This window comes from Cryptomeria japonica, chromosome 8, assembly GCF_030272615.1.
Source record: "Cryptomeria japonica chromosome 8, Sugi_1.0, whole genome shotgun sequence".
Classification (NCBI taxonomy): Eukaryota; Viridiplantae; Streptophyta; class Pinopsida; order Cupressales; family Cupressaceae; genus Cryptomeria; species Cryptomeria japonica.
In genome coordinates this window covers 25697254-25769342 of record NC_081412.1, presented here as the reverse complement: position 1 = coordinate 25769342, position 72089 = coordinate 25697254, and the positions used below count along the sequence as shown (strand labels likewise).

The following is a 72089-nucleotide window of genomic DNA, read 5'->3' as shown; positions in this document are numbered from 1 at the left end:
CTTGAATTAAATCGATTTGAACTTGAAGGGACAAATGGTTTGTTCTTTTTAAACTTGCCCAAAACGAAGTGTTGATTGTGATTTTTAATTTGATGCAAGAAATAAAAATTGTCTTGTTGATTTTAAGCACCAAATGAAAATTGTTCCTAACTTGCAAAAACAAATTTGTTTGTTTGAGTTTTTGTGGTTCTTTTTTAGTTTGCAAAATGATGTTCTTTTTAGAGCTCCAAACTGAAAAGTGTGATTAATTTTAAAACCCAAATTGAAGTGAAGTTGATTTTTAACCAATAAAATAAAGTGAATTCATTTTATCCTAACTTTAACAAAGTTAGTAAAAACAAGAATAAAAGCTTTCTAATTTAAGTCCTCCAATCCTGCAATGAGATTTAGTCAAAACCTACAAAAAAAGAAACTAGTTAGTAAAATCCGAATTTTTGGCGGGCTTCTACAAGCCTAATTTTTTTTATTTTTCGGTTACAAAGGTGTTTTTACAACTCTCTATTACAATATCACTACTCTGTGTGAAAACATAAGCGCTATTTAACACGAAAGCACTAAATAACAAACAAACGCGTTAAAAGAAGTACAACAACGTTATAAAAAGAGACATAAGTGCTAAAAGACTCTATCAAACAGAATAAATTATGTCAAACAGTGAGCTAAAAGTGCTAAAACTAGACACAATAGTGCTATAAGAAGGATGATAGCGCTAGTTAGAAGATAATAACACTATTATTGCGAACAATAACGCTAAATCACCAACTTTCGAAGGCTCTAGAGCATGAACAATGGTGCTAAAGTGCGACCTATGTGTCAATTAAAACATGAAAGGTTAGTAGTTTTTCAAAAACATTATCAGAAGGTTGCGTGTTTGATTCATGTCGGGTTCACCAAATGATGCTCTACAAAAAGGATTGTTAGGATATTGTTAAGACAAACACAAACACACAAGCAACAAACCAAGTGTTAGTGTTAGAAATCACAAATCAAATATTATCCTAAGCAAGCATATCAAGAGAGACACAAAACACAAAATAGAAAGCTTAACAAATCTAAGAAATGCAATAAGACATCTCCAAATGCCCTCCACCATGTTTGTGGCTACTCCTCCCTTGTTCCTCTCCTCTCCAAGTTCTCAAATGAGTGTAGCTCTCAGTAGCTTTTTTCACTATTCTGGATGTCTTATTGAGGTTCAAGATTGTCGAATGAAAGCTTATGAGAATGCAAATGTGAACAAGCTAAAATGAGATATTATCTAATTATCTAATGTTAATTTTAGCCCAAAAGACAAATGTAGATTATTATGCTAAATGCTCTCTAAATTTCACTATAAATTAGATGCATACAAGATTTTAGGATCTGGATTATGAAGAAATGAGCTCTATTTATAGGTAAAATGGAGCAATGGAGGGTTGAGATTGAGTAATCTCATCAAGAGTTAGGATTGAGGGGTTTATGATCCATGTGAGGGCTTTCGATCCAATCCCTGGATGACAAATGTCAACAAGAGATGGGTTGAGAGGGGAGGGAATAAGCATTAAATGCTTGACATGACTTGAAGGTTAACTTGGGAGGTAAGGTTAACGTTGAGTTGAATGAATAAAGCCATTATCCAATAAATAATGTCTTTATCCAATGGATAAACTCTTGTGCAAGAGTTAGTGAGGATAACCATGGTCAAAGCAATAAATGCTTGAAGAGACCCATGAGTCAAATGAGGGTTGAGTTAGAGGTAAAGTCTCTAACCATGTGGGTGAGTTGAGTTAACCATAAATGGTTATGTAAGAGCCATTAATGGTCATGTAAGAGCCATTAGTGGTTTGGAAGACTTTAGGGGTTAGCTTGTTGAACACATAAAGTATTAAATGTTTTTCAAAGACTTTGAAGGCTTTGAGAAGTGACTTCAAGTTGCTTAGGAATGTGACAATATTTAGGAGATGGATTAGGCTAATTAGGAATTATTAGAAAGTGGTTTAGAAGGGTCTAGAAGGGGATTTTGGATTGCAAGTGGGTTTGGTGGGTGAGGGAAAATAGGATTTTAATTAAAATAAAATTAATTTATTTCAATTGTGGTTGCAACTTGCATTTGTAGGAGAATGCAAGTGGGGGGAATCTGTTTAGTGATTTAAATAAATATTTTGTTATTTATTTAAAAGAGTAAAGGGGGTTAAATTAAATAAATATGATTTATTCATTTAATTGATTTAGAGGTGTGGTTTAATGAATTAATTTAAATAAATTGAATACTTTATTTAATTAATAGCAGAAGAGTGCAAGGATGAATTAATTAAATACTAATTTAATTAATTGTTGGCTAGTGGATTTAATAATCAAATAAATAGTAAATATTCATTTAATTAAATGGACAAATTTATGTGACTACAGACTCAATAGCTTAGATTTAGCCTATCAAGCTCCAAAATATACTTGCAATAAAATTTCACAAAGAAGATTCCATCAAATTTGATAATTTATCAAGGTTTTTAATTCTCTAAGTCATAACTCAAATAATTGAACGATATACTTAAATTTTCAAGAAATACAATATTTGTGACTTGTAACTTAGATATCTCAAAAAACTAACAAGAGAAATCTGACAAGATCTAATACTATATAAAATTTGATATTAAATATTTGTATACTATGTAATATTTGGCTATGGAGATAACCACCCAAGACCAAGTAGCTTCGATGAAAGAACAAGGGAAATTGAAAATGAGGGAGTAATTGTTTTCTATCAAGAGATGCAAATATATATGTGAGACTAATTATGATGATAAATTGTTGTATATATAAGGAAAAGGTTGAGACATAAGATAGTCTAAAATTATGGCACATGTTTTAATCTTATTTCTTGAGATATAAAAAGTAAACGTGCTAAGTAAAATAAAGTAAATAATTGTAAATAGAACCCAAAAGGGAAACTAGTTAGGTAATATACCCTATTCACACCATCAATGTCAATACCACAAGAGGCCACCTTGCTAAACTTGTATATATAAGAAAGACTGAGACATGGGATAATCTAAAATTATGGCACATGTTTTAATCTTATTGCTTGAGATATATGAAGTAAACACCCTAAGTAAAACTAAGTGTAAAAATAACCCAAAACGGAAACCAATTAGGTAATATATCCTATTCACACCATCAATGTTAGTACCACAATGGGTCACCTTGATTAACTTGTATATATTATTTATGATATACCAAGGATTATTTTATTTTATTTTCAATTTTAACACTAGTGTACTTGTAAAGCTAGGGATTCCAATGTAAAAAGGTATCCCAATAATAAGAGATATAGTGTTAAATTGTGAAAATGAGGGAGGCTATTAAGAGGGAGGTTTTAAAAATCTTGTGAAAACTTTTCACATCTTATGGCATGACAAGAAAATAAAAGAACATTTCAAAACCTATATATCAAAGTATATATTTAAGGTATATTTTTGGACAACCTTTCCAACAATTCAAGGATGGGCTCAAATAGAGTCCACGTGAACATGTTATGAGCTCTTAAAGGTTGAGTATTCATATGACCTAACTAATTATTAGTGTCTCATATTCACATGTTAACTTAGGTCCCAGGAATACTTCTAGAAGGTCTTAGTTGTCAATTAGATATTATCTTATCTTTTGGCATTTAATTCTCATTTCCGAGGTCATTTAATATCTGTTTGAGTTAGTTTTCCCATGATATAGGATTAAGACACATGTCATGATCTTGTTTAATCCTATCTCTCACCTTTCCTTTATAATCAAGACCAGTGTACACTTTAATAAAAATCATAGATTGAAAGATCATATCCCATAGATCTTAATATCAGGCAAGCTCATTTATTGCATACTCCCTTGTGAAATTTTGTCTTTGTTTTTGTATGTGATCTTGGGACATTGAGCTAGTCTTCAACTCCTACATCATCTATGACTAAATTCTCAATTTTTTTGAACTAGCTTCTAGCATTCATTTAATATATGCTATTGTCACTTGTGGGCAACCTAATTTTCATTTAGGAATTCAATGTGATGATGTGGTTGTAGACCTTTTGATGTGGCACACTAACAGACAAATAATGTGGTCATTATGGTAGGATAACATGGTGCTAACATTGATATATTAATGCTAACATGGTTGGTTGGCATTATTTTGATGTGATGTCATTGCACAATTTGTTGAGAAGGTGAGTCTATGTTTATCTGACATGACCTAATACAAAAACAATAGATTGCACATGTGCCTACCGTCTACATCTTTGGGGATAACCGTAAAAAATATTTGAGATTGAACTTGTGTCAATAAATGAAATAATTTTCAACATATAAAAGTTGTATCTTTGATGATATTTTGTATGGAATCCAAAAAACCAATAAAATATGATATATTATGTTCTAGAATATGCCTTCTTTTTAAGTCCTTTTACAAAAGAGAAATGTGTCAAATTCCTCCCCAAATGATATTTACTTTTTAGCCACTTAATGTTTCTCTTGAAACACAAGATCCACTCTTGGTCTGATACTATGTAGGAATACACACAAAAATTGCCATAAAAATGAAGTAACAAAAGATTGAACTAATATCATTAAGCAATGACATGAGATTGATGAAATTAGAGATAATCACTTGACTCCTTAAGTATAAGAGAACACAACCTTATGCACCATAATGTTTGAATAAAGAATTAATATAATGATTTAGATATTCATTGAGACAGATACAATATATTTATCAACCATTCATGTATATGAAATGAGGATATGCCAACTTTATAGAACCTTATGTCTCAATATAAGATTATAACATCCCTAATACATGCCACCTTCAAAATAAGTGGATTATTTACAAATGTAAGTGCCATACACTATAGGATTACCAACATATGTAGGTTCTAAACACAAGATACATAATACCAAACTAAGATGATCATAACCTAAAAGTGCACTACATGAATTTGTAATTTAATGGAACTGATAATAAAAAGGAGGCCAAAGTGAATATTGCACACACTAAAGTTAAATTATTTCGTAATGGAGTTAAGAAACAATATAAAGAAGTTATTGAATATAATAAATACTTATCATAATCTACTTTAAAGTAATATTATAATAATTAGTATTAAGGTTAATTTTCAACTAATTTTTCTTATTTAATGAGAAAAACTAGGTTATTGGTCAAGGAAGAAGAGATGGTAACTTGCACAATCTTGCATTTGTATCTAAAGGTAAACATGTGTTTGTTTTTGATACTTTAAATGATACTAAGAACTAAAATTTTAGAGCATGCAACATATGATAAGATCTAAAGAATCCATTGAATTAAAATGAGATACTAGTGCTTTGTTGAATTTTTGTGAAGCATGTGTTTTCAAGAAACATATAAAAGATTTTTTATTTTTTTTAAATGGACCTTGTTAAAGCCAATTAAATTTTAATTATTGTTTCTAACATTAGAGGTACAATACATGTTAGTTTTGTTGGTTCCCAAATCAACAGATTAAAACCTAAAGGTATGCCAATCATTATATTTAAGTTCAATATCATATTTGGCCAACGGACAAAATTAACCTAACTGATTTCAATTCCCCACTCTTTAGGCTTTTCAAGACCTTGGTGGGTAAACTAATTTCACCCTTAATGACTACCCTTCAAAACAATGTGGTGAATTTATGAAGATGAAATCCCATGCAATCTAAGGGCTTCTTACAATCACATCTTTAACTCCAATTACCCTTTGTTATCTACTTTGCATTGGCATGAGGTGAAAAATAGAAAAAATCAACTAAACTAAACCTTGCAACGCAATTTTAAATATACATAAGATTTTAATGAATATGTTTTGGGAACAACATTGACCAGTGCCTTCTCCACAGGGCAATGAAATCAGATAATAAATTGATATGTGTTCTCTCAATGATTATAATTCTAGTTGTCTGGTACTTTACTGTTTATGTCTTGCATAAATGTGCAAGCATTTAAATTATCAAGCTCTTCTTTTTAATCCAAAGTGAATGTTCCAAATTACTATGATCTACTCAAATGAATTTAATTCTTTCTTGAAGAAACCAATTTAGTAAACCACACAAAAACACAAATTTGTTAGAATGGACCATACACATGCTTGATATTCTAATTCATATAACAAGAAAGAAAGCAAATTGGAGACAACCAAATAATATTGTTCATTAATTGCCACAAAACAATTGAAACCAAATTTTGAACACCAAATTATTGCATCATCTCCATTATTGTTTCAAAAGATCTAAGCATTTGTCCAAAAACTTTTCTACCAATTCTAAACACCTATTTTGGTCTCAGTTTCCTTCCTATAGGAAAAATGAAGGAAGAGACAAGCTTCAAATCGTTACATTTCAAAAAACCATTTGAAATGTTCTCACCCAAATAGGAAAAGCCATAACTACTTGCCTAATTAATATATCATTGTGTCTTTTGTAACATAATACAATGTCATTTAATGACATGCAATGAAAAATAAAAGAGCAATAAAATGAGATGAAATTGGTAAACATAAAACGAATGTTCACTCTCTTCATTTTGCAAGTAGATACCCATGACCCAAAGGTTTGACAAGGCTATACAATTCTATGAAGCATATTCTATTATATTTACCATTGAATCATTCTGAAATAGTGATGTTGGTGCAATAGAAACTAAAAAATTATGAAAACCAAGCTTGAGGATCCAAAAACTCAACTGCTCTGCAACAAGGCTAATACTCAAAGGGAGTTAGGTACTTTGTTCGCATTGATATACTGTATAACCATTTGGCCACTTATACTCATGAATTTGTGGCACATTTACCAAATGATCTTTCAATATTTTATCCAGTATTACTCCATCCTCTGTGATGAATCTTGACTAGTCTGGTTCTAATGCAATTATTCTATCCATGGTGACATTAAAACTTGAAACATTTATTGCTTGATATTTTTGCAAATGAGATTGAGCACTATTTGAGTAAATTCCTCCTTCCATTTGTCTAGATCTTTAAGTTGAGCATCTCCTTCAAGTATTTCCAGAATATACCAATGCTTGAATGTGTGAAAGGATTCAATTCTTGCTTTGATTTTATGTTCCTCCCCATATATGTATTGGCTTTAATCAACCACCATTCTCACCATTTTCTCTATGGGCTTCAAAGCTACTAGAGCATCATCACTCCTTTGTAGAACCTTACATAAGGTGGCCAAGGTGTGTTGAATAGGTTGCCACTTTTTGAATAGTGGGTCTAGGATAGGTACATGTGTTTTCAATTGTTCCAATGTTTGCAACAAATCAGTATAACACCTATGCACATCTTCTCCTTTATCCATGACAAATATTACCCTATGGTCCAATATTTTCAAGTGTATCAAAGACTTGGTTTTTGACTCCTTTCCTGACAGCTTCATTGGCCCCTTTCAACTCTTCAATCTCCTTGTCCCATCCCTGCTTCAATGTATTCAGTTGTTCCATAGAAATTGTATCAACACTAGGCTTTTTGTTTTTGGAGGATTGATATACAACAAGCTCTTTGACTTGAGATGGCATTGCTCCTAATTGTTGTCCCAATCTTACATTTTCCATAAACAACCAATTTATTTGTTCATTCATATCAACTTGGGACTTCTCGTATTCCACCAATTTGAGCTCCATATTTTTAACAATAGCTTGAGTCAACATAGTTGAGTGCATTGTCTCGGTGACTGCTTCCAATGCCAAAGTTTCCTTAAGTGTTTTGACCATGGTTGTGCCCCTCATCTCTTGAACAATATCCAAACAATTTCAGTTTCTCTATATTTTTATGCTTTAACCACTAAGCAAAAGTTTCAATCTTAGGGTTGTACCTTATGCCACTCATTCCCTATTCTAAATCAAATTCTACAATCAACATGAGGTCCTCTTGACTTTTCACTTGGTCAATGAGCATACCTTTTGTACTTCCATACCTAGAATAATCAACATATCACTTCTCAACACCATCCTTCTAGTTTCATCCAGAATGATATCAATCTCATTTATCCTAAGTTCCTTGAAAGTTCGGGTAACAATCTCATCACGTTGGGACTCATTTGCCCCCATCTTTTTCATTTGTACCCTTTCCTCAAACTCTCTCATCTTCATTTTGACCCAAAAATATTTAAACTTAGATGTTTTTACAAATTCATCATCCTCTATAAATCTCTGAGAAATTGCAAACCTCTCATCCTCATGTGGCTCCTGCTTATTTTGTGCTTTCATATCCCTCCTAGCTTCAGGCTTGTGGGCCTTAGTCTCATATCTGGGTGGTGATTTTTAGGGTTGATCAACCTATACATCATTTATCATGTCCCTCAGTGTACTGGCAACTTCATTTGTATCCCCTACTTTTGTAATTTTATATGGTACAAGGGGATCTAGATCATCAATCTTTTGTGTTTTTCTTTTGTGTTTTAGACATTGGTTGATCAAGTGGTGGGCTTGGTGAGGATTATTGCACATAAATTGCATCTACAGGAGGCTCAATAAATACAACTCCTTTTGGTCTGTTGACCGGGAGCATTGTAGGCTTGGATGGTTGGCCCTCACCCTCAGCTATTGATTTACCATATCAAATATCAAATCAATCCTCTTAAGAGGGTTACTCTCTTCTGCATAAAATCTTAGAAAACTTGGATCTTTTTCCTTCTTTTACTCAAGCTTCATTAATATTCCATTTCCTGTGGTGACACAATTCCTTATAACATCTTCGTCATAATTCACCTCATGGGTGATCGCCACTTTGGTCAAGATTTTTTGTCTTACGAAATTCATATGGCCTTTAGGGTTAAAGATCCTCTCTACTCCTAATCTTAAGGAATGCATTCCCTTTAAATAATTTTGTAATTCTTCTAGATTATCAAAACCAATAGAAATGCCTACAAATATAGTCACATGCAACAAGAATGTGTCCTTTTTCCTAGTCATAACATCCTTTTCCATCCACATCATCTCCCACATAAATTATAGAAAATCTACTCTTGCAAAGACAAACTTAGGTAGATGGTGGGGGGTTTGAGTTCATCCACAAACCCTAATGAGTGTGTAATTAGACATGAAGAACCAATCAACAAAATTGTGTGTATGTCCCTTCTTATGTTTCAAGGCCAAAGGTCTCAACAACTCCATTATTTGTGGAGGCAACCTTGTTGATATATGGTTCAAAGTAGTCATAATTATGACCGAGAAATCATCATGAAAAATCACGTAGTCATTGTTCTAACATCTCATGTCCCATATATAACATCAACGTTGAACTGACAACTTATTTCCTTGGTTATCAAGCATTCTCAAGTTTAGCCTTTGGCTCCATTTATTTCTATTCTGATACAAAATCAAATGACAGTTAATGGAGTAATGTCTGAAGTTGAATGGACTTCTACCTTCCTTCAATTTGATCAATTGCTCATGTATCCTCTTCTCAATCTCAAAGGTAAAATCAAACTCTATATTCACTTCTGAGTTATGTACCCTTATTGCCATCATCATTAAACCAATAGGCATTTTGCTTTCTACATCTAACTGAAGCACTTGACACAAGGCAAAATATGTCCTTTTAAAATACACTCGAAAGCCATCCACTGAAAAAACAACTCACTACCCACAATGGTCATTGTTCTATTATTAATACCTCTCCTCCATACATTGGGAGCTCATCACTCCGATAAGTTTTTTTAACCTTTCATAATCCTATTCAAACTTTTCTAGATCAATTTTGGTGAGGGCTTGTTTATTCAGCATGAAACATTTAGTAATGGCAGACTTGGTCACCACTACCATAGGAGACCCACTAGGCATTCTTATAGTCCTTGTAACTGGATGGTAGTGCTATGCTAATACCCTAATGAGCTCAACATCAACAAAAACATTTGGCACTATCAACTTGACTAGGTTCAAAGTCCAAGGGTTTGAGACAAGAACCTTACTAGTTCTTTTATCATAAAAATACCAGATAAATTCCAACCATGCTTGGGAATTGCAGCAACCCTATACCCCAAGCCTCATCCTTAAAAAGTTTCCTTCAAGCTTTATCATCAGAATCCAACAATACATCCAATATGAAATGTTGCAAGGGTCATTTCTTCTCTTTAGGGGTTGAAGACTCCCCCTTCTATTTTGGAGGTTCAGTTTTACGAGGCATTATCTTTTCTAAATTGGCTTCAATCTAATCTTCACTTTACAAAACTACTTGAATTCAATAGATGATAGTGCAAATGGATTCTTTTTGACACAAAATAAAGTTGCATGCTCCAAAGGCTTCGACCCAGTTCTGAATTTTTTCCCTTAAACTACGCAAACCTCCAATTCCAATTTTCACTGGATGCAAAATAACTATAATGGGATCAAAATCAAGTTTTATTAAGTACTACAACATATCACTTCGCCATTAATGTCTGCCCATGCCAAGGTGGTCGACTTTCTTGAGTTTAAACCTTTGTCATGGATTTTCATCATAATGAACAGTCAGGATTCCCTCACTCCCATGCAATTACTAATCCTACTCATGTTTTGAAGTTATCGCTATACTGCAACATGCCTGTAGACCAACTCTTCAATCCCACAAACTCTTCAATCCCAGTGGGCCAGTTGTAAATACAAATGCTTGTACTGCTTTACAACAAGCATTCCTTTAACTAGCTTATTCCTCCTCCTTGCGAGATTGTGGGGCTTCTTTGATCGGTCGGTGTCTTCTTACTACTATCCCACAACTTTATTTTGTAATGCCTTATAACCGTTGGGGGCCCATGGGTTTACTGCTCCCTTGCCACATTATTTATGACATAGGATATAGAATGTGTTGGGTTGCAGTCGTTTACCGCTATCTCACATCATTTTATTTATAATGTCGTGTAACCACCACGGGCCTACGGGCTTACCGCCACCTCGTGATGACATTCATGACTTTAAGACCCAGGCTACACAGGGCTGCGGTAAAGATTATTTGATGAAATTAGTACACTGCTATCTCGAAGCATTTCTTCAAAACTGACCTGAGTCCTGTGGTACTGTGGGGAATGGTAATAAGACATTGCTCAGAGGGGATTTTTAAGTGTAAACACAAAACAAGGGGAAATAATGTGAGGGGAGCAATAATAGATGATTTTATTTTTTATTTATTTATTTATTTTATTTATTTTATTTTTTACAATATTGGATCCAAGGTTTAAGATTTCCTAGACAAGCAATATTAGGTCAAAGTATGCAAAATTTTGTAGGTCCTACAACAATTTTTATATGATTATTGTAGGAAATATATTGCTTATTTTTTAAAGCATACATAGCAAAAGTTTGAATCTTTCTAATTTAATCAAAAGGTTAATGTAGATATAATATATTAATAGATCATGCTTTTTGTAAGTTACAGTACAGAAGAATTTGTTTGAAGAAAGTACAAACAAAATAGTGCAATAAAAATTGGAATTTCTAAGCAACATGTTCTATATCGTCCCTAGCACAAGGGTGTGGCTAATATTTTGAAACATGCTTTTAAGAATAGTGTTAGAGTAATGCCTAAAGATAACAAACATTTAATGAATTTTAGTGGGAAAAATATTTTTTAACAAGACCTTTATGTCATCTAAACTATGTGTTATTTTGAGCATTGTAATAATTAATTATAGTTAATATTACAAGTTGTATTTATCCAACATTGGTTGTACCTCATAGGTTGGTTGTTGTGAGGGCTTTATGTTGATGTTCTAATATAGAAAATATCATCTTGGAATTATATTTTACCTTATGCATTTACTTTGAAGGAGGTTACCCCCTTGAAGAGGTTCATGATGGTTGTTATCAATATAAGAATACCTAAAACTAGTTTCTAAGTGTTATGTTCTATTCACATGGTATTGTTCTATTTTCATCACGTATGAATCAAATTTGGCCTTCAATAAGTGAACAACGTCCATCAACTAACATAAATTAATTCTCAAATTGTGATGATCAATGGTCAAATGATACATTACAAGTGGCCTTTTCAAGCATACAACCAAAGGGATAACATAGTGGTTAACATGGCTCTTCTTGCCACAATTCTAGCTTTGGAAATCACACCTTTTAAGATAGGAACATTTTTGGGAGACTGCCACAATATTCACCCAAATTGGATTTTTCTTGATTTGATGGAGATGAACCCACTATTTGTATTTACTTAGCAGAACAATACTTTACCTTACATTAAACCTCCATGTAATTGAAGGTATCCATCACTTCATTCAATATGTAACACAATGCTATAAAATGGTACCAATGGTTTGAGAAGAATGGTATAACACCAACATGAGATGATTATTGCAAATATATACTAACCTAATATAACCCTAGTTCTTATAACTTCATTAGGCATCAACCAAGCTATAACAAACTAATTGTATCTATGAGTAGTAAACATGGTTTTAACTTCTAACCTACTAGACAAAAGTACTTGATGATCGGTTTTGTGTCTAGAAGTTCCTTCATCAACAACTTTCAAGAGGACATCCAAATTGTGATAAAAATGTTTAGATCACAAGATAGGGTGATAATCCACTAGGTTATCCAAGTTGGTTGAAGACAAACTTCTTACTTAACATTATACATATAAATCACCATAATTCTAATATTTATTGTTTACTTGACCCCAATAACCCCTTATGAAAAGCCAATCAAGTGCTTAAGAGATTCTTAGACGAATTATTTCCATTAAAAAAAATTATTCTATAATTGCAATGAAAAGTGCTCCTCGAATCACAAATGCATAGAATTAAAATTATATCTATTAAATGTGGAATTGCCCCTAGAGTAACTAAATGTCACTTCCATTAAGGCTTTCTCTAAATATTTTGATACAAGCCTTGGCTAAAAAACTTCACCCTAGATGGTAAAAGTTCAGGGGTATAAAAATCAACTTTAACTACCTTAAAGATTTAGGCAATAATTTTAAAATTTCTTAGAACCCTAAACAAAAAAAGTTATTTGCATCCTTAACTCAAATTTAGGGGTCATGGTAGCTAATGGGGAAAACTAAAATTCTCAGGGAAAATGTGGTAATTTTAAGAATTTAGAAAGTGTACAATTTTTTAATATATTACGTCAATCCTTCCACTAGGATGTCAATGGTTATGCACACTTGGAGCCATCCTCTTAGAGTTCTTTGAAAAGTGGGTGTAATTTATACTCAAAGGTTAAATCAAGTTCCACAAGCCTCATCAAATCTCATTCTTTGGGATAAATTATTAAAAGAGATCCTTTGGGGCTGTAGCTTGATTTTTTCCGCCAAGAAAATTAAGCACCATAAATCAATCGTCCAAGTTATAATAAACTTCTCGCTAGACATGCTTTGGTATTTTAAAAGACACAAGGATTACCACCTCTTTAGCATTTCCATTATCACACAAGCTAGATTGATTCCAAGTATTACATCACCTAATAATTAGTCCTACCAATAACCTTTTGTGCAAAAGACCAAAATTAAATAGAGTGCAAGAATTTTTTAAGAATACATTTACCAATCCAATGTCAACCTCATCCCTTATCTAGTATTTCTTGTTGAAAAATTATGGTTCTCAAAATTTATGCATGGATTGTTGGGAATTAAACAAAATAATGATAAGTTCTCAATTCCTTTGATTGATGATCTACTTGATGAATTCAATGGGGCCTATTTCATTTTGAAAATAGATTTATACTTTGTATATCATTAGATATACTTGGATAAAAAGGACATTCATATAACTACCTTCTATGCTCACGAGGGCTACTATGGTTTTTGGTTATGTTGTTTAGCCTTATTAATGCTAACATATCCATTACGATTGTCTCGTTTCCTATCATATTGATTTAATCAATCCAAGAGGGTGTCTTGAAATGATATGCCATAAGGTTTTGGGGTCTCAAGGTGGCGATCCTATTCCTAAATTTTGATAATGATAATGTAAATTGATCTAGCTAAAAACTTCACATTGTTTTGCTTGTAAACATGAAGATTCATATTGAAAACAACAATTTATGCTACTATCCATCTAACACATAAAAAAATACTGAATAAAAAATAAAGGCAAATGCTCATCTATACTACAGATGGAAAAAATCGCATACTAAAATAATTATTTATGTTGCAATTATGTGTCTATATTGCTTTTGAACAAATGAAAATCTCCTCAATGTGTTAATATATGTGTATGTTTTTGGCCTTAACTTTAGACCCTCAATGTCACAAAAGAAAGTGAATTGATACATGTTTCCAGTTATAAATTTTGAAGAGAAGAACCTGCTAAAGAATTGTAAAAGCAATCGTACTAAAGCTTCTCTGTCACTAATTGACGCACCCTCTGACCAAAGAAAGAAAAAAATTGTCTTCTAAATGTAAGGGTAGATTAACAGTTTATCTTATTATATAAAAGTATCACTAGCATTCAAAATAAAATAACATGATCACTACATTATAATTTTAATATTTTATATATAAGAAAAAATACCGACACTAATGTGATCTGGTCTCTCAGATATCAAATATATGTAAACATAATAACTAGGATTGAGGAAGCCAAGAAGCAGCAAACAGGTTTCAATGATTCCCCAATTTAATATTCAATAAAAAGAATTAAGATATTAAATAATATAAAATTTAATAATACAAATTTTATTGCCTATTATAGATTTGCAAAAATAATTGAAAGATGCATACAAAAACAATTACTAAATTACAAGTCTGCCGTATGACATCTCTCATGTAGTAGTTTGCCATTGCATAAGATTGAATTCCATTTACAAAATCAAATTTGCTGTAGTAATCTCATCGCGTGAAAAATAATTCTCTTTACAAAATCATATTTGGAATTGGAATTACACCACCACTCTTTGATAGCCAGTATTTGAATTTCTTCAATAGTGATTCAAAGACGCTCCCCATTTTGTAATGTAGTTGCAGCATCTCTGGGATAAATATATGTCAGGAAAAAATCACTAAACTTGGTACCCTATATAGGAAGATAATTATTTTAATCCATAACATCCCGTAGCTGTTAAATTTGAGAAACTTACCTAGACAAATGCTAAGATAAACAAAATCTAGTGTAGCTTTGGCACGTGACATCAAACTCAGGCCTGCATTTGGCGGGGAAAAAACAAAAGCTCCATTGATAAATAACAGATTGGAATCCCAGCCTTTCAGTGATGAAATATGACAATTCCCCTAGAGGAAAAAAACTTTTTCATGGTGTCTTCACCATTCTAAATGTATCAACAATAAAAGGTGTTACCTGATTCGGATTTTGACTTCGGCACAAGACCAGCCACAGCATACTTCGCATTCGCTAATAATCTGATACGTTGTGGAGCACCGAGTTTACTAATTATAGATCTTAACAGTCCATCAGTTCTAAGTACTGTCAGCATATCACGAGGCAAACCTTCCATGAATTCAGAAATGTCACCCATCGTGAAATTCCTTGCTTCTTGACTTAAACGCTTTCTGTCTTCAGTTGGCATACTTTCTCCTAAACCAGATTTACTGAGATCAAAGATTGTGATTAGCATCTGCCAAATAAAAGTGAGAGCAGCATGCACCTGTTTATTTCATTAAATATCACAACAATATTTACTTTCTAAATTCTTTTGTTTGCCATTGTGATTAGTGTATAAATATTGAGCTTCAGCATAAGCCATGCACCATCATAATAGTCCTCTGGAATATGATAGGCCAAAAACTCACATGGCATATAGATAATTCTCATTTACAAAATGAAAAGCATGAGAAAATATTATTTTAAAAAGGTGTTGAGAGAAGTTTTCCACTAGTTGAAATCTTCAGATAAGTTACGAAGTGTTCAGAGAAATTTCTAAATTGAATTTACGTATGGTTGCAACAGGTTTGCAAAGGAAGCTTATAAATCACAAATATGTGGGGTTGTCATGAAATAAATGCCCCGCCTTGCCTGACCTCCTTAATGCATCTGATCAGTGCATCACCTGATCTTATCTGTTTAATATTTTGCATAAAGCACCTAAGGACCCCATTGATAATTTTGTGCACACATATGCACATATGTGGAGCTTAGTTTCAGAGAGATAAGGATTGATATCAGTGCATGGTGTGCATGTATATAAGACTATAAGTATATGTATTAGTTTCCTCAGTCACTCTTTGGAAGTCGAGGACCCTCGCTCCATATATCATTTATGCACTCACTTCACTCAACCGATGACTAGACTGCAACCGCGCCTTTCCTTTATGTGCTGGTTATGAGCTCACCACTATCTATACTTAATCTAAATTGACTATAGGGTGCAGGTGGGGGCACTCGACTGGGCCTATATGGTATAGCTGCACGAGATAGGGACCCAAGAATTCCTATACTATATAGATCAGATCTAGCTGCGAGTGCAGCTAAGCATTCCTTTCAGAAAAAGTTGACATCAGCACCAGTAGCAGAGAAAGCAGAAGTAGCTAAAGCAAGGGTGGTAGCACCTCTTCCAGCTCTAGATTGAGATCCAAAGCCGGTGCCAGATCAATATCGAAACCTAGGAGCACCGGAAGCAGGAAAAAAGGTAGCATAAGTTGTAACACCAGCAATTGACTTGCCAATATAGAAAGTGGGGCTCGTGTACACACAAAGACATACATAAAGTGTGTACACATGTATATGTTTTTGTTAGATAGAGTAGTGCTCCACATTCATTGCACATCTCAAAGCATGGAAGGATAGAGATTTAGCTAAGTTACCGATTAGGGTACAGGTATGGGTATGGGTACATATTTGCAGGTACAGCAAAAAAAGTACAGGTATGGGTACGCCGTACGCCCATATATATATATAAGTAATCTAGGACTCTGCAAGTCCAGATTCGGGAATATATATGTACATATCAGTGATCCGGGACATTGGACTCGAACTTGGCTGAGTCTGCTCTGAGCAGACTCGCTGAGTCCCGAGAGTAAGACTCTGTTGCAAAGAAACAAATAAAAAAGCAAGAAAAAAATTAAAAACTTATTGTTTTCACTTGACCAAAAGGTCATTATATTTGCCTCCCTACACTAAAAGCTCATTTTTATTGTTTATAAACACGAGGAGGAGAGAAAAAGAGGCATTTGGGCAAAAATATTGAGGCATTGAAGAGCAGACCAGCAAATCGATTGAAAAGGAGATAGTGATTGCTGATTGTTTGTGCAAGTTAGTAGCTTGCATTCACGCATTTAAAAGAGTTAAAGAAGGATTTGGTGGAGACCTCTACAAATTTGAAGGTGCATTTATTCAATTTTGGAACAAATTTGAAGAGGTAAGTTACATTTTTATTATTTTTTATTTTTTTTTACTTTCATATTTCAATTTTATTGTACATTTATTTTGGTTTTGTTTCATTTTATGATGATGGAAAAAATAAGAAACGCTAGTTTGGTTTTTCTCTATTTTATTAATTTTTAACTTAATTAGAATGTGTAGATGCTGATTTTTTCATTTATAATATATTGCAGTACATTTTGCAAAGTACTTTCTAGGTTTATTATCAAACATTATTACAACAATGTATTAAATCTTTAAATATCATGAGTGCATTCTGAGCATTTTCCTAATTTCAAAAACATACCTGTCAATTGTGCGTCCTGTAAAAATTACAGGTAAGTATCGGTAATATTTTCCAGCACCAATGCGCTCTCCCATCTGTTTCATTTCATGCGGGTCTAAAAGAATCAGAGCTTTCCACAGGCGGCAAAAGTCCATTCTGAAGCTTTCGTCCAACTCTCTATAAATGCCATGATCTAAAAGAACTGGGAATTCCCATTCACAAACAAAAATCACTTAAAAGGCATTCAGACTACCACTGCCACATAAAAACCAGCAAGGTGACATCTAACCATTCTTACAAATTTAAAAGTCGAATGGATAATAAATGCATCAATGTTTCATTTGACAACAAGGGATTAAGAGAAGAACAATTAACTGCATACCAATGTCAAATCCATCCTTTTTGCTAGAATGTGGAAAAACTAATATGTTGCCAGGATGTGGATCTCCATGGACATAACCATGGACAAATATCATTTCTGCAAACACCTCCACTAAGGCTTGAGCAACCTACAATTTCAATTATGCCAGGAATTTGATTCAGTTTCCCTTTTTAACTTAAATTGCACTAAACCCAAGTTTATAGGCAATAAGATTTAGTGCAAGACGATGGTTCAAATGTGAAAGCACCAACTAGGCTTAAGAAAGTTATATCTATGCATGTATAGATGCATGAATATACATGCGTGTCAATCCAGTAATTCAATATGAAGGCAGTGACTAAGGTTATGAAAATTATGAGTAATATGTGTGCATGGGTGCACACTTGTGTAGGTGTGCATGTGCCCTCTCTTGAATTTTAATTATTTATTCCAAACAATGCACTTTTATTTCAGATTGTTAACCTTTTGCATTTTAAAATATATACGAAGCTTATAACAACAATGCGCCAAATAGAATTCAATCTTTGAAAGGAATGTGGAACAATATTCAACATTTTTGAGCTTCTTAAGTTACAACATGCTGAATTTATCAGAATCCAAAAGATTGTGGAGCAATACTGAGCAAAATCCTAACAATCAAACTTTGAGAAAAAAGGGTTCTCATGGAATATCCATGAAAATTACTATGCCATGCCCAGTCATAATATTACAAAGAAACTAGAGACTTCAATTATCTCTGGGCACAATTTGATTAGAAAAAATAAGCATACCCTTACTTAAGCAAAGACTACAATCCAATTCATAACAAAAAATTACTAGACAATCCATTTTACCGTCCAAAGACAAGGAAATGTTGCAATGTATAACTTTTGGAATCAACTTGTGCACATGACTAGCTAATTTGGGCTGATGGAAGTGCTTATGCAAATCAATAAATGGTTGTGCACTCATGATTGGTCTATCTCAAACCAAGAACTTCACATATGAGTTCTTCTATGTAAGGATATTGAGGTACATAAATGGAGTAAAGTTAATATTTTTGAGGGTAATTATTTCAGTAATCTTGTTCCTCTAGTACTTGGGTGTGAATGCTGTAAATATTTTGGTCATGGACATAAAGAGCTTTGAGATCTATAGGCTTAAAATGCTCAGGCAACAAAAAAGAGTTCAATATCAATATGAAGGATTCCCTATAATTACCAATTTGTTCTTCAGACACCAAGAGGCTCTGTGACATCAATGGAAGTAGTGTACTTTTGTCAATTGTGTAAGTTCTTTGGATATGCATTTTGCAACTAGATTTGGATTTCAAACTTGATGATCAGATGGTTGGTTGGCAAAATATTATCAACTTCACTTGTCATTTGTCCTAAATCCTGAATATGCTCAACAGCTGCTGAAACTTCCTTTCATCAGAATCGACTCTGCCAAAAAAATACTGGTGTAAAAGTTTTATGACTTGTAAATCAGCCTTTGCACTGCTCTAGAGAATGCCTCTGAGTGGATGTGTACCAGTCTAACCTTCTAAAAGAGAGTTGTGGCTATGGCCTGTCCTGACAGACTTAAATGTTTTCTCAGCAACAATCTCTTAGGATCTCCTTAATTCTTAACATATTTAGGAGAAAGCAGAGGATGAGACTTATTTTTGTCATAGGAAGCAGTCAGCTTAGAAAATCAGATTGAGGCTTTCAAGGAAGTCCACTACAAACTAACTAATTCAGTAAACTTCTCATAAAAGCTACTTAAGAAAGAGTTTAAAGGATGTCCATTACAAACTAACAAATTCTGTAAAATCCTCATAGAAGCTACTATTGGAGTTTGAAGACTGGATATAGGATTACCGTAAATCTGATAATTCAGTATGAGAGAAAAATATCCTGTGTTGTTCACCAGATAAGGACTAGAGGAAGCCTTTACAAAGACCAGCAGAAAGCACACCTAAGTAAGTAACGCTCAATCAATGGTGTGTAGCATTTGGAATCTTTATAAGTACAAACAAAAGCAGAGGATGAGACTTATTTTTGTTATAGGAAGTGGTCAGCTTAGAGAATCAGATTGAGGCTTTCAAGGAAGTCCATTGCAAACTAACTAATTCTGTAAACTCCTCATAAAAGCTACTTAAGCAAGAGTTTAAAGGATGTCCATTACAAACAAACAAATTCTGTAAAATCCTCATAGAAGCTACTAAAGGAGTTTGAAGACTGGAAATAGGATTACCATAAACCTGATAATTCATTATGAGAGAAAAATATCCTGTATTGTTCAACAGATGATTAGAGGAAGCCTTTACAAAGACCAGCACGCACCTAAATAAGTAATGCTCACTCAATGGTAAGTAGCAATTAGAATCTTTATAAGTAAAAACGAAAGCAGTGCTAATATGGGATACAATGGCACCTAGAAATTTATCAGAAACTTGGCATGTGGATGTGATTTCCACCAAGTGGTTTAGGATGGTGACACAACAGACAACACAAGGAACTAGTTAGTATTCTTGTGTTATAATAAACATGCAACAGAATACAGTACATATTCATGAAAACAAAGAGAGCAGAATAATGCTTTTCTATTCACAATGAACAAACATAGAAATAAGTAAACAATGGATCAGAAAACTAGGATCTGCAATTCCTTGATTACAGACTAAGGATAAGGATCCTAGCTGATTATTCTCACTAGAGTTGAAAAATATGGCAAAGCAATGAGAAAACAGAAGAACCCTCTTCTCAATGTTAAATGTAATTATATATACAGTCACAAGAAAGGTCTAAGATCAGTTAAAGAATGGTTCTGCTTTAGTACTTACACTGTTCATGTTCTGTGGCACACATTAATGTAAGTTTAGTATCCTTGCAGGTGTTACTTGCATATATTGGACTCATCAGTAAGGCATGGAGTGACTTATGTTGGCACATGGTGGCATAAAGACAATCTGTAGCACGTTGGTGCTGGCTTATGCATGACTATCGCTAGACTATGTCACTAGCAGAGGTAGCATGGGGACAGAGCCCAGTTGCAACCAGATCACTCTCCCCTTCTTGCAAAGCAAAATCCACCATCACATTTTGAAACTACTTTAGAACCACTTGGCTTCAACTGCACACTGCCCAATCTTAACTTTGTCAATTGATGTGTGATGATAGGTACGCTTATTATTCACTCCTATGATCTAGATAATCAAGATTCAAGTCTGAAGAAAGTTGAACAAGGGTTCAGGCTCAAACAAAGATAGAAAGTTTGACTAAAGGATTTAAAAAATGAACACTGCTGTGTGGCTTGAGTATTGCAAAAATAAAGTTATAAAGCATTTTCTACAACCACACAATGATGGTGTAGGAACCTGTTGTGACGTTTTCACACATCGCCCCATTGCAAATGGGGACCCCTGCTTTTTGCTTTTTAGGGTTTGTTTTCTAGGTCTTTTAGAATTTTGTCTGTTAGCCTTTGCAAGATGAGTGCTGTCGGGGAGATCAATAGGATAGCAGGTCCTGCTTGAGTGATGTCCTGATCTTGAAATTTGGCTAAGTCTGAAAGTCCTGATCCTGAAATTTGGCTTAGTCTGGAATGTCCTGATCCTGAAATTTGACTAAGTCTGGAAACTGAAAAACCTCCAAAAACTAGATTTTGCAATATAACTCCTGGAGGTCTAAAACCACTCTCAAACATCTTGAAAGTATATATGGAATATAACTTAAAGTATAAGTGACATATACTTAAATGTTATATTCCATAAAATTATCCTGACGGAGAGTTCAAAAACATGAAAAATCGCTCCTGACCCTCAGAGAGGGCCCACAGCGAAAAATCGCTCCTAACCCTCAGAGAGGGTCCACAGCGAGATTTTGATTTCCTTCGTTTTGCAATGAAAAGAGACCAAGTTTTGATCATTAAGGGGAAATGAATAACTTTCTCCACCCACCTGAAGAAGTTTTGACTTGAAATAATGAAGGACCTTGTTGAAAACAGAAAAATCGCTCCTGACCCTCAGAGAGGGCCCACAGCGAGAAATCTTATAAGGGTCATTGCTAGCCTTATTTGGTCGACTTAAGATGTCAAAGGCATGGGGATGGATGAAATGAGCACAATGAAGTATCCAGACTTGATCAAAGATGATAAATTGAAGGAGTTTTGCCTAGGAAGGGTAAAATCGCTCCTGACCCTCAGAGAGGGCCCACAGCGATTTTCTTTGTGTGCACATTTTTTGACCTTTCTTGGACATGAATTTTTATTCATAGCAAAGAACAAGATGATATCTCCCTTGGCAAAGTGATTTTTAGGCGAAAAGTGAAACATTTTGGTCCAGGTAGCAAAAATTGCTCCAGACCCTCAGAGAGGGCCCACAGCGAGAAACCTAAAATGGGAATTTTTCACCCAAGTTTGAGGAATGCTAAGGTTAGGCATGGGTTTGAAACGATGTTTGAAAAGCCTTGAAGTGAAAAGAAATCGTTGAGAATCAATATTTTGAAGGCAATTACAAAAATCGCTCCGGACCCTCAGAGAGGGCCCATAGCGATTTTCCAGTTTTCTCTCCTTTGTTTGAAGAATTGAGACAAAACCTTGCTTGGACAGGAGGAGAACGTGATGTGTTATGCCTTGGAGGTGATTTGAAGATTAAAAGATAAAGGAATTTGCCTAGAACCAAAAAATCGCTCCGGACCCTCACTTAAGGCCCACAACGAGATTTTCAAAAAATGCATGTTTTCTTCAAAATGATGGTAAGGCAAGGTTTGGACAAGGAGAAAAGACCTCCAAGAGCAGGATGAATATTATTTTGCCTTTAAAACTTGATGATTTTGGTCAAAAAATGAAAAATCGCTCCTGACCCTCAGTGAAGGCCCACAACGAAAAATTGCTCCGGACCCTCAAAGAGGGCCCATAGCGATATTGTTAAAAATCCTCATTTTACCTTGCAACAACAAAGCAAATTTGGTTGGAGTGGATTAAGGGAAGGCATTGCCAAATGATGAATGAAATTTTAATGAAAAATGATGAAGAATCAAGCCTAAATTGTAAAAATTGCTACGGACCCTCAGAGAGGGCCCACAGTGAGAAACTTCAAAATCACGCCTTTTCTCCAAAATTGGATTGAGCTAAGTTTGCAATTCAGTGAAAGGACCTAGTTGAAATGTCTTGAAGAAATTTTGGAGGTGGAAAAGTGCTAAATTTGAGCAAAAAATGAAAAATCGCTCCTGACCTTCACTGAAGGTCCAGGGCGAAATTGGTGATATCCTTCATTTTTACATTTTTGAGCGTTGATATTCCTTAAAATTGACCAAGTTGCTAACTTTGAGGCCTTTGGAAGGGCTAAATCAAATTCGCATTAAATTAAAGGCATTTTAATTTAATAAATTAATTTTTAGGCCTTGAAATAATCAAAAATCCACTTTGGAGGCATTAAAATTAATTTTCAAATTTTAAATGAAGGTGAGCACTCAAATACATTTATTTGCTTTTACAAGCAAGTCGGCCTTCTTTTGAGGGGGATTTTATTTCATTTCCATTTCCCTTTTGGCAAGTCGGCCTTGGAGGGAATCAAGGTGAGCGCTCTATATATGGGGGATGCTTTGTTCAAGTTTAATCATTCATTCATCCTTTCCTAAGTGTGAAATTGGAGAGCTATTTGAGAAGCAAAATCCAGAGGTTGAAGTGCGAATTGGAGGTGCGAAATCTAGCTAGAGTGGAGCGAATTTCTACTAAGTGTTGAAGATTAAAGAGGGTGGAGTCTATTCTTTTTGAAGCTAGAGGAGGCGCAATTCATCCAAGGGAGAATTTTGATTTAAATTTTGCCTAGCAAAATCTATTTTTACATCATTTCTTAGAGTTTAATACTCAAGAGGAGGTATGGCAAAATCATCTTGACACCCTTGTTTAAGGTTTGGTTTTTGGACATTTGTTTTGGAAAAATCTAAGTATTGCATGGTTAATTAGGAAATGATAACTCAAGATTTATCATGAGGTTTCCTAATTAAAATCTTAAATCTTCCTTTTGAATCCTAATTTCTACACTTCAAGATATATTACTAATTTTGAAATGTTGTGTAGGTATCAAGCTGCCGACTCTTAAGGCTGGAGGATCTACAAGTCGGCAGGTTCTCATCAAAGACGATCAAGAAAGGATAAGAGCGACCTCCTCCAGTCTAGCATCGACAAGGACGGCCTTCTTCAGTCAAGTATCATCAGGAATGACTTCTTCCAATCCAGCATTCCAAGCCGAGGTACATCATCATCCTGCACATCAAAGACAAGAGAAGTCGGAGCAAGGGTTCTTTGAAGAAGTAGATAGTTTCAGAAGAGTTAGTTAAAGCTAGCTTCTCAGCAACATCAAATTGGCATCAACGAAGTGTCGGACGAGGTGGCATCCCAGTCATCACTTCTCCAGACGATGTGGTCCATCTCAGCGTGTCCAGATTCAATGTACCTAACTCATGGGAGGTGGCACAAACTTCGATGTACCTACCCCAGCTATCTATTGGTCGAATTTTCCGGAGAAGACATGTGTCCTAAAAATGCAATTTTATCATTGGTCAAGCATTAAATGTTATGTAATGGTTCTAACAAACCCTAATTAGGGTTTTCATTATTGAATCTTGGCCATTGATCTCAAATTGATCTTAGCCATCGAATTGTATTATGGGCACTATATAAGCCCCGACTCTTCATTTGTAAAGGCTAATAGAATTAGAAAGGAGTTAGTGAATAGAGAGTAGTTAGAGAGTGAGTAGTTAGTTGATGGAATAGCAATTAGAGTAGAGTAGAGAGAGAAGGCAAAGATTGTTGCCAAGGTGTTGTTGTAAAAGACTTGTAAAACTTCATTGAAGAAATGGTGAAATTTATGGGTCGATTCAACAATTTGCATGGTCTCTATACTTCTCATGTTTGATTTAATGTTATTAGATGAGTGGAAGAAATGTGCTTGATTGATGGTGAAATTCATATATCCATACTACTAGCAGTTTGTTGATTGCAGACTTGCCTTGTGTAGTCAACTGGAATCAGTCAGCTTAAGCTTAACTTCAATTGTCGCTTCATCATTGATATGCATCAGCCTGATGGTGTCTATGCCTGTAGTGATGATTTGAACATCATAAAGTTTTCCTTCGAAGATCGCACTAACCTTGTGGAGATGGTCCTGTGATGTCAAAACAAGACTTAGTTAGAATTTCATCAAAGATCATTCATTGCTCTTACATTCTTAGTGTTAGGATTAGATCCTTTCCTCGCCCTCATCTTTTTTCCTTTTTTCAAATCAAAGTTAGTAAAATCCTATGTTCCAGCAATATTCAAAGCAAATTAGACGTTCAATCATCAAGTGTAAGTCCCCTTGTGATTCCAACAAATCACATCATACCACAGAGAGCTTATCCACATGTAGAGATCCTACAACAAAGAACCTTGAACTCATCCCGATTGATCCTTTTCGCGATATCTTCAGCATTCGGAGACTTTATTCAAGAGAGGATAAGGTACCTTTAGGTATTTTATTCTGTGTTTGGTCGTGTACAAAATACACGTCAACAAAACCATAGCATAGTGACTCAATCTTCCAGTGAGGGACCTTTGAAATTATCTTTCTAGAAATGCAGCAATATCTTCTCAAACTTTGAATGTATGCAGTACATAATATGCATCAGGTCACTCTTCATACTTCTACCAACAATTTAGGATCTGTTGTACTTGCCAATGCACTTATTGGATATGATGCAGAAATTTTTCTACTATGTTCATTTCTTTTCCAGTGTGCATATCTGAGAACCCACGGGCACACAATAGGTAATGTCAAGACGTGTGCCCAGTTAAATCCCAAGACATGTTCGAAAGAGACTATAACTTGTAGAATCATACAAACATTTGTTGCAGGTATGCTGAATGCAAGGAAAATTTTCAATCCATATGCATCGATGCACAATGTTGTATGTGCCCGACACGTACAAGAGTTCATTGACCACTTTGGTTCATCATCTGTTAAGAGGGCAGAGCACATTAGATCAGTCTAAATGGATATCTAGCATCTCCCATGAGATGGAAGAGCACATTAGATCAGTCTAAATGGATATCTAGCATCTCCCATGAGATGTGACGAACTGAATAACAAAACTATGGTCATTGTCAAACCTAATGCATGAAAGAACATTAAAATAAGCCTAAATGTGATTGAAGAACAAGTGCATTGCTGATACTTCTTTTGCATGCAACCATGATAAACATTTTAGAAAATGTATCCGAAAAAACAAATGCTGATCTGTTCTAGTATTTTTCTCAAAATAGTCAAACAAAATATCAGTGTTCCACAGAGACGCGTCCCCCCCCCTTTTTGGCCACATCTCCCCGTAAGAAACGTCTCGGGGACGAGGGGACGGGGACATGACATCCCCCGCCATCCCGCCACCGCAACCCAAGCGCCGGCGAGACGCCTCTGCGTCTCCCAGGGAGACATGGAGACGTCTCCCGTCACGCCACGTCAAAAGCAAACAAAAAAAGCATTTTTGTATAAACATGTGACTTTTGGGGGGGTTAAGGGGTAACCCTAATTGGACGTGGGCCCCACCCTTTCCCCCAAAACAACACAAAAGCATTTTTTTTTCAGATTTCACTCACTTTGGAAAACCGATTTTTTTTCTAGTAAGCTGAAGAGGAGGAAAAACTTGAAGAAGACTGATTGAAGGGTGAGAAAAGTGATTGCAAGCGTGATAGGAGCTAGAAGAAGCAAGAAGAAGAGGAAGAAGAAGATCCTTCTACATTTTGGAGTGATTTTTCAAGCACAAGGTAGGGTTTTTCAACTTTTTCTTGTTTTTATTTTTGGTTTTATTTTCTGATTTTCATTGTTCTATGTCATTTTTGGATTTTTTTTCCCTATTCATCTCAAAATGAGATTTGATGTTGAATCTTGAGGGCAAAATGATGAATTATTTTATTTTTATTTTTATTTTGTGAAATGAAGTGTCAATTTCACAATGAGCGCCCAAGGCATGAGTGAAGATGACATGGAAATCCATTCTCATGGTGAGAATGATTCAGAATATGAACCTGAAAATGAGGGGGGTGACCATGGGGCTGATCCTGGAGCCCAATCTAGTTCTATGGCGAGTGCATCAGCTAGTATAGGTTGCCCTTCAGAGTTGTTTGCACCATATGCTAGGGGTCATTTTGATCCTAAGTACAACATTTGTGACACTGAATGGTTCAATAGCATTAGTAGGGTGAATGCACACTTTTTGTTTTGGAGAGAAAAAGGTGTTTACCTCACTGGGTATACAGGAAGAATACAGAAATTGAACAGCAATGCACAATGCAAATACAAAAGAAGTACCAGAATAAGCTTGCCATTAATGTCAAAAGATGTTCATATTATAATGTGTCGCCAACATTACATGTCCTCCAACACCCGGAGGTGGTACAATATATGACAGCCGAAGGGGTGCGACACAACCGTCGCAACTCCAACTACCTACCCGTCGGCTAACTAACTGACCGCCGTAACTCATTATTACCGACGACAACATAAACATAATATACCAACATAACATAATGATTATTCCCGTCAACATCATCCCCCCCAAGAAAAGAAGTCGACTCCGACGACTTAATACAAAATAGAGATGAACGGCAGGAACTACTGACGCTAGTCGGGCCCGGATCTTATACACTTGCTGCGTCCTCGCCTGAAAACCCTTTTCTGCTACCATCTGATGCTCAAGTGCGGATTTCACCAATATTGCTTCCTTTGCCATCACAGTTCTCCTGGGCCTAACCCAAACTTGTCTGCAAAACACGTTTTTCAGTCTCAGCTTCCACCAACTGCTACTCAAATGATTCTGTCTCCCTAGCCAATTTGTCCTCGATAGCCACCCGTGCTGCTCTCTCGGCATCCAACTCCTGGGTACGCTGAACTAAGTCTCACGCGACTATTGCCTCCAACCTGGTGGTTAGTTCCTCCCGAGCCCTCTGTGCATCCACCAAGGCAACCTCACGTCCAGCCGAGACATACTCCGAGTTCCTCAAAGCGTACCAGTCATGCCTGGAGGTGGCCATAATCCGTTGGCACAAATGCTAGGAGACACCTCAAATCCTCCATCACACTCCCCAAAGGCTAAAAACTGAACTGAATAACTCCCTGGTGTCATACAACTGCGCGGACTTGCAATGCCTTCCCTCAAACTCTGTTTGTTCGCAACCTCCAAATCCGTCTCCCTCTACGGCTTATGGCTTCCTTGCCAATGCTTAGCTGTGGGCTTCTTTCGCACAATACGGACAACCACAACACTTCCCGTGGTCTTTTGTAGCTCAAAATAAACTGGGGGTCTGGGGGCAACGCCCCCAGCGGGGTCGAGGGGCAGCGCCCCCGCGGGGTCTGGGGCAGCCCCCCGCGGGGTCGAGGGGCAGCGCCCCTGGCGGGGTCCTAAGCCAATGCCCCCGTCGCCAACACCAATTTACAACCTTTAGAACCCCACGAAAGTTCATGGCACGCATCATTTCTGTGATATTTTATGATGTCAAAACCCTTCTTCTACACTCCAATATTTTCAGTGTCCAGGCTCCAGATGTCATCGAATCATTTTTCAATCCGTCGTCGTCTTTTTTTTTTTTTTTTAATAAGGCACTGTAATGTCCCCGATGGCACCCCGGCCATACAACCTCCCTGTACAGTCAACAACAACACTGGCACCTCCAATCGTGCGGCTGCTTGGTCTACCTGTGGCGGTCGTTTTGCCCTTACGTGGCTGTGTGGATTGTGCGGGCTTGGTCTCTTTTTTTTTTCTTTTCCCTTTTGCGGTTGTTGCGCGTAACCCTTGCTGTGCGTGTTGATCGGGTCGTGCGGTGCGTCTTCCTCCTCCTCTATCCCTTGCTGTGCGGCGGTGTTCGGTGTTTTAACCTTGCGCGGCGGTGTCTTCATGCGGCGCTTTATATTTTTCGCGGCCTTCGATGGCTCCCACCGCACGGTGGTGCCACCGTCAGTGGTTCCACCGCACGATGGGTCCACCGTCGGTGGTTCCACCACACGGTGGCTCCACCGTCGGTGGTCCCACCGCACGATGGTTCCACCGCACGGTGGCTCCACCGTCGGTGGTTCCATCGTACGGTGATGCCACCTTCGGTGGGCCCACCGTACGGTGGCCTTTTTCTCTCTCTTTTTTTTTTTTGGTACTTTTACGTTTTTTTTTTTTATATATATTTTTTTCTCTTCCAACCGTACGGTCATCTGTCGTACGGCCCTGTACGGTGGCGTTTTTTTCACAATTTTTTTTTGTGTCCCTTACGATCGCTGTCGTACGACCGTGCGATTTTTTTTCTCTTTTTTTTTTTTTTTGGTAAGTTGTCTAAAGAGTCTTCGGCTCGGGTCCCCTGTCTCTGGGATTGCCCTTCATCCTTCTCGATTTTCCTCGCCCAAAAGTCTCCTGCTTTTGTCCTGTGCCTCTCAAGTCGCTTGCCCGGCCTCTTAGGTCCCCTTCCATCCTCTTGGGTCCCCCTTCGGGCTCTCAGGTGTCCGTCCGGCCTCTCGGGTCCCCTGCGCGCTTCGCGTGATAGGGTTTCAATTTAAACCTATTGGTGGCAAGTTTATTTTCCATGGCCATTCGAAAACCTGGAACCACAAATTCTATAGGGACCACGACCTCCTTCCCGTACATAAGAAGAAGGATAATAAAGATTTTGAAGGCTGCGGCCTTCCACACAGGGTTCCAATCGTTGCCGACACGCTTCGGATTATTTACGTCGCCAAGGTTTGGGGCGTCTCCCTTCCAATATTCTCTGTATTCTGGAGGATATTGATCTGGCTCCTCTCCTTCGACGCTTAATACGTTACAGGAGGATGAGAACATCTCATAGTCCTCCTGCTGCCAATGGAACAATCCATTTAGTGAATCTGTGTCATCCTCCGAACAGCAACCTCCGATTTTTAATATGCCTTCGGCATCTGGGTCCATCCCCTCTCTCCCTTCGTCTCGTGGGTCATTTTCCCTCTCGAATTCAGATCCCGAGGAAGAGGCAAGTTCCTCGCTCACCAACTGCGTCCGGAGATCAATAGTGAATTTCTTGCCTCCGCTCTCCATCGAGAGTGTATTTCGTTTCCAGTTGTGGTTTGCTTTCGCTGCCACCAACCATCCTCTTCCAAGTATGGCGTCATACCCTTTCTGTTTCAATGGAATGACCACGAAGTCGAGTACAAAAGGTTGTGCACCCACGGTGACTTGCTGTGCCATCAACATGCCGAGGGGTTTAATCCCGTGCTGGTCTGCACCTAGCAGATTAAACGTAGGTGGCCACAGACTGGGCTTTCCTAGCTTTTTCCATGTGTCCTCCGAAAGGACATTTACTCCGGAACCGCCGTCTACTATAGTATCTGTTAGGATGGTGCCCAAGATGCCCATCTCCACCACAGCTGGGTGTCGGCCATTGTTGACGGTAAGTACAACTGGATTTGTTGCCGAGCTTCCTAGTATGGGAGCGTCCATGTCTCTCGGTTTGGGTTTATCAACCTTTGTGCCCAACAACACTGTCCCCAATTGCGGTATGGTGTGTAGGAGGTCTTCCAGTTTCACAGGTACCTCCATTTGGAGCATCTGTCGTACAATGTTCCTCTCCGCGTCTGTGCAGTAGGGTCCAGATGACTCGTGTGTCTCTCCCCATTGGGCTTTCATGGCCCTTTCTATTTCCTCCCTTGCCTCCGTCATTCTCTGCTTCTCGGTGCGGGGATGGGGGTATCGGGCTTCCTTTGCCTGCCCTCGGGTAAGAGCAAGGATGGCTTCTTTACCTCGTGTGTTGCCTTCGATATCAATCAGATTGGCCCCTACGCCAGACTTCGGACAATCGGCATCTTCATGGTCACCAGGGCCACACCACCGACATAGCTTTTGAGCGGTGTCATTGTTATTACACTCTCGTGCGTAATGACCCCATTGATTGCAAGCCCTACATTGAATCATCGGGCGTCCCTTCGCGTCGTATTGGACCCTGTTTCTGGTGGAATTATTATTATTCCCCCGTCCGCCTCGTTGGTTTCCTCGGTAGCCTCCGGAAGATGCATTATTGTTTGAATCCGATGTGGAGGGCTGCTCATGTGCAAAGAGCACTTGCTGGTTACGTGCCTTCAGATTGTATGGGCATTCCTTCGTAGAATGTCCCATGATCTGGCAGATGTCACAGAATGCCTTCTTGGGACAGACACCCTTTGTGTGGCCGCTCTCCTTACAATCCGTGCACCACAGTTCATCATCCTTGCTTGTGGTCCCCTTCATTGTCTTAAACTCTTTTAACATCCGTTCCATATCCTTCTGAAGGGCCGTGACTTTCTTCTTCGGCTTCTCATCACTACTACTCCCTTCTTCCGACGTATCATCTTCAGAGGATGACGAAGATCTATTCTTCTTCTTTTTGGCCGTCTTATTTTCACTTTCCAAGTCCATGGCCCGGTTGTATGCATCATCGTAGGATGTCGGAGGCACAATTTTCATCTTTCGTCGTAGCTTAGGGTTCAGACCCTCGACAAACCACCGCTTCTTTAAGCCATCAGCCGGTTGGCTTTCCATCTTTCCGACTAATTCCTTTAGCCGGCGGCCATATGCCCGTACGGTCTCCTCCTTTCCTTGCTTTGTTCCATAGATTTCCAAGACTATCTCATTATCATCTCGGAGAAGCCGAAATTCCTTCTCGAATGCTTTCTTCAATTCATCCCACGTAGTTACCGCGGTTTTATCCAAGTCTGAATACTAGTCAATAGCCACTCCTCTCAGTGTGGCGGGGAACTGCTTCATCCATTCATCCTGGTCAGTCACCCCGTTGGCTGTCTAGATGGTTTCGCAGGTACGGCAATGCCGTGCGGGATCATCTTTGCTATCCCCGTTGAATTTGGGCAACTTCTGTTTGGTCGCCATTGATGGAAGTCGTCCACTTGGAGGTGGTTGTGGCCGTGTCTGCCCTCCGGCGCTGCCCCCTCCGATGCCGCTGATGTCTCTTGTGGTGGTGACCAAAGGTACGGTGTTCTGCCTTGTACCTACCGTGCGGTTAGCTTCCCCTTCACCGTCACCCGTGCCTGGCTCCCTTCGGTGATCCTCCCTTTGTGGCGTGAGAGCGACTACCGTGCGGTTAGCTTCCCCTTCGCCGGTGCCCGGCTCCCTTCGGTGATCCTCCCTTTGTGGCGTGAGAGCGACTACCGTGCGGTTAGCTCCCCCTTCGCCGTCACCTGTGCCCGGCTCCCTTCGGTGATCCTCCCTTTGTGGCGTGAGAGATAAGTTTTTGAACCGATCTCGAGTCTCTTCAACTAGTTCTCTCCGTAACCTAGTTTCCTCCAGAAACTCTTCGAGGCTTCTTGCTCTACAGTAGTCCGGCGACGCGTAGAAATTCCCCTCGGCTTCTGCACCTTCCGTGACACCTCCTTGGTTCCCTTCGAGCAACCCTTCGGCAGGTCGTCCTTCGGCAAGTTGCCTCAGCCTCCGTCTACGTTCTACACGTTGTTCCAGAATCAAAGCCTTCTGCGCAGCCTCCCACTCGTCGGTTTCTAATTTCTTATTTCTGTCTTTATTCAATAAATTGGGCATTAATTGTGGTACAATTTCATGTTTCACAACACATAAACCAAAACACAACAGTCTTTATTAATTCATTCTTTTGTATACAATCAACATAATTCTTCGCTTCCAACAGTGTTCTTTATTTCTCTCCCTTCACAATTTAAGGATTATTTGTCCTTCGTTGGTCCTCTCTACGTCCGTCATCCTGGCGCTCATGAAATTCTCGTAAGATGTGCTGTCGTCGGTTCTCACGGTAGGTGTCTTCTCTACGGTTTTGAAGAGCCAAAAATGCTTGAGCCAAAAGTTTAGGCAAATTGCTCATCAACCGATTCACCGCCGGGCTTACACCAAGCGTGCTCCACACAGCATCCTCTGGAACAGCCTCAATGGTGGCTTCCCTCCGTACGTGTGTTTCGATGGCCACCTGAAGGATGCAAGAGAAATCTTTTGTGAGTGCTCGTTCTCCTTCGAACAGTTCTTGGTGATCTTCGTCAGTATTACTGCTCGTCCCCTTGGGCAATGGTTGTCCCATTATCCCTGTGCCATGTAGTATATTCCCGTCCCTCTCGAAATAATTTCGGCAGCAGCGCCAAATGTTTACCTCACTGGGTAAACAGGAAGAATACAGAAATCGAACAGCAATGCACAATGCAAAAACAAAAGAAGTACCAGAATAAGCTTGCCATTAATGTCAAAAGATGTTCATATTATAATGTGTCGCCAACATTAAAAGTCCTCCAACACCCGGAGGTGGTACAATATATGACAGCCGAAGGGGTGCGACACAACCGTCGCAACTCCAACTACCTACCCGTCGGCTAACTAACTGACTGCCGTAACTCATTATTACCGACGACAACATAAACATAATATACCAACATAACATAATGATTATTCCCGTCAACAAAAGGCGTGAAACATTGTAAGTTTTGGGGGGAAGCTAAAAATATGTAGTACAGAATTGAGTTTAACAGGCTTTGGGGGGTTCCAAATGACACAAATATTTCAATGCCTACTACTTTGTTTGCTAGGGCAGCACTCCAGGGCTACCAAAATGTGCCACATACTTCTCATGCTTTGCAGACGGGAGGAATGATGTTTGGATCTCCATCCACTTCCACTTCTACAGCCGCTAGGGCTGGGAAATGTAGGTTGCAGACACCACAGAGCAACCCCATTGCTGATATGTTTAATGTGCAGCTAAGAGATGAGATAGATGAATCCATTGGCAAGTTCTTCTTTGCCAATGGCATTCCATTTCATGTTACACGATCTCCTTATTATAGGGAGATGATGGCTATGATGGCCAAGGGAGGACCATTTTATGTGCCACTAGGGGAGACGAAAATGAGGACCTCGATCTTGGATAAATGCTATTCCAAGATCAATATTTTGATGAAGAAGATGAAGGCATGTTGGGTGGCATCGCAGTGCAGCATAGTTATGGATGGGTGGACGGACATTAGCCATCGTCCACTCATCAACGTCATGGTCACATGTGTAGAGGTCCCATACTTCCTTAGAGCAGTTGATTGTACAGGGCATCGTAAAGATGCTGATTTCCAGTTTCAGGTCCTCAGGGAGACTATTGAGGAGGTTGGGCCACAAAATGTGGTCCAAGTAGTGATAGATGCAGCCCATGTGTGTAGAGCAGCAGGGAGACTCATTGAAGCAGCCTATAGACACATTTGGTGGACCCCATGTGTGCATTCCATGAACAATGCACTCAAGGACATGGGGAAGATAGACTGGATTAGAGGAGTGGTCACTGATGCGAGAGATGTGCAGATGTTTATTTGTAACCACCACACTTCAAATGCACTGTTCAAGACCTTCGCGAAGAAGGAGTTATTGAAACCAATTGAGACTAGATAAGCATCCTATTTCATTCTCTCGGAGAGAATGATTGAGTTGCAAGAGGCATTGCAACTCATGGTTATGACTAATGAGTGGAATAGGTGGGCTGAGGCCAAGACAGAGCAAGGTAGAAGGGTGAAGGAGATAGTGAAGAGTGATGTGTTTTCGACTAATGCGAAATACATTGTCTCCATCATTTCTCCAGTATTCCAGGTGATCAGATATGGGGATGGGGATGCACCTAACCTTGGAGAGGTGTATGAGTGCATTGACTCTATGCTTGACCAGATGAGGCTGCTGTGCGAGTGAAGGACCCCTCTCTAGCATTCTACAATGAGCAAATCTGGCCTATCATTTAGCATAGATGGGACAAGTTGAACACTCCTTTGCATATGGCTGCCTTTGCCTTGAATCCTAAGTGGTACAAGGCTAGACTAGGTAGACTGACGCCGATTCAGGATGATGAGGTGAAGGTGGGTTTCTTTAGGTGCATAGAGAAGATGTTTGATTCCAGAGATGCCGACACAATGCGCACTGAGTGGGGAAGATTTGCCACTCTTAGAGGTTATTCAGATGCGGCAAAGATGGATATAGAAACTATGGCACAAGAAGACTTACTTTTGTGGTGGAATTGTCATGGCCCGAAATCTTTGACCACCACTAGCCATCTGTCTAGTATCCCAGGTTTCCAGTTCTTCAGCTGCTGAGAGGAACTGGTCTACATATAGCTTCATCCACTCTCTTAAGAGGAACAAACTTACCTCTAAGAGAGCAGAGAAGCTTGTGGCTGTACACAGTGCTTTGCGTCTCATGGATCGCAAGACACTTGTGTACAAGGAGAGTCCAGCGGCACAATGGGATGTAGAGCCAAAGGAGCCTTCACAGATTGATGAGGATGATCCTACCACTTCAGATGCAGGGCTAGTTGGTGTGAGCTTGAGGGACCTTGATCTTCAAGAGTCCAACAGTTCTAGTGAGGAGTTCGCAGATGATTAGAGGCCTCCATTAGCTACATTTTGAGTTTTGTCATTTTGTCTTTGACTCTAGTCTCTTTTGTAATGCTATTGCTACACGTATTTGTATTTGGCTACTCATTGTAATGATGAATCATGTAATCATCTTTATTATTATAGACTTTGCAATGGCATTCGATATTCATATTTTTGTTTTCCTTTTTCGATATAATAGAAATGAGAAATCTCCAATTTGACAATTTCATTTGTCAAATTTTATTTAGCATTTAGCAATTAGTATTACTAATCTAAGTAATCTTGGTATTTCCTATAGTTTCATTTGAAATCTAATTCTTATACTGTTATACTGTCATACATCTTTTCAAAACTAGTTTTTCAAGTACTATATGTATATGTATAACTATATGAGCACCACCACCCCATCGTCGTCCCCAAACTTAGGCCCTTGGTCCACCTGTCTCGAAAACACGTCCCCCCGTCCCCTACGCCCGTGGAACACTGCAAAATATCCATTTTGATGGTCCCAAGAATTGGATGGGACCCCAAATGGTGTATGCAGTTCAAGTTTCTCATTTTTTGTCCTTTGGCAATGTTATAAGGCATGCAAGACTTGATTTGTAGATCTATATTTTGTTGGCATTGTGTTGTCATTGATGTCAACCGATATGGGATGACCACCGGAAGAGGAGAATGAACAGATCACCCGTATGCTGTGAGGTTGCAAAACAACAAGAATCCCACCGAATGAAGATGCAGTCAGAGTAGAATGTGACCTGATTGAAGATGGAGTCTTGTGAAGATTGATGACATGGTGGCATCAAGAGTGGTAACTGGTATGTAAGTCCACCGGTTATATAAGCAAGGTGCAGATGCAGAAGATTTCCCACTTGTGGGAATGAGCATACTTTGGATCTACCTGTCTAGAGACCGGTTTGGGAGTTCCATCGATAGTTCAAGTTGAGGGCAGATATGATGAGGAAACCGATACAATGAGTGAGACCGACAGGGTTAGCAAACCGGCAAAGAAGAGGAACCGGTAGAATGTTTGGTCAATGATCCTATCTGGACCAGCTCGAAGGGCCAAGTTAACAGTTGGTCAACTCGGATGCCACATGGAGTCAACATGGTGAACATGCATCGGATGAAGATGGAATGTACACTGATGGGGTAGGTGTAGAGTTGGTCGACTTTAAAGGAGACTGCGAAGCTCGAGGTGAAGATGCAGAAGTGCGCGGCTCGAGACTGAACGGACAAGAGAGGATTGAGGATAGATTGATCGAGCAGATCAGAGTAGTTGAAGCAACCCGTCATGCCATTAATGGCAATTGACCAAGAAGTATGCCGATAGATCGTTTGCAGGTCGTTGAAGAAGGAAGGCATGTTTTGGAAGGCACGTTGATGGCGGACTTGTGCAGATGGATGTCAGAAGAATCAGATCGAGCAAGATCTGATTGGATTCGGTTTGCCTCGAGGATGGTGAGGAAACCCTGACCGCTTGGATTTTGAATTGGGTTTTGGCGGGAAAACCTGGCTATAAGTGTGAGGGCTAAAGAGAATGTTAGCTGCTGTTGGATGGAAGAAGATTATGCTGTTGGAAAGTGACAGAGTGTTACTTCTGCATGTGAGAGCAAAACAGCAAGTGCTCAACGAGTATCTGAGAAGAGAGTAAGAGTGAGGGAGAACCAGGTTGAAGTGTTCAACCGGTAGAAGAGCAGAACCGGTAGTGTCCATACCGGCAGAGCAAAGGTGAAAGAAGCTGCAGAGTAGGCAGGCATATAACCGGCTAAGGATAGTATCGGTGGAGAGCAGCAGAGAACTGAAGGAAGTGAGAATCGGCAGAGAGGAAGGTGAACCGGTAAGCAGCAGCAGTGAGACGAGAGAGCAGTGAGTAAGAAGAGAAGATCCAACAGGATAGTGACTGAGTTGGTGAAGATTCAGTCAGAGTGAGCAGAGAACTGGTAAGGCTGAGGAGATACCTTACCAGTAGGGGAGATTGTATTAAGTTGTTACAAGATTCACTTGTAACTAGATTACTACCTATGTATTTGATGTTCTCATGGTGAACACTGAGTTGTAGCTCGGTGCAGGGGTTGGTGCTCCTTGGGTAGATGCCCTAAAGGCAGGGGTGTTAGCTCCTTTGGGTTGTAGCTCCTTGGGTTGGTGCCCTAAAGTCAGGGGTTGGTGCTCCTTGGGTTGGTGCCCTAAACTTTGTAACTGTGTTTTCATTGTGAGGCTGGATTGGAGCAGTAGACTCTAGCAGCATTGCTCATCGAGGTTTTTCCCATCTTGGGTTTTCCTCATACATCCTGGAGTTATGAGATGTCTCTTTGTGTGTGATTGGTTTGAGTTGATCTCCTCACTAACCGGTATGTCTCCATTGTGTTAGATCCCATAACCGGTATACACGCATAAGTAAGTTAAAGGGTAAAAGATTAAGAACCACTGATTCACCCCTCTCAGTGGTGCATTGTGTCTTACATATTTTTGTGCATATGTGGCCAATGCATATACTGTTAGAGCATGGCAAATACTTTCCTAAACGCAAAATCTCCAACGCTTTTAAAGTGTCTTCTAGATGAGTTGTTGGAGTGTGGCTTCAAGAACACAAAGATGTCATAGTTAGTAGAGTAGATTGGAGAATATGAAGAAGTAGGTGTCATGCTCACCCTACGCAAGAGTGGCATGAGTGAAATCTGTATCACCTAAGTAGAGGAAAACCTCTACCACATACATGCAGCAGCCTATTACTAAATCCCAAGCTTTTCTTTATTGATTCCTAGGGCCAATGAGGATGCTATCAGCAAAATCCACACATGCATAGAGAGGATAACATCTAATAAAATTCTTAGAGAAAAAATTCATGATAAGATGTAAATTACAAGGGTTCAGATGGCAGGTTGTCTTTTTCAACTCTACTCGTTCAAAAGAGGATGACCTAATAGCTAGGTTGAAAAAAACTCAGGTCCTTCAAAGATTAATTCTACTTTTGCACAAGTCGACTTATTTAATGAATGCAATTCCAATTACTTGAAACTTGAAAGTCATAAATGCTCTCTTTGTATATTTGTCGTTGAAGATTAAAGTGCAATAACGATAAATTTTTAAAGCATTGCTATTTGCATTTTGTACTAGCCCTAGCACTTTTTGAGTGTGAACACAATTGAAGCATGTTTGAGTCCATTTACATAAACAAGCACAATAAGTTGACTTAAAAGTGTAGCGCTTTTGAGTGTGAACACAATTGAAGCATGTTTGAGGCGATTTACATAAATAAGCATAACAAGTTGACTCAAAAGTGTCTCAATAACCTCTTTTTTGTGTCATGATAAGATTGACTTAATGACTTAATGACATCACTATTGTGCAGATTAATGACTTAATGGCATCAATCAATGACTTAATGATATCAATCAAAAAGCTTTTTTAAAACCTGCCCCACTAACAGTAATTTTGTTAAACCCATGTCAAAAGTCATACTTAAAGAAATCTTCTTCATGCGTTGGTAAAACAAGGCCTTACATTAAAGGTGCTGCCTTTAAAGGCAATATTTTAGCACTATTCAAATTTGGTAATGAATATAAATGATATTATCAATAAAAAACCTAGACAGTATTATAGAGTGGTATGACAAATAACTTTCATCTTTTTATTTGGGTGGGGGAGAAAAAGATTCCTTCTGATGTTCCATAATTGAAAATTGTGGGAAAAATAGTGGCCCAAGGAGGAATATTGCTATGGTAATTGCATTATGAGGTTAACTGCTGACTATCAATATACTTGTTTGAATAGAATGATAGTTTAATTAGTTTGATCATTAGTCATATAAAATGTCTGATTGTAATATCTATGTCCAAGAATCAAGTATATAGGGCCATAACAGGTTTGTATCCCCAAACTATCATCCCATTTGACTTACAACTTACGTCCATTTAAAGAATTACTTTTTTAAGATGTTAATATCTGGCAAAATTGTTCTCCTACAAATATTTCAATACATTGAAACAGTGAAACAGTGCTAATGAATGGTTGCTTAAAGTGTGGCTTAATATTCAGGCTTCATTTTGTTGAAGATATACAATAGCAATTTGCAATACTGTTACAATCATAAACTTCTATGCCAACAATAGTAGCAAAAATATTTAATAAATCACACTTCACAATAAATTCCTGCTCAGTCCAGTTGGCAATCCAATCTGAATAAGATACAGAATTTTTCCATTGGATCACTTGCACAATTTTGAGGCTGCCAGATTTTCCAGTGATATGCAATAGCAAGTTTCAATGCAGTGACATAGTCATAAACTTCTAATACCAACAACAGTAGCAAAAATATATAATAAATCACACTTTATCACAATAAATTGATGCTTGGTCCAGTAGGGTGATCCAGTCTTAAAAAGATATATGATTTTTCATTTGGATCACTAGCTCTATTTCGAGGTTGCCAGATCTTCTTTTGACTGCCGGCAAAAATTTCCATCTGTTCTTTTCAATTTGCCAGTAAAATACTTGTTTTTTGAATTTTCCATCAAAGCCACATTTTTACATTGGAAATTTGCATTTTATGAAAATAACCAAACATTAGGATCAATTATGGTGCACTCAAGGGCACTCATTCTTCAGCAAATATCTATCCATTTTCATTGAAATATCGCCTAACTACAGCTTTATGAAATCTACAACTGCTTTTTTAAGAGATTGGATCTTGGTTATAAGTAATCAAATTATTAAAAATCACATGTTCCATGAGGGTCCACGTGGCCTCAAACACCTTAATTTGGTCTTGGTGGCAGGGCATCTCTAACCCTGACACTGCCTTGCATCATGACATCTAGGGTGCAGCACCCCTTGACCTTTTGGGGGCTAACACTCGACTAAATAAAAAATTATTTCAGATGCATTGGATGGAAAGAACCATTTTTTTCCAAATTAGGTATGAAATTAAAATAGCAACAGTTTTCTTTGTTTTTATGAATTTTTCAGCATTCTTTTATTTCCCAATTTTTTCTTGATTATAGCCCAATTAATTGACAAAAATAATTATCTTTTGGTTTGTCAAGTCAATCCTAAGAAGATTTTTGCTACATGATGCCAACTATTACCAGATAATTAATTTTTAATCAAGCTTTAGAAGTAAAGCCACCAATTACAAGAAATTATAGAAGCATTGCCCAATATTTGATATACTCAAAAAAAAAAAATCAAATCGTTTTTTGGCGTACTTATTAAAAACTTGAACTGAATTTCTCTTCCTACACAATTTTCTACAATAGCTTATTCTATAAATTCGATACAACAAAAATCCACCACATTTCATTAAACATTGTCTCTTGACATAAGATTTCATTGGTTGTGATCACCAACCTTTCTTGGATTTAGACCTGCCCCCAGTAAGCATTCCAAATTATCAATCTGTATTAAGGAATACAATAGTCATCAATCATGCATGATTAATGATTTATAAAAAACTGAAAACAAATCCATACAAAAGGGTGAGAATAGACTATTAGGAAAATATAGAAGTTTATTGTTTTTCTGAGAAAAATATAGAAAGCAAGCTGGACTCAATAATTTCATTAATTGCCAATTATTATGTTTATTCGCAAACGGAAGTGAGACAACTTTGATATAAACCACAAAAATTATTACAGTGAATTTGGAAATTAAGATTTAACCAACTGGAAGGTTATTGACTTTTGTTTTAAGTTTGCAGAAAAAAAATATCCATACCTTGCAGCCATGCATAAATTCCATTGTGAGAACTTGTGTTCTAGTGAAATCCTGAGAATTAGCATTATAGCAATCACGTTAATTTAGTGGAACCCAATTGGATACAATGCTCTTAGTGCAGAAACACACATGAATACACATATCTACTACAGATTAAACATGTCTAACTAGCAAAGGACGAAATGATAGAATTATGCAGCATCATAGTTAATGATGTTACACCACTGTAAAGTATAAACCCTAAAGAATAAAAAGTTGTGCGAATTGAACTGTTTACAATAAACCACAACCTATGACTAATATTAATTGGATTTATACCCAGAAGATATGGGGAACCTTAACCGCATTATTTTTTTTAAAATTCCTTCTTGTTCTTTCTGCATTTTCTGCCTCCTGGATAAAGTCTGGATAACCAAAGTAAAATTAGCAACTATAATTAATATCTATAAAAAAATATATACACAGTAAATTTTTAGGCTCTGCAATTAGCTTTCTAAATCAGACACATTCCATACTAGTATGAAACTGCATACTAATCAATAATCTTACTACGAAATTGAAATCCTTACCAAGTTCCTTAGACAGTGTCTTTTCAAATTCTGGCACGATCCATTCAAACTGATACTCAGGAAATATCTGTAAGATTTAAAAAGAAGAATCATTGAGATTGTCATGTCCCCTTTTGTGATAAGTAGATAATTAATAATATAACTTAAGTTGTCCAAATAACTTTATGTTATGTTCATTAAAAGGCAAACTTATGTTTTGTTACTTAAAAAAGCTGTTGTTTTTTCAAAAGAGCATTATTAAAGTAGCACTAGGACTGGGATTCAAAAGCATTGTTCAATTAAAAGGGCCTTCCACACCAAAAACAAACAAACAAAAAATTAAATTAAGTTTTGGGAAGAAAAGGGAAAAGCAATCTAATATGTATTTGTTATTCCCTCAACTCCCTATATAAGGCTGGGCATTCAAATCAATAGTAAACAAAGTTTTGGAAGTGCATTCAAATTGTTTCCTGTGTGTTATTGTCGATGCGTCGTGTGTCTCATTAATGATAACCTTTGTTTTCCTAAGTATCATATGTGAATGAGATCAGTAGCAAACCTATCATGTTCCTGGTATCTTGACTTCAATATATGTTGAATTTCAGAAGTTAGTTTACATCTTCCCATTCAACATTTATAATTTTCAAATGCAATTCTGAGTTTAAAATCCCCAAAATATCAAACACCCCCATCATACAAGGGAGCTGCCCCTCTCAAACATAGAGGACGATCGACATTCTACAACGATCTCTCCCAAATATTGTAAATGTTCATCACTGCTTACAGGGCAAACAGGGTTGTTTTTGAAGAAGCATTCACAATGACAAATCTGTTTACCAACACTGGGGAAAGGTTAAATGAGATATTTTCAGGTATTTGTGGGACAATTCCTATTGCTGGGCCTCTGTATTGAGGACCGTGGATAATAAGTGAGGAGCTGGACGAAAATCCATCACTTAGCATCCCTGCACCTCTGATGTGAAGCTTTGATGAATGGCAGATATATGTTTGAGCAATTTTAATGCTGATAACTGTGATAGATTATTGATTTTGGGCAACTAGGGTTAATTTTTATAGTTGGGCAAATCAATACCCTAGGTGTGAGGTTCTGATATAAGGTTTAATGATAAATAAAGTGCAGATCGTGGGGTTATTTTCTGGCCATAGGATTGACTGAAATCACTGTGTTTCAGACATAAGAATATACTCCATAGCTGGTGTGAACCTGGACGAATTTGCAGAAGTCAGTGCCACTTCTGAGAGTAAATATTGCAGAAATTTTGGCAAACTGAAGAACAGTGACAGGCTGGGCAAGTAAGGGTTTAATGTCCCTTAGCTAGGCATCTCTAATACCTTAATTCTGCTGCATCATTGAAGTCTCAGATCTGCAATTTCTGCCCGCCAATGACATCCTCAGGAAAGTATCCAAATTGCATATGAATGTACTCTCGTTTGAGACTGCACTGTGTAAGTTATCTCAGAATAATTCTGCCATATGATTGCTGTTTGAGGGTCTAAAGGTCAGAAATAAACTCCTAAATCTCTATAATTTCTAAGCATTGTTTGCAAATAAAATTCTGAAAGTTAATGCAATTTATTGTTGATTTATCACTATCAAAGTATTGTTAAAAATTACTTGTGATTTAGTTCATAATTGTGATGCATTTCATGCCAAAAACCCTTGCAAAAGAATATAAAAATCTGCAAAAACAAATACCTTCATTATCAGAAGTTTACCAACTGTTTGACAAAATGAACATGGTCAAGAACACACATTTTCAGTGAAGAAATTAGAAGGGTTTCTTACAGATTTGCAGGCAAAAAACATCATCTCCATTAGAATGATTCCATTTACGAATGCATTTGTGCTGAAAGATTGCAATTACTCTGATTCCAGTTTGGCTATTAGGTTTTCTAGTCTGTAAAAGTTTTCAAATTTAGTTCCAATTTTATGGTCGCTTTCCGGAATATTATAATTTATGTTATTTTATATAGCAAATATTGTTATCGTTACTGGCCATGCCTTTGCTAGGCCCTAATAAATTATTTTTCCAACCAATTATTTTTCCAACTAATCTTTTATCAGTAGCAGTCATATATTATTGTTAATATTATTGAAGTTTGGCTATACATTTTGTAAAGTACATATTAAAAAAGGTTTTGGATGCCATATTAAGTCAAGGGAGACAAACTTTGAATAAGAGGAAATATTTACTGCCGGTGGTTGTATCATTTGTGCAAGGAGATGTAACCTTTCATAACATTAAGAGGTGGTTATTGAAAGCTGTTGTACACTTCTCTTCTAGCAGCCATACCACCCAACATAATAAAAAATATTAGTCTTTAATTGTGCTGTACCATGTTTGGGGCTGAAAATTGTGTTTCAACCTGCATTATGGGTTGATGAACATCCATTAATGGATGTACCAGGTGTAATATCAGTTTTGGAGTATCATACAATTGTTTCAATGTTATTCATGCTCTTCACTTTGCTGCACTATCTCATTCCAGCCACCAATCAGTTTAAGCACTTGATCATACAAATAAATTGTGAGTTTATTTGAGTATTGTTCTTTGTGTAATTTTCTATATATTCGATTCTATGGTAATCAGTTGTGAGTCTGAGGAAACTTACTAATTTTTTAGCTACAACATTTTCCCATGAAGTGAAGTTTTCTGTAATGTTGTCTTCCTAACCAGTTGAGTTGGTGGACTATTAGCCTATTCAGTTTGGATCCTGTACGCTAATGAGTTAGGGTTAGGGAACTTTGGAGGCAGTTTGTCTAGCAATTTGCCATTATTTGATGTTTAGTTGAGCTCCAACCATTATTATGAGCATAACGCCCTTTTCTAGATTGGGGTTAGTCTTCCAATACTCACTATTTTTAGTAACAGTATTTCAAGCACCAACTGAACCAGCTGGCAAGGTTACTAATTTTAGCATTGTTGGTGGATTCAGTTTTGATGATTATCTCCGCATTCTTATATAGCCCAGTTGTTTTAAATAAAATAAGGATAAGTTCTTAATTAATAAAATTAAATTAAATATTGCATTTGGTTATTAATAATAATCATGAGGAAATTCCAACCATGAATATGAGTGAAGAAGCTCATGCATGCAAAGGAGTAGTGGCGGCATGCAAAGGGTGTGGAAGATTGGGAGACGGCTCGCCAAGTATGGGTTTCCAAGTGTTGTGACGTTTTCACACATCGCCCCATTGCAAATGGGGACCCCTGCTTTTTTGCTTTTTAGGGTTTGTTTTCTAGATCTTTTAGGGTTTTGTCCGTTAGCCTTTGCATTTTTTAGTGTTGTCGGGGAGATCAACTGGATGGCAGGTCCTGCTTGAGTGACTCCTGATCTTGAAATTTGGCTAAGTCTGGAATGTCCTGATCCTGAAATTTGACTAAGTCTGGAAACTGAAAAAACCTCCAAAAACTAGATTTTGCAATATAACTCCTGGAGGTCTGAAACCACTCTCAAACATCCTGAAAGTATATATGGAATATAACTTAAAAGTATAAGAAACATTTCCTTCTTGTTTCTTATACTTAAATGTTATATTCCATAAAAATTATCTTGTCGGAGAGTTCGAAAAGTCAAATTTCGCTCCTGTCCCTCTCAGGAGGTCCAAGGCAAAAGTGCTCATGTCCCTCTCTAAGGGACCAGGGCGAAAAGGCTTATTGGAGTCATTCCTGACCTTGTTTGGTCAAATTGAAACATCAAAGTCATGGTGAAGGACGAAATGAACATGATAGAACATCCAGACTTGATTAAAAACAATGAAATGATGAAGTTTTTGCCTAGAAGGTCAAAAGTGCTCCTGTCCCTCATTGGAGGACCAGAGCGATTTTCTTTAGATACACATTTTTAGACCTTTCTTGGAAATTAACTCTTATTTGTAGCGTGAAGTAAGATGAAATCTTCCCTAGCAAAGGAATTTCGAGATGAAAAGTGAGACAATTTGGCTTAGAGGGCAAAAAGTGCTCCTGTCCCTCACTGAAGGACCAGAGCTTGAATTTCAAATTTGCACTATTTTTGCAAGATTAAAGTGATTTTATGATTTGAAGAGGTTAAGGGAGGCATGTTTTGTCCATTGAATATAATTTAAGCGGTTCACAAAGGAGTAAATCAACCCAAATGACAAAAAGTGCTCCTATCCCTCACTGAAGGACCATGGCACTTTTTCAAGTTTCTCCTCTTTGTTTGATATTTTATGGCAAAACTTGACTTGGATAGGAAGGACGAATGATGTTTTATACCTTAGATGCAATTGAAGGTTTAAAAGAACAAAGAAGTACGCCAAAATGTAAAAAGTGCTCCTGTCCCTCTCCAAGGGACCAAAGCGATTTTCCAAAAAGTGCTCCCGTCCCTCTCCAAGGGACCAGTGCGATTTTCCAAAAAGTGTAAATTTCCTGCAAGGCCAAGGCAAGTTTGTGATTGAAATGAATGAAAGGGATCATTGCTTACCCCACAGCGAGAATTGACAAATAAAGGTGAAGGATTAAGACCAAAAATGAAAAGGCGCTCCTGTCCCTCTCCAAGGGTCCAGGGCGAAAAATGTCCTAAGGCACGTTCCTTCTAAAGATCAAGTGAATTAAACTCAAGACTCCAATCAAAAATGTCATTTTAAAATGCCTAGATGAAGTTTTGAACGTGAAAATGTGGAATACAAGGCCTAGATTGAGAAAAGTGCTCCTGTCCCTCTCTAAGGGACCAGAGCGAAGTTAATGGCATTCATTATTTCTTACCATATTTGGGCGTTAATATCCTCCAAATCGCATTAGATGCCAAATTGCTAACTTTGGAATATTTGAAAAAATTAATTAAATTGGCATTTAATAAATTAATTTTGAGCCTTAGAAAATCGAATTTTTATTATAAAGGCATTTAAAATTAATTTTTGTGAAATTAAAATTTACAAGTTGAGCACACAAGGCATTATTTTGTCTTTATTTATCAAGTCGGCCTCTCCTTTTTGCAATTTTATTTATTATTTCACCTTTTATTTGCTAGGTCGGCCTATGGGGAGGTGAAGTGGTGAGCGCCCTATATAATAGGGGTGTTTTGAGCAAATTAATCAATCATTCATTCATTACTTCAAGTGCGATTTTGGAGAGCAAGAAGAAGGTGCGAAAGCTAGTCTATTTGGAGCGAATTATCCTAAGTGTTAGAGGCTTAAGGTGGTGGAATTGATGCTTGAGAAGACATTTGAAGGCGAATTTCCAGATCTTGAGGAGGCAAGTGGAATTTGTTCTTTTCCAAGCTAGGGGAGGCGTAATTCATCCAAGGGAGGACTATAATCTAAGCTTGTCCATCAAAATCCAGTTTTCTTCCTTCATTTTTTCAAGGTTTTGTACTTAAATACTCAAAGGGAGGTATGAAGAATTACTTTTTTGAAGTTCTTATTCAAGACTTATTGTGATCCCATTGCAATTTTGTAAAGTCTAAGTCTTGAAGATCCAAATTCCATTCATGATTAATTTGAAAATGTATAGTTCTTGATTTATCATGACTTTTTTCAAATTAATATCTTAAGTTTTACCTTTGAAAGGTCTTAAATTTCATGCTTTGAGGTTTGATGCTCAAAAGACTAACTTTAATATTTTGTGTAGGCATCAAATGGAGATCCGGGAGGGAAAATCAAGCCAGATCAAGGACGGTCTCCTCCAAGAAGATCAAGCAAGGACAAGGGCGACCTCCTCCAGTCTAGCATCGACAAGGATAGCTTTCTTCGATCAAACATCAACAAGGGCGACCTCTTCCAATCCAGTATTCCAAGGCAAGGTACATCAATCATCCTGCACATCAAAGACGAAAGAAGTCAGAGCAAGGGTTCGTTGAAGAAGCAGATAGTTCCAGATGAATTAATTAAAGCTAACTTCTCAACAACATCAAGTTGAATATCTACCAAGTTACAAGTGTCAGACGAGGTGGCATCCTAGTCATCACTTCTCCAGTCAGTGTGATCCACCTCAGCATGTCCAGATTCAATGTACCTAACTCATGGAAGGTAGCACAAACTTCAATGTACCTACCCGGCTATCCATTGGTGGAATTTTCCAGAGAGGACATGTGTCCAAGCAATACAATTATTTCATTGGTCGAGCATTAAATGTTATGTAATGGTTGTAACAAACCCTAATTAGGGTTTTGTTGACGTGTATTTTATACACAATCATACACAGAATAAAATACCAATAGTTATCTTATCCTCTCTTGAGAAAATAGTCTCTAACTGCTGAAGATCTGCAAAAAGGATCAGTTAGATGGACTCCAAGGTTCTTTTAGTGGGGTCTCCACGTGTGGACAAGCTTTTTTAGTGGTATGATGTGATTTGCTGTTTCCTCCAAGGCGTCTTACGGATTCCAAAGGCTCGAAGATTCTACTAAACTAAAAAGGAACTTTCAAAAAATAGCAAAAGGATAGGGTTTAAGGAAGTCTAATCTAGCCTAACCCTATGAACGACTTAGCATGAATGAGATTTGGCAAGACTCAACCAACTTCAATTTTGCCATAAGATAACAACTCAATTGAAATTAGTGCGATCTTCTAAGGTAATAATGATATTCAACGCATCAAAGACCAAGGACACTACTACGAAGGTACATATCCTAGATACGAAAATGCTTGAAGGTTAAGGAGTCAAAATGTTCTCCAGTCGACCACGCAAGGCGTTCCTACAATCAGCAAGAAGCTAGTGGTTTGGATTGCGAATCCTACCAAATATCAAATCTCACACTTAGTCTTTCAAATTAACAAACTACTTTGATTGAGCGTGATTCAAGTACATCCAACAACCATGAAGATAACTTAAGAAATTTGCAACAAAACACCATAACTTCAATATTTTATTGATTTCCAAGTCATCATATACAACAATTGCTTGAATTTCTCTCTTCAAGACTCAATCTTGCTATAAAATAAAAATTGCTTCTAACTCTAATCTATCTATTTCACTCTTATCTGACTATTCGACTATTAACTATTACCAAATGAAATGAAAAATGGGGGTATAAATAGCATCCCCAGTTACAATGAAAGGTCCAGATTGAAAATAAATCAACGGACAAGATCATGACACCTAAACCCTAATTAGGGTTTGTTACAAATGACCTCCTTTTTACTGAACAATATTAAATACATAGCCAAATATTAAATTTGGCACAAAAATCTAGGAGGTATCAACCAATGAGAAATAAGATGTCATGTCATATGTAACAACCTTTCATCTAGAATCTTATTCCCTTTCCAATTCTCTTTCTTAGCATATGCAATGAATTTTGTCACGATTCCTTCGATTTCTGTGATTGGAATCTCGGGAAGATTCTTGATACTCTCTTCTAAGTGGATAACCTGATCGAATGCATCTAGAAGAGCTGCGTCCCAAGTAGGTTCAAGTTCCTTTGTTCTATCAATCAGGAGCATGGTGGCATACATCTGATCATATTGTTCATCTGTAACATCTACGTCCTTGCAAAAGATGATCTTGATTCTATCCTCAAATTCTTGTATATCCACATCTGTCTCGACCTCGATCCTTCTGCCAAGAATGGTACGAAGTACCTCAAATACTCTGTCCTGGATCGGATTGATCACCTCCTTAACTTGACCACATCTAACACTGATGTCTTCGAAGAGAACACTCTTTATATGGAGTAAGGTTGACCACTAAAACAAACTGTGAGAATCACCTTCTAAGATCCTCTCCTGCGCTAAAATTCTTCTGGATGTATGTCTTATAACTTTCAAGACAGGGATGACAACGTCCTTGGTATGGGCAAATGCAGCTACTGTTGCCATCAATCTGTGGATTATCTCAAGAACTTGAATAGCCTGATGAATGATCTTCGACATCTTTGTAACAAACTCTATGGCCACTGTATGAGATCTATCCATCCAACTACATGTACGCTGGACCAGGTTCCTGAATCTTTCTGCTTCATTGATTGATTGAAGGGGCAATGCCTGCACTGGTGATCTAACTGGATCCTGACGTCCCAAAGGTTCATTGATGTGACTGAAATATGTCCTCCATGCACCGACCTCTCTCTCAAGCTTTCTATTCTTTTCCACTTCTTCTCTAAGCTTGTCCTTCAATGCCTCAAATGTGTCGGTAGCATCATCCATTGTCTGCTCTGCAGTGGATGGTCCTAACTCAATAGTTTGTATATGATAGTCTTCTGCTAGGATCTCACCCTCATACTTATCTGCTGCCGGTGTAGCTATCTGCAGTTTTCTGGATCCAGTCTCATCTCGAATCATCTTGGACATCTTTGTAGCCTTCTTCTTCTCTGTTATCACATGTGAACGTCCAACAAGGCTTTCTAAATCAATTGCACTGTCCTCGTCCTCAATTACGATCACCTTGGTTAATCTTTCCTTCAACCAATCTGGGATATTCGATCTTGTCTCTTGAACTTGAATTTCTTTATGTACTATTTCTTCTTGTCTGGGAGGAGATGGCATTTCATTATCATTATCTAAATCATAGTCTTGAAGAGATCCATCTGACGAAACATGCTGTGCCTGTCCTTCCTCCTGTCTGTCATTTTGTACCATCGACTCCATGGACTCTTCCACTCGAACTGTTCTATCCTCTGGTCTGGAAGAAGTACCTGGTGTTTGATCTTTGTTGGCACCTTGCTTTTTCTTGGAAGACTCTTTCTTTTTTGATCTTTCCTTTCTCTTCGAACCTCTTGGATGGAGATTGCCCTCACTGGCACATCGAAGGTTACCTTCACCTGAATTCCTAGGATTAGGATTGCCTTCACTTACGCTAGCTCCACCTTCGGCTGGTTTCTCTTCCAAAGTAAAAGACATAGCTATGCCTTGTTCTCTCAACTTCTGATGCTGAACGTCTACCCATCTGCGAGTACAAGACAAAACTGGTGCCATCAAATCATCTAAATCCACGGCCTCGGGCTCATTCCAATTCAAACTAATTGTTTTGCTTTCTCTATCATATGAAGATTGGATGTGCCTGCCGTTGTCCTGAGCTTGGTCGGCCACTCTGTAAATCCTACATTTCCTGATGAAATCCAAAGGCAATCTAGAATGTATCTTTCGTTTCACTTCGAGATCATCTAGGAGATTCATCATAAAATCTTCAATTTGGTGCTTATGTCTAAATCTTCTACCGACCGTCTCCTCTAAATGTCCATGGGGATCAAAACTATTCCTCCAAGCAAAAGATGAAAAAGAATACAAGGCTAACTCCTTCTCTGCGTCATCCATGGCTAAGACATTAGGACATACCTCAACTGAATTACCCAAAATAATAGGTACCTGAACTCCATTCTGATGTCTGTGTCTGAATGCCTTCACATATGCTGCCAACTGCCTTGTTACTTCAAGTAACACAATTCTGTCTGTCGGGTACCTCGGCAACATGTATGGAGGTAAAGGACATCCATGCACTCTAATGTAAGTGAACTTGGGAAACTGAATGAACCAAGCACCGTACCTCTTGATAAATTCCTGGGCATCCTGAGATAATCTGTTGTGAATCCCTCCTTGCAACGTCCTTGTGATGTTCATCGTGAAAGTATCATTGACTAACTTGTAGTTTTTCCCTGGCGGATGATGCAAGTAGGTATAGGATTCACAAGCTCTGACCTCGCTGGGTCCTCTTCCAATCACTCCTCTGTGAGGTAGTCCTGCGTACTCAACACTTCTGATCAACGCATAGATGACGTATGAACTCATGTGGAAGGACTTAGTAGCCCTGAGTCTTCTCAACTGTACGTCTAAGCAATGGCTAATTATCCTAGCCCAATGTATCGTACCCTTTCCTTGAACAATCACCTGGATGAAGTAAAACATCCACTTCTCAAAATAGAAGGCATGAGGTGCTCCTGTAACTCTGTTGAGCATGGTAATCAAATCTCTGTACTCCTCCTGGAAATCAATCCTGTGCGGTGTGTTCGGTACTTTGCTCAGACGGGGACGACTCTTAAGTAGCCAGTTCTTGTTGATTATGCTTAGGCAAGCATCTGGATCATCATCGTACACTGATCTGGCTCCTTCAATGCTCTTATATATCATGTCCCTGTGTTTTGGAAGATGGAAGGCTTCACTTATGGCCTCCTCTGAAAGGTACGCCAAAGTGTTTCCCTCGTTGGACACAATTGTCCTGGACTGTGGATTGTAGTGACGGGCACACTCGATCATCAACTCGTGGCACTGAATAGCTGGAGGAAAACCGGCCGCCTTGATGATGCCACTCTCTATTATTCTCCGAGCGACAGGTGATGGCTTGCCAATGTAAGGGACCTCTCGAAACTTCTTCGTGCTAAAGTTCCCCAAGTTGGTATCTCCAATGTTGCTCCACTTCGACACGATCTTGGTCTCCACTTCTTCGGTCTTCTGATCTTCTTTCATGAGAGCTGAGCGGCTGGTGGATGCTCCCGCCTTTGGGGTCGCCATACCTACACAACATTTCATTATAAGAACTATATTTTGCAATGAATAGCGTAAATAAGAGAGAGAAGTTTTTAGGAAACGTCATGATAAGTCTCTAGAGTTATCATTTCCTAAAAAAAACAACGATTGAGCTAAGAGATTCAAAATTCAAAATTTCAAAATTTAAAATATGACGACGAATAAATAAAGCAATAATAATTAAAATCGCCATACCTCGATAGAGAGCTAACTCTAGAATGCAAAAACAAAATTCGCCTTGGCAAAATTGAGGTATAAAATAATCTTCAATATGATCTCCTCAAAATTGACTTTGCCACCTTTGGAGTGAACGTGATCTTCAAGTATCGCCTTAGACGTGGTCTTAAATGATCTTCAAATTTGCCCTTGACAAATCGCTCAAACAAATCCTCCAAGTCTTTAACAAATTCGCCTTAATGTATCCTCAAGTTCGCATTTGGTGTGGTCTTCAAATTCGCACCACCCTTTGATAACTAAGCGCCACCCTTGGTTTGAATTCGCACCACCTTTGAACACACTTCGCACTATATTCGCCTCTCCTCAATTCGCATGAAGAAAGGTAAAAATGATTATGTGAAAATGAAAATTTCCACCCTTCATATATAGCGCACTCATCCTTTCACCCCTTAGGCCGACTTGATAAATAAAACCATTTTTTAAATGATTTGCAATAAAATAACAAGGCCGACTTGCTTAATTGGGCGTTTCAAATCGATTTTTATATTAATTAAATAATTAATTATTAATGCCTTGCGTTTTTTAAATGTGAATTTCGATTTTTAATAAAGGCAAAAAATAATTAATAAAAGATAACGCCATATTAAATGCTAAAAAAATGAATTTTCAATTTTTTAATCGATTTAACATTTAAGGAAAATTTGAATTGTTTAATTTGGCGCCAAAACTGGAAGACAAAGGGACGTACCTCATCGCTCTGGTCCCTTGGAGAGGGACAGGAGCAATCCATGACTTTGGTCTCGATTTTTGCATTTCTTACGTCCAACTCCTTCATCTTCACGTTGAAAATCGATCATCTCGATGGTCTTTCGAATTTGATTGCCTTGTGTGTGCATATGGGTGTCTTTTAAGTGCATATCGCCCTGGTCCTTGTCCAAAGGACAGGAGCGATCTTCTTGTTTCCATGTTCATCTTGCATCTTTTAATTTCGATCTTTCATTGTTGGCGAATAACACACTTTACTTGTTCCTTTTGCGCTTGATTCATTTGTCTTCATTATGTGTTTGGGCGTATTAAAGGGGTCATCGCCCTTGTCCCTTGGAGAGGGACAGGAGCGATCCATGTCCTTTTCCTTGACCTTGGCAACTTTACACTTTGATCTCCTTTGCAATGTCCTCTAGACGCCGTCCTTCGCTCTTCCTAACCTCGCTTTGCTTTGATCTTGAAGGAACGTAAGTGTTTTGATAAGATCGCCCTGGTCCTTGTCCAAAGGACAGGAGCGATGTGAGGCTTTTACATCGTTTGGCGATGTTTGGACGTTAAAAACCCTTGCGAATTATCTTCATACGATGCCTTGGACCCTCTAAAACATTGCGAAGTCTTGTCCTTACGTAAATTTTGCATGAAATGGCCAATGCATTCAACATCGCCCTGGTCCCTTCCTGAGGGACAGGAGCGAACTAGGCTATAGGGTGCGAATTTCATCATTGCGACGACCTTTGAATGTTTGTGCTTGCTAAAAAAGTCTTGAAGTGTCCCTTGCCACCTTGACTTAACTTGGATCGTCTTTGAACTTGCGTAGGAAGCAACATCATCCTTGTATCGCCCTTGTCCCTTGAAGAGGGACAGGAGCAATCCTCCCTTTGTGGCCTTTATCTCACTTTGCCAGGTTCCGAGTTTATATTCAACGGACTCGTCCTTCTTCACTCTATTCGTTCATGCCTTAACATCATCTGTAACTTTGCAAGAAAATCATTTATATCAAAAATCGCTCTGGTCCCTTCCTGAGGGACAGGAGCGAACTAGGCATTTAGAACCTTTGTGGACGTCCCAAAAATCTTCAATTTGTATTCAATGCGTCCATCTCATGTTTTCCCTTGTTTTTGAACGTAAACTTGCCTTGACATTTGTCTAGATTTTGCATAATGAAGGAAATCGCTCTGGTCCCTGGGAGAGGGACGGGAGCTATAAGGTATTTCGCCCTGGTCCCTTGGAGAGGGACAGGAGCGATTTGGTCAATATAGGTCATTCTCCTTCGTTTTTGCATCTCAAATTATATTCATTTGGCAAAGCATCTTCCTTTGGACGTCCTCAAATCATTAAGTCATCGAAATCTTGCAAGGACAAGGCGAAATTTGATTCGTAGCTCCGGTCCTTCACTGAAGGACAGGAGCGATTTTCCTCCTGGAGGCATTTCTATGCTCATGAAAATCTTCAATTTATATTCAATGGAAAGATATCGCCGTTCTCCATCACTTCCAACTCGAAATTTGTCTGGAATCTGCAGGGATGATGAGATATTTGAAAATGAGCTCCCGTCCTTCACTGAGGGACAGGAGCGAATTTGCTCCTACAGGCCAAAATAACATGATTTTTCACATTTTAACACTTCACGAGGCGAAAACAAATCAATTCCAATGCCCAGGATCAAAAATCAAAAAAGTCAAAATTTGGTCAAAAATATTCAATCGGACAAAAATTCACATTGACTGTCAACACTTAGACAAATTTAAGCTCTGCATTAACATTCCTATTGAAAATTAGACCATTTTGGCGAATTCATTGCATTCAAAATTTGCATTCTAGAAAAGGAAACTCAAAAGCTCTCAAAAACGACTGGATTTTGGCCTGAAAAGACAAAAATAAAAACCCTAAGGCTTGACCCTAAATCCAGACGACTAACTAACTAACAAAACCCTAAAAACGAAAGCGAAAACGAGCGAAAAACAAGCAAAAAGAGGGGGTCCCCATTTGTGATGGGGCGATGTGTGAAATGGTCACAACAGGTTTTCATTATTGAGTCTTGGCCATTGATCTCAAATTGATCTTAGCCATCGAATTGTATTGTGGGCACTATATAAGCCCCGGCTCTTCATTTTGTAAAGGGAATAGTAAATAGAAAGCAATTAGAAAGGAGTTAGCAAATAGAGAGTAGTGAGAAGGTGATTAGAATAGCAATTAGAGTAGAGTAGAGAGAGAAGGCAAAGATTGTTGCCAAGATGTTGTTGTAAAAGACTTGTAACTTCATTGAAGAAAAGGTGAAATTTATGGGTCGATTCGACAATTTGCATGGTCTCTATACTTCTCATATTTGATTTCGTGTTATTAGATGAGTGGAAGAAATGTGCTTGATTGATGGTGAAATTCGTATATCCATACTACTAGCAGTTTGTTGATTGCAGACTTGCCTTGTGTAGTCAACTGGAATCATTCAGCTTAAGCTTAACTTCAATTGTCGCTTCTTCATTGATATGCATCAACCTGATGGTGTCTATGCCTGCAGTGATGATTTGAACATTATAATATTATTTTAATATTTCCTAAAGTGCAATTATTAATTATTTAAAAGGGGAGCAATTAAATATTATTTTATTATAAAGGAATCTTCTAGAAGGGAGGCAGATTCAAGTATGAAAAAGAATAAATAGGGGAGGAGCCTCATGGTTTAATCATCGGTTATTTGACATCTCTTCTTTGTGACTAACTTGTGGAGCCGAAGGTTTCTGCGGTTGATCTATTTGTCTTTGGGAACGGAAACTCCCATTGATAGCATAACTAAGGTGGTGAAAGAACCACTGAAGGGTTATAGGTTGGGAAGGACAAATCAGTCCTTTCATTTGAGCTTCATTGGTGGCCAAAGGCCAAATTTGTGCTTGGGATCAATTGGACAACATTGGAAGCAATTGGCATTGGTGTCTACAATGAACTTGCTATCTTGAATGCTGAATGTGATTACTTTTTTCTGACTTCTTATCTCAGTAGTTTCAGACTGCATACCAGATGGAGTGATGCCACAATTTTGCTCATGGAGGCCCATTAATGCTACAATTTGCCTATCTATCTGGAGTGCTCCATTGGTGAGAGCATGGCGATGGTTTTTGGTGTAGAAGAGAGCACTTAGAGGCAGCTATTTATTTGTTTAGGATCTGAACATATCAGGACAGGGGCGGCTGGAGGTAGAGTCCGATTTGAGTCAAAGAAAGACTCTTTCAGCCCTTACTTACATCATTTCCTTCCCCTAATTGGAGCACTCAACCTACAAGGGGCAACCGAAGATTCTCAAGTGTGGAAGCGGACTCAGAGCTGTCACTTAATTGTTATTGACTGAGAATTTTAGAAAACAAGGGGTGATTTTGGAAGGAATTCGATTTGGATTCAAGAGGAATTACATCTTTAGATATTGCTTGCTTCTTCTTATCAGAATTGAGCGAACTACAAACAGGTTCTCTTTACTACTTGTAACTATCATAGACAGCAATATATCATTGTCTGAGTTAAGGAGTGTGTGCATCCATTATCAAGCTTTAAGTTTGATTGATTGTATTGGTGGTTACCTCTAAAGGAGTCAGTTCTGATTTTTATATATGCTGTAATAAGTTCGTCAAAATCTGAGGATGCATGACAATTGTTTGACGTAATGTCAATTAGCTGATAGGATGTTGGTGTGCTTTCGTTATCAGTAATTTATTTCAGTTCACTGCATTCATATGTTCAAACAAGCAAAACCAAGAAAACTGCATAACAAGCAGAATTATACAAGCTGTCCATAACAGCAGGGGATATTACAGCTGGGTGCTCCTCCATGTCTAATGCCCCAAGGAGCTTCAGTCTCAAAAAGTGGGTCAAGAAGCTTGGTAATCCCGATCCTGACTTTATATGGCGGAATCATGAGAAATTTCTGGCAACTAATGTGGTTTCCAACCCTGCAACAATGGCTTCTAATATGGTTGCCTCTCTTGTGGAGCCTACCCCATCTTAGCCCATTCATGTCCCCATTGTGTCCACCCGTCGCCTCCCCCCACTTCCATGCCTATTGAAGACCCCCCTGGTCTTATACAGCTTGATTATTGTGACCTAGATGATGTGGTGATTCCTGTGAAAAAGTGCACCATCTCTCAAACTACTAGTACCATCTCTAAATCTAACATCTCATTCAAAAAAAGGAAGGGATGCAAATCGAGAAGCTGCGTATTGAAGGTCATGATGTGGTTGATGATGGTACCTAGTGGACCATGGATGCCCTCATCACTAGGAGCAAGAGGAAGGGGATAGGCAAAAAGGCTGGTTGAGGAGCACCTGAATGGTGGCTGATCCTACAGTTTCTATGTTGCAGTAGCATTTTTTCTATGTTGTCTTCTCAGCTCTAAGCACTCTACTAGTTTTTGAGCTCTGTTTTGGTCTCTTTAGCTAGAACATTACTCTTTGTACTCCCCATTCGTGGGTTTTAAGTAGTCTTAATTATTTTATTTGTTATTATAATAGGAGTGGGCCCTAATCCCACAATTTACCTACAATGAAAAAAGAATTAAATATTTAACTTTATCTTTATTTTAATTTATTTAATAAAGGGACTATAGGGGCCACTTATTAAGTGAAAGATGATTTATTTTAAACAATTGGGACCTTTTCATATTTGGATGCTACATTGGAAGATTAAAAAGGAACTTTTATTTAATTAAAACCAAAAGTGAAGGGAATCAATTTTCCTGGAAGAGCTATAAAAGCAGTTTTGTAGAGCACATTTCTTATGTTGACGTTGGATATTTGATATTGCTTGTGCTACTAGAGGAGATTGTTCTTATCAGGTTTGTGAGGATGAAGCATAGACACTGTTGCTATATCATTGAGGGACTATATTGATGTCAGAATGAAGCATAGATCTCACACTAGTGATAGAGTATAAAACTTTGATTTGTGGAAGGTGGTGGTGTTTACCGCTATCTTTGATAAATTAAATACAGGAAATAATAATATAATTGACAATGCATATCAGACACGTGAGTAATATATATCTTTATTCAAACATGAACTTATTACAGAGAACAAGATCAAAGATGGCCGACCAAGGAGTTACAATTGATCTGACTATATCCTACCACCTTCCTTGGCGGTACACAACATATTTAACGAACCCGACAGTTGCCAAGATGAACACAACCGTCAAACAACTGACACATTAACTACCCAAGAGTGACAACAAACTTAATTTGCACAACCAATGCATTGTCGAATAACCAATATTATCAAACATAACAATAGGCATTTTATGCCAGCTACAGGTGGGCAAATTGGCTCTTCCTTGTTATGATGGTGTTGGTTAACAGATTTGTCACTTCTGTTTTATACTCTTTTGCCCATGTCAATGACAATCTGACCAACAATTGAGTCGCTTGCAATGTTATTTGCAAGTGCTCTCTGCTTATTTTACAAGGCGCAACTACCTTCGAATGATGTGGAATGAACGAAAACACGGGGAATGTTTTCACCAGAAAGCAGAAAAGGCAAACTAACACCTACCCATAACCATGAAAGTAGATGTAAAAGATTGATTTTAGAATGAAGTGAATGTAGACAAACAACACAGTTTATTTATTCCCACACTCACAAATGATATCCAAGGAAAGAAAGAGCAGCAGACCCTTTTCAACAAATGATTGAATCTAAATTCAAAGCTTCAGAATCAAATACATACACAACCCGATATAACAAAATAACACTGAAAGTAATTACAAAAAAAGCATAATTCATTGCAATTTAAAGAAAACATTAATAAATTCAAAGACTCGGAAACATCCTCTTTATTCCTTCAATGTCAAAATGTGAGTTCATATACTCCATACCCTTGTACAATAAAACAGTGCTGAAAAGAAAACTATTTGCCTTTCCCCCTTTTTCCTCCTCCTTTCCATAATCTATTAATTACATTTTTAAAGACTCTTCAATCAGCCTTTTCAGTTTTTGTAACCGCTTCACTTTCAAGAATGAAATAACCCTTTCACATTCACATGAAATTGCTGCTCTCAAAATGATTTAAAACATCTTCAAATGTTTTAAATTGTTGTATATAAACTATAGAGAAATTGAGAAATTGTTAATTTCTCCTGCAGCTACTTTTGAATAAATTGACTGCGGGTTAACCAAGCATCTTGGGGCCATAAAATTTTGTGAGCGGTTACGATAATTGAAATAAAACAAGGGTTTTTAACCATTTTTTAACAGCTCACGAAACTGAGGTACTTCCTTTGTAAACTAGTCCCGCAACCATAGTTGGACTACTCGTGACTCGGCTCGACTCGCCAAGCCCCTGAGAAAAACACTCGGGAAAAACTCAGAAAAACTTGGTGAAAAACTCGACAACGTAAAAACATGCTTAATTTTAATAAAAAATGCATTTTTTTGCAAAATTTAATGAGAAGATGCATCCGATGAGTCAATAAATGATAACAAAAAAGAAACAAGCTGATTCTAGATATATTTAAATGCAAAGTGTCTACAAAATCGCTTCCTCATGAGGAATGTTGATGGCTGGAAGCAAAATTGTAAATAGTTTTTGTAAAACCAAAAGTAAATACATCATTACAAATTACAATTACAACTTCCTCTTCCCAGCTCTAGCTAAAACTAGAGGAGAGGTAAAACTAGAGGGTCTAGTCCTAGAAGTCTGCAGTGGGCATGACTATGCCTCCTCACTCGGTATGGCTGGCTAATCCTCCATCCTGGATGAAGCTATGTCTCCACCTGTTTGTGGCACTGGCAATGACTCCTCATCATCCTCTTCCTCCTCAATGTCATCCAGCATGAAACCAAATCCAGCCCCCTCCTCCTCCATAGCTTGCCTCTCCAAATCAGTGTTGTCATCCTCAGAAAACAATGGAGGCTGCTCTTGTGATGTCCAATCACTGTAAGCATCTATATCATCCAAGTCAAGTGGACCACCTGCTACTTCCTCTACCTTCCTTACCTGCAATCGAAGATTATATTGCACAAAGACAAGGTCATTGACGTGTTTTTGAGCTAGCTTGCTCCTCTTCTTCATGTCGATGGCTTCAAACAAGCTCTAATTGTGCTCACAACTGGATGAACTACAAGGTTGATATAAGATTTTGAGGGCAAATTTTTTGAGATTTGGGGTATTTCACCCAAACTTTGCCACCAAGCATCTGCAGATTAAACTTAGGTTGAAAGTAGCACCCCTCGCCAGGGTCTGAGGGTGAGAAAAAGAGGGGTAGAGAGATAGGTGTAGATCTTGGTGGAGATCTACAAACGCGCAATATTTGAAATTTCATCATTCATACTCATAGTTTCAAACTTTCAACCCTAAAATGTATAATACCAAGATTTCTTCAATGCTAATTATGTTGTTTTATGGAGCCTAATCAGACTCGGAGGTTAAATTTTCCCTACTTCCATCAGCGCAGTTTCCCCCTATATTTTTTGATAGAGGTTTGGGGGCAGCACCCCCAAGTTGGGGTCAAGGGGCATTGCCCCTTGCGCGCTCCCTGTCGGGTGTTCTAAAGTATAAACTATAAGAAAGGAAAAAGACATATTGAAATGCCACTTATACTTAAATGTTATATTTCATGTGTATATTCTAATGAAGAGAATGAAACTGACCTAAAAAAACAAAAATTGATAATTTTTTGACATGTTTGGGCCTCTTTTTTTAGTGTAGCCGAGTTTTTTAAAGAAACTTGCCGAGTTTTTTAAAGAAACTCGCCGAGTTTTTGCAAAAAACTTGGCGATTACTCAGCAAGTTTTTTGCAAAAACTCGGCGAGTTTTTGCTGCGAGTTAAAGTCATAAAAACTCGCAGAGCTTTCTGCGAGTTTTTGAAACTCGTCAAGTACTCTGCGAGTGTTCCATCTATGCTGCCAACTATATCGCTCCATAAAAAAATATATTAAAATAACATATCATATGAGCTTGTATGGTCATAAAATTAAAACTGGGGGCCTTTGAGACCAAAATGTTAGGTGGGTTGATTTTAGATTTAAGAAATTTGCAACTTTTTTTGGAGATCCGAGAGAGATTCTCTTGGAAAGGACTTAAAAATGATGTCTTGAAGTACATTAAGGAGTGTCACACATGTCAGAGAAACAAAGACGAGCACACTCTGCCAGCTTGTTTCTTACAACCCTTGCCTATTCCTGGTAACAAATGGGAAAGTATTTCCATGGACTTCATCACCGGGTTGCCACGAGCTCAAGGGAAGGACAGTATCTATTTTTAGTAAGTGGCAGAATGGCATGTTTCTATTTTTGGCAGTGGATAGGGTCCTGATCCTGCAACAGTTCAGTGGTCTTCCTTGCTCAGTTTCATCCTGGTTTCGACAATAATCAGTATTGGAGTCATAAGTGATATAATTAAATATTATTTACTTATCCTAAGGTTTAATATTTAATTAATTTGATTATTTTTACTACTGATTTATTGGCTTTGGAAATGGTGCATAATATCTCCTAAGTGCTTATAATGGAGATATTATTTTATTCACCACACATGTTTGCTAAGTCAAGTCGTGGTCCTTAACTAACTTGGCGTGATTATTTGTCGAAGTATGGTGCCATCCTTAGGAAAAGGAAATGCAAATGGAAAAGTTGAATTTGGGCGAATTTGTGAGCATTTGCATTTGGTTTTGGGGAGTTAGGAGTTATAAATAAGAGCCCTAGGCTCCATTTTGTGGCATCTTAAAAATTTGCATCGTTATGTTGCCGAATTGGTGATTGAAAAACCTGAGCTTTGAAGTGTGGCTTCCTAGCTAAGTCTCAGTTTCGTACTTGCAAGATAGTACCTAGCTGTATCTATGTATTTCCAGTGGTGTTGGTGAGTGAGTTGCAGATTGTGGAGTGTTTTGTGTGAGATTGGAGTGTTTTTGGGTTGCTGGTCGTGGAGCTGCTGAAAGTGTATTTTGCTCATACCACTTGGCCAGGCAATTCCATCATTCTAGGTATTGGCTCATCCTTCCTACCACTGGCAATGCATCTTGTAAGTTTTTAGCATCTTGTAACTCTCACCCTACTCGAAAGTGGAAGAGGTTGGCTTGCCTCCTGTTTTCAAGTAAATTGTAATTCAGTCCTCCCACTGCATAAGTGGTCGAGTGATGCTTGATTTTAATGGTCCTCCCGCTGCATAAGCAGTTGAGTTGAGACATCTCATCTCACACTATCTTAATTATTGCAAGGTTAAGTAGTAGTACTACTAACCAATTATGGCTTGTAACTCTCACCCTGCTCGAAAGTGGAAGAGGTTGGCTTGCCGCCTGTTTTCAAGTAAATTGTAATTCAGTCCTCCCACTGCATAAGTGGTCGAGTGATGCTTGATTTTAATGGTCCTCCCGCTGCATAAGCAGTTGAGTTGAGATTGTTTTGTAATTTCAGTCCTCCCGCTGAAATATCGCGATCGAGTGATTTGTGCCTTTGTGTGTTCCTCTTGGCCAGTTTACCACCAAGTCTCTTGTTTTCCCACTGGATAAGCAAAAGGGGCTGGCTTGCCGCCCAGTATTGTATTTCACTTCTTCTTTCAGCAGATTTGAGATCTAAAGATCCCCTCTTCACCGTATGCTCTCACCTTCCCATATTGGGCACTTGGTGATCAGAAAGTGGAAGGGTTGCTTTTTCAGCAAGTTTCAGTTTATTATGCTTTCTAACCTTAACAAGTTATTTGTTTGTGGATGATTATTATTGGCCTAAAAAACAAACAAAAAATAACTGGGATATTACAGTGGTATCAAAGTTGGTTTTCCTGCCAGCCTGTGAGTTTCAATGGATTCGGAAGTCTCCATGAGTGACAGAGACGTCAAATACTACAACCGAGAACAGAAGAGGCAGCAGTTTCAGATTCTGATAGTGCCGGAAGAGGACACATTTTCAGAAGTACTAAGGAATAGAGGGAAGGATTTAGATTCTTCAGACCCAGTGGATTCAATGGCAGACAAGACTCCAGAACAGAATGAGGCACGTGATAAGAAAGCCATCTTCTTTCCTTGCATTGTTAAGGTACTCCATCCCTCATCTGTAATTATTTTTTCCTTAATGCTTTGAGTGTCTTACTCTGTGAAAAGCTCCATGTTGATCGCAACCTCTCGACCTTAATCTTGGATTTCCTTATCCTTATCATGTCCTGAATTTGTTTCCTCTTCTTCTATTCACATCATTGTTCCTTGATGACTTGGACCTTGATCTTGCAATCATTGAATCCTTGTCTTTATGTTGTCCCTTCCATGCGGTTGAGTCCTCCCGTCAGCTGATTAAAACATGCTTGTACATCACCTCTAACCTTAAACCTGAAAAACAAACACATTGTGATCAAGACAAAAAAACTTGAGAACAATGTTTTCCCATGGATTGAACAATGTTTTCCCATCCAGATTGACAAGACATCACCTCTTTCTAAGAGCTAAGAAACTGAGAAACCCAAAAAATGTTGCCAAACTAAGGAAACTAAGCTAATACAACTAAACTAAGAAGTGAAAAAAGAGGGGGTACCCATTTGTAATGGTGCGATGTGTGAAAATGTCACAAGAAGTTAATGATGAGAAAATAAAAAAACCAATGGGGTTTTCTATATGATGCCATTGACAAGGCAGGAGGTAATATTATATTTTTATGGGTCAAGTGGAAAAAGTACGAACCCATTTGGTGCATTAATGACCATAGATGGAATAAACAAGTTAACCAACAAATTTATGTGGCTGCCTACCAGTTGAACCTTAAGTTTTTCTTCTCTTATACCTTTAGGGCTGATGAGGAGGTCATGAATGGCCTCAACAAATACATTGAAACAATGGTCCCTAATGAAAAACTTAGAGACCCAATCTTGGACAAGTTACATCTTTACAAACTTGTAGAAGCCAAGTGGTTTTTTTCACCTCCATGCATTCAAAAACGAATGATTGTGCGACCAAGTAATAAATATATATTTAATGCTCATTGTCAACTAAGTTTTTAGAAAAAGTTAAATTTTAGATTATCCATCGTTTACCAAATCACTCACAAAGTTATTAATTTTGTCCTTGTAAATTTGTGGTTGAAAGAAAATGGTGCAAAAACACCTGATCTTCAAGAGTTCATCTGCATTCTATCCTAGCCCTGCAGCACTTCTTGGTATGAGTGCAATTTGAGCACATTTCAAGCCATTCACACCAATAAGTGCAACAAATTGACCTCAAAATTGCATGAGTGACCTAGTTTTCGTGCAACACAACCTTCATCTATATACCAAAAAGATGGGGGGAAGGGAAACACAAAATGTCATTGACCTTGATGACATATATCCACATTCAAAATGGATTGACAATGATATATAGCCCCTCTTTTCGATGGATGAGATTGTTGATCATGAGCGAGGAACAGCAGATATAGCAGCATTAGAGAAGGGGGAAGGCAAGGCTGACACAACAATTGGGGCTTCATTGGATACAGTTGCCAATAATATGACCAAGGAAGATATTCTTCCTCAAGCAAAATCATTACCATCCATTTTGAGGGCACCCAACAGCCACTTAAAAGCTTAGTTGCCAGTTCAGTTATGGGAACCAAAACCTGATATAAGAGTACGACAAAAACTTTGTCCCTTGGGTACAAGTACAAGAACACACACACACATACATATATATATCCTATATGCATAATTTGCAGAAAAGAAAATACTCAACTCCCAAAATGTCAGTACACAATGAAAATTCAAATTACAATCGATACTTAATATTCATATTCTTCTTCATCAGAAGCATCAAGGTCAACATCAACATTAGCTTCAATTTCATTTTGCAAACATTTGACAAAATGCCAAATCATTAACAATACAAGGAAATCAATTTCACAAAACATAAACAAACAGCTGCTACATATGTTCTTGTTGTTTCAGCTCTTCAATATGCTCCTGCTCGGCAAACCCTTGCATAATGTAAATCAACAGAAATCAATCTCACTAATGCTGATATAAAGTTTAATAACCCAATGTTCACAAGTATAGCTCACAAATGCGACTGAAATGATATTTAATTGCTTGCTAGCTGGCATATTCTGATATTAAATGTTGTTACAAAGTTATGATACAACTAGGACTGGATGGATAAAGGAAATGGCATACCCAAAGTGATGAAGAGTGAAACTAAGGTTTTAATGTATCAAACTATGCCTGGGTACAGCCCTGAGTACTGTCTGGGAGCCCAAGTTTGCTGTACCTTGGGTGTACTCGGGGCTGTACCTAGACAGTAGTGATACCAGGACCGTACCAGTACACATACCTGGGCTTTACCAGCAGTACCCGGTAACTTAGCTTAAAAGTTTTATTTTATGGAAAAAAATTATAAAACATTAATGTGGATTTGTAATTTGTGATCATATTTTACTATAATCCGTATTGAACTTGTTTTCAATCTATAAATGAATGAATATCTACTTATCAGTTCTCTAAATTCAGTTTTATGCACCTTTTTAGGATTATTTTGTAAATATATGCATTTTTTTAAGCTCAGAAATTTGGTACAGATTTTACAGTTTTTTGCCAAGTTGCTGGGTCAAGTTTGGGTTTGCCAAGTTTTTGCTGAATCACAAACTTTTAAACTATGGATAAGACCGTGAAAGGGTTTCGCAAACATAAAACGCATAAAATCAAACTGTTCTTCCATTATTGAAAAATTCCTAACAGATCTGAACATTTAATGACAAATATATAGCTCACTACCATAGAATATGATTTTAAAAAGGCGATAAACTATGATAGAATTTATTAAGTTACAGAAAAACTTGATGAAAATGATAAATATATTGTGGTCTAATGTTGATAAAAAAGAAACGAGTATAAGTGCTGAACCTATATATTACAATACTAATGGAGATTCAGTTGACACCATACTACCCTTTATTCAATTCTATTACTTCAAAATTATTGCACATACCATGATATTGAAAATAACACTAAAATGTTTTCGATAAAGAAATAGAACAACTTCAGAAACACAAAAAGAAAAACAAGATCTAATTATTTATGAGGAATGTGCAGTAAAATGGACCCAAAAAAAGAACTGTATATGTTAAGCTCTTTCTCAGAGCAGAGTTATTGAAAGAATACTTTTACTTCAGGTTTTAGTACAAGTCACAATCTTTACCAAGAAAGAAAAACCTGATTCAGTTGTCAATAACAGGTAAAAATTGCTACCCATGTAATGGCATGTGAAAGGAAAGTCATGGTTGTGATGTCTACCCTCAGCTTCTGCTGTAATCCAGGATACTGTACCTGATATTCAAAAACTGTAAAACATGGGTGCCACATAATAGTTCATAAAAATGCATATGCACAAAAGCCTACAGATAAATCCAAAGGTAGTCGACAGCTAATATTCTAAATCATAAGCTCTTGCAGCTTCATCATTTCAGATCAACTATCTAAAGAGATTTCAAAATATACATAAAATTATCTTCATTTAATCTTGTATGGCATTTTGCCCACCTTTCCATTCTGCTACTTCTTATGCCTATCCACTCTCTCCTTTCCCCTTCCCCTTCCACCACTCCATTGTGTGCATCCAGGCAAGAGATCCAAAAATAAATACAAACTAAGACTAAAATATGTAAAGTATAAGTTGACAGTACAACCTAAAATATGGATATAGATAATGGGTAAACAAGTATGAACTTCACCCAATGCTTATTCATTGACACTCTTAGAAAAAAAAAACTAAGATTGTCTTGAAATGTGATGGAAAAGAGATTCCCTTTATGCTACACAATCTGCTCAATTTTGGACCCTATCAAAACCACATTAACTACAACAAAGAGAAAGCTAATGACAAGTATAAATTGTGTCATGATATGCTATTCACTACTTACGAAACCATGCAAGTTGAAGGAATGCCAGTACAATAAGAGTGCAAGGGAAAAGAACCAAACAATCTGAATCAACAATTTTAGGACATTCTTCAAGCATGAAAACATTTTTTTTAACTGAGTTACTGGTTTGGATCCAGGTTCAAGTACAGGTAAAGAGATTCAGATATGCCGGTACACCAAAAAAAATTTGGGGCTGGGTTTGTTTTGGGTTCATCTATACAATAAATATATAAAAAACATAAATAAATACATCTTTGCAGCCTTTGTTATCCATGACTTCAAAAATATAATTTTATATCAAAAAAGATCATGTCAAAATTATGTGCTACCAATGACTTCTAACATGCAACCACACTAAAGAATATTAATGAGATAATCTAAGAGTATCGGATGAGAACATTTTATAAAATTAACAGCAAGCAGATTGACTCTCACCACATTTATAATACACAATACAATAGTTTTACAGATGAAATAATGTTTAGCTTCTAGTAAAATCTTAATATTTATATACTACTTTCTTCACAAGTTAATAAGCCCATAGTTTTATAAACACCATACTTAATATGAAAGTAAAAATACATTAAAATATTAATAACAGGCATTAAACATCTGGATTATTGGTATTATTTATCTGACATGGTAATCTGCCAAATATGCATAGTTTAACAGCATTTGCATTGTATATGTTAATTTAGAGAGCTTTTGGTATTTAACTATGTTATTTTTTATTATCAGCATTTTGAAACACAATCAATAATCCATCATCACATGTAATCTGATTTTCTTTTCTCATCCAGATAATGGATCAGTTAGTGTATTTCGAAACATTTATGCTAAAAAACTTGCATAGTTGAATTCCAAAAACTCTATAAACCATCTTTATGGAGTGTGAAAAAATTACAACTACCATTGCACAGGTTTTTGCTGCGCTCCAAATACGAATCAGTCAAGTGAACCACCTATAATCACACAAATTTCTCCTTCACTACCAAAAGACCAACAATGTTTCATCGGAATATGCAGCTTCACATCTTCATGGCTGATAATAAAGGCAAAAGGGTCCAATTTTCATGATGAGGGCAGCTAGTGAAAGGAAGCTCAGCAAGTGGAAACAGCTTCCTACACCAATCTAAGTAGGGGAGATGATGCAAAATTTCTTCAAACCCTTATTAGTCAGTTACAATTGTCAATTATTAAATGCACATTTAGAGTATGTAAATAATCATACAAAACAACAATAAACCATAACACAGTTTTATGTGGGGAAAACCCTCTTGAGAGAAAAACAACATACTCTAAAAACACACCTCAATTGTAGTATCAGTAATCAAATGTGGTTAGAATACAATCACGGAGCCAAGTTCATTAACAAGAGTCTTCAACTACAACAAGGTTTCTCAAATGAATCCAACAACATAACGGTACCTACGGAAACTTGATTTCATACTACAAAATACACAAGTACCTGTTGATGTGTTTTTCATGCACATGCGAACACAGAATAAAATACCAAGGTATCTTATCCTATCTTGAACAAAGTTTCCCCGAATGCTGAAGATTTCGCCGAAGGATCAATCGAGGCAACTCCAAGGTTCTTGTATGTAGGTTCTCTACTTGTGGATAAGCTCTTGCGATATGATGTGATTTGCTGGAATCACAAGAGGACTTACATTCGAACATCTAAGCGTCTGATTTGCTTTGGATATCACTGGAACGTGAGACTTTACTGGTCCTATTTTTAAAAAGGAAAAAAAAGGATAAGGGTTGGAGAGGGATCTAATTCTAACACTAAGAATGTAGGAGCAATGGATGACCTTTGATGAAACTCTAACTAGGTCTTGCTTTAACATGCTATGATCATCTCCACAAGGTTAGTGCGATCTTCTAAGGATAGCTTTATGATGTTCAGATCACCACTACAAGCATAGACACCGTCAGGTTGATGCATATCAATGAAGAAGCGATAATTGAAGTTAAGCTTAAGTTGAATGATTCCAGTTGACTACGCAAGGCAAGTTTACAATCAACAAACCGCTAGTAGTATGGATATACAAATTTCACCATTGATCATACAAATTTCTTCCATTCATCTAATAACATGAAATAAAATTTGAGAAGTATAGAGACCATGCAAATTGTAGAATCAACACATAGAATTCAGAATTCCTTCAATGAAGTTTACGTGTCTTTTGCAACAATGTCTTGACAACAATCTTTCCCTTCTCTTTCTACTCTACTCTAAAATGCTATCTACTATTGAGCTACTAATTATTGACTCTCTCTTTTGCTAACTCCTAACTATTAACCATTACAAATGAAGAGCCAAAGCTTAATATAGAGAGCTCCTTACATTTCAATGGCTCTTATTGATTTACAATCAATGGCTAGGATTACAAGATAGAAACCCTAATTAGGGTTTGTTATAACAAACTCCTTTAGCCAATGAGAAAATTACATTCAATATTGGAGAAACAATAGGAAACAGGGGTAGGTGCATCAAAGTTTGTGCCATCACTGGTGAGCCAAGTACATTGTATCTAGACATGCTGATGTGGAACCTTCGAATTTGTGAAGTAGTGACTGGGATGCCACCTCAATCTTGCGCTTTGTAGACTTGAGTTGATTCATCATCATGAAGGGATGTTGAGAGATATCTCTTGATACTCAACATTATTCAATTGCTTAATGTGATGATGATGATGAAAATTATTGATGTAGCTGGGTCCTTCTTCCATCCTTGCTTGCTTGCCTTAAGGTGATTGCATGATCTCTTCCTTTATATCCTTACTCCAATCTTCCTCCAACCTAGTCCTTTTGATTTATTTCCTTTCTTCATGCAAAACAAACAAATGGGTATCAATCTCACATGATATATAACCTTTATACACTCCCACTTTGACATGATTTCTTATTCTACATTTGCAAGTCTGATATGTGTTTCTATAGGGGAGATTCCTCCTTTTGATAAGTGAATTCACTGTCCAGGAAGTATCCTTATTGTCTACGGGTGAATTTGAGTTGTCTAATGATGAAATCTGTCGTCCTTGATCATCAGGTCTGCACCTTCAAAGTCTTATTTCGCCATATTATTGCTTCTTTGGTAAATTTGCCTTGCTAATGATTGAATTCCTTTCGCTGACTGTTGGAGCTGCTTACAAAATTCACTGATAGAAAAGATGATGTTTTGTTTTGATGTTAGAATGATCTAATGAACTCCTTTATATATGTGGCCTAGGGTAGAGACATGTCTTTGGGATGCAAGGCCGACTTGATCTAGTATAAACAAAATTGAGAAAGAGGGGGAATGGGTTGTTGGAAGAAAGGGAGACATAAGGGTGTGGATAATGAAGGAAAATAGGAGATACGTGGGGCTACGAAGGGGTAGGGAGGTTTAGGATGTGGGAGGTATAAGGGGTAATTGAAAGTGGATATGAGGTTATAGGAAGTGTTGCAGTGGGAGGTAGGAGTTAGGAAGGGGGATAAAGGGGGTAAGGAAGGCGGTAAAGTGGGGGGGGCAGATGATAAGGAAGGGTTTGGGTGCAGTGTGGTAGGTAAAGGAAAAGGGTATGGTGGTAGGGTAGGATAGGGATGGGATATGGGTAGGCTAGGATGGGGGTAAATGATAAGATGGAAAGGCGGGGGAGATGATAAGGAAGGGTTTGGGTGCAGTGTGGTAGGTAAAGGAAAAGGGTATGGTGGTAGGGTGGTAGGTTAGGATAGGGATAGGATATGGGTAGGCTAGGATGGGGGTAGATGATAAGATGGAAAGGTGTAGGTAGGAAGAAAGTAATTAGGAATAAAGGTGGGAAATGGGAATAATTAAGTAGGTAGGTATGGAGATAGGAGGGTGGAAGATGTAGATGTGGGCAAAGGTAGGTCTAAATGTAGATGAAGGGTAGTGGATGAGTATACTAGGATGGGGAGAGGGTTAGGTAGGTAATGCTATAGGTTAGAAGATGGGATGTAAGGTAAGGGACATGGAAGTGGTAGGTTATGAGGAGATGTGCATGGGGTATGAAAGGTGGATGGAGGATAGAGGGTAGAGGATAGGAAGGTAGGTGAGTTAGAAGATATGGTAAATGGAAGTGAAGAGTGTTAGGGGAGGTGGAAATGGAAGGAAATGGAAATGGGAGTGATTGGGTTTAGGCACCCACTGACAAGACCGAGAGAAGTGGAAGGGATTATGCCTTGGTTGGGCAAAGGGAATGTTAAACCTCACTTCATCTCAAAGAGAAAGACTTGGCCAGCTCCTGAGCAACTACGAACAAAAGGTTAATAGCAAAGATTCAACAACAACTAAGCTAAGAGGACTAACCTAGAAAGACAAAAAGTGGGGGCCCCCTATTAGAGGTAAATAACTTATGTTAGTAAGAATAATAATTATAATTGTGTTTATGTTGTGTTTATGGTTACGTTGCGTTGCCGAGAGGTTCCCGTCAGGTAGTTGGGAGTTGGTGACGGTTGGTAACTTGCCCAACCGTCTGGTCTATATATTGTTTGGATGGAACCTCGGCAGGGGAGATTATGTATGGATATTCTGGATAAATCAATAAAGATATAACTCTTCTGGTCTAGTTGTTTATCATTATTACTTAAAATGTGAATATATGACTGTACTGGTACATGAATAATTGGTACGTGTGGAAAACACTGTGTTATCTGTGAGTTTTACCAACCTTACATTAAGGACTAAACATTTTGGCGTCGTTGCCTGAACGAACCTGGAGATAACTATGGCGACAAGTGGAAGGAATTAATGGGCCGGCTATTCAACCAACAATTAATTGTCGTGGACAGCGATACGCAAGAAGAGAGTACCGCGGAAGAGGCACGAGAGGATGAGTTGACGGCAGACTTGGTAGAGTTGTGGGACGTATCGGTCACGCAATACGTGCAGAGAGAGCCTTGGAAGAGAGCCGTCTCAGAAGGCACGGTACGTGGTCAACTCACCGTCAGCACTCCCATCTTTGTCCTGCTCGGAAGTATTCCAAGGTTACTCGCCAGAAATCTGATTACACTTCAAGACCGAAGGGAGGAAACTGCACGAGAACTCCGTTGGCAACAAGTACTCTTAAGGTACGAGGAGCGAAGCCATAGGGAGGAAGAGGAGAGGGAGGCTAGTCAACACCGTACCTCTGGCACTTGATGCCCTTACGGCCAAACAAGGACAAACGTACCACTGCCACCGAAGGAGTAGATGAGGGAATTGTACGAACATCTCTCCGCATCAAAGACCAGGACGAAACAAGACAGCGACTAAGGGAGGTTGTTGACTCGAAGAGCCCGGAGAGACACAGCAGAAGTCGG

At 37.9% G+C, this 72089-nt stretch overlaps 1 protein-coding gene across 1 annotated transcript; it reads right to left on the bottom strand.

The window, feature by feature from the left end:
- Nucleotides 1–14670: 14670 nt before the first annotated feature.
- LOC131078560 (uncharacterized) lies at nucleotides 14671–66222 on the bottom strand. The gene is made up of 10 exons (XM_058016288.2): nucleotides 66109–66222; nucleotides 41573–41639; nucleotides 41322–41407; nucleotides 41004–41054; nucleotides 40638–40685; nucleotides 17939–18065; nucleotides 17578–17758; nucleotides 15252–15502; nucleotides 15034–15096; nucleotides 14671–14925 (listed from the first exon to the last, which is right to left on the bottom strand). Exons 1-10 carry the CDS (start codon nucleotides 66220–66222, stop codon nucleotides 14810–14812), a joined length of 1104 nt encoding a protein of 367 aa, XP_057872271.2. The 3' UTR covers nucleotides 14671–14809.
- Nucleotides 66223–72089: the final 5867 nt, after the last annotated feature.

Excerpts from the sequence above, each read along its gene's own strand:
- LOC131078560 (XM_058016288.2), bottom strand. The coding sequence starts at position 66,222 with ATGTGGCACCCATGTTTTACAGTTTTTGAATATCAGGTACAGTATCCT. Across the intron at positions 40,686-41,003 it reads AATTTATGCATGGCTGCAAG|ATTGATAATTTGGAATGCTT; the intron begins GTATGGATATTT and ends TCCTTAATACAG. Across the intron at positions 17,759-17,938 it reads AAAGGATGGATTTGACATTG|TTCTTTTAGATCATGGCATT; the intron begins GTATGCAGTTAA and ends GGGAATTCCCAG.